This window comes from Chenopodium quinoa, unplaced genomic scaffold, assembly GCF_001683475.1.
Source record: "Chenopodium quinoa cultivar QQ74 unplaced genomic scaffold, ASM168347v1, whole genome shotgun sequence".
Classification (NCBI taxonomy): Eukaryota; Viridiplantae; Streptophyta; class Magnoliopsida; order Caryophyllales; family Amaranthaceae; genus Chenopodium; species Chenopodium quinoa.
The window spans coordinates 3,740,154-3,812,242 of record NW_018745675.1 but is presented as its reverse complement, the minus strand read 5'-3'; the positions used below and the strand labels follow the sequence as shown (position 1 = coordinate 3,812,242).

At 40.9% G+C, this 72,089-nt stretch overlaps 2 protein-coding genes across 2 annotated transcripts; one reads left to right on the top strand and one right to left on the bottom strand.

Moving 5' to 3' along the window:
• The first annotated feature begins 30,828 nt into the window (after positions 1-30,828).
• On the top strand, positions 30,829-37,374 carry LOC110717269. Its single transcript, XM_021895925.1, has 6 exons — positions 30,829-31,994; positions 33,057-33,248; positions 33,346-33,585; positions 33,714-33,931; positions 36,066-36,320; positions 36,860-37,374. The coding sequence occupies exons 1-6, from the start codon at positions 31,562-31,564 to the stop codon at positions 37,121-37,123; spliced, it is 1,602 nt and encodes a 533-aa protein (XP_021751617.1). The 5' UTR covers positions 30,829-31,561; the 3' UTR covers positions 37,124-37,374.
• Positions 37,375-39,068: 1,694 nt separating this feature from the next.
• On the bottom strand, positions 39,069-43,082 carry LOC110717270 (mitochondrial import inner membrane translocase subunit TIM14-3-like). The gene is made up of 3 exons (XM_021895926.1): positions 42,778-43,082; positions 41,619-41,797; positions 39,069-39,530 (listed from the first exon to the last, which is right to left on the bottom strand). Exons 1-3 carry the CDS (start codon positions 42,820-42,822, stop codon positions 39,368-39,370), a joined length of 387 nt encoding a protein of 128 aa, XP_021751618.1. The 5' UTR covers positions 42,823-43,082; the 3' UTR covers positions 39,069-39,367.
• Positions 43,083-72,089: the final 29,007 nt, after the last annotated feature.

The window sequence follows — 72,089 nt, the reverse complement described above, 5'->3', positions numbered from 1 at the left end:
TCGATGCGTATGGCTGTGTGGCAGGGAGGTTGCTGGGCGCAGCATTGCGTGGGGTTGTGGCTGGGTAAAGGCTGCCTGTGGATGCTAGCTGGCAGCATGCTAGCAAGAGCCAGCCCAGCGCGCCATATGCTGGAAGGCACTAGCACGCTAGCAAGCATGCGCAGCCATGGTGCGCACACACCAAGGGTTTTAGTGGGACATTTTGCTTAATGTTTGAGCTATGATTTTGCAATTTTTCCAATTTTAATAATTTCAAGTAATTATTTTAACGAGGTTAAAAACCTCGATTTTTGGTTTTGCAAATAAATTTGACAAATTATGGGTTAAGCCGACTTAATTAATCGGATTAATTAAGTATGGATGCGGAATTTAGTGGGAGCTTAATTAATTGCGTGAGCATTTTGCGTTTAGAAATAATGGATTTAACTACTTTGACTAGTTTTAATTAGGCGCATTAATTGGATTAACCACCTAAGTTAGTTACTAGTTTTGCGTGTTTAATTATGTATTTCGTAAAATTGCATGGGCCATTCACAAATAGTGAATGGATGAATGGAAGATTGTTTTCAAAACAGGTTATTGAAAATGGCAACTAGTGGGGCCCGACTAGGATAGAAAATACGGACTACGTTTCGTTATGTATTTTTGTAAATCTAAATACAGTCTGCGAACCGTTAAGTATTTTTGTATTATTAGATTAATCTTAGTCGTTCTAGCTAGCTTATTTTATTTTGGACAAGATGTCTCAAGACGGCGTTTCGATGAAGACGAGCCAAGATGAAGACACATGGAAATTGAAGTTTTCAAGGGGTCATGCTAGTTGCCAAATACATCATTTTATGCTTTATACATATATTTTGTTATTATATAAGGTTGCTAGATGCATGTCTAGGATTTCTATACGTTGCGATGGTTAGTTAAGTTCACTTAAATCAACCAACATAGAAACCCTAGGTCCCTTAATAATACTGAGCTTAAATTTGCTCCAAGAACAACACTTACCGAACTAATGCGCGTACGTGATGGACTACGCCAAAGAGAGACATCTCTACTTCCCTAGGAACGTAAGGTATACTAGGTATACAAGTTGTCTTGGTTAAGCTCAACGATATTAGTAAGGAGTCCTTAGATGTCGTGGCAAAAGAGATAAAATGTCAAGGATGCATTAGATGCGACATTTTATCAAACCGAGAGTAACTTAGAGCTATTAGCAATTGGATTGCTTACCTTAAGATATTTAATGATTAAGACAAGCCAAAGCATGCTTAACCATTTCTTGATCTTTGGGATCTTGGAATCATTTTATTCTCGCCTAAAAGGGACAATTTTATAAATATGTGGATAAAATGTTCAATAAGATTGAAAATATGCATGAACGTCTTAAATTTCAACTTATTGATTTATGAATGGTTTTTCATTTCAAATTCTTTCAATTGTAGAACAATGTCTGCAAATAACTCAAACAACAACCAAATGTGCCCGAAACTCCCCGAGAAGTTGGCCTTTTCCTTAAACTTGGTCAACTTCAAGGAATGGGAGGAGGAACTCAGGAGAACTCTCCAAAATTGTTCCTTGCAGTATACTCTTGATACTCCCATTCCAAGCTTCTTTGCCAAAGGGATCATGACCAATGAGGCTCATGAAGAATGGTCTTCAAATTGCAAAAAGGTCTCACGACTTATGGCAAATTCCATCCCGGAAGATTGGAAGGAAAGTCTTACCTCCTATATCCCGGACATGTTCCTCAAAGCACTTGAGGACGTTGTCAATGTAAGAGTCACCAAGAGTGACAATGGCAACTTTTGATGGCCTCGTGTTTGACTTGACTAGGTCACTCTCAAACATGAGAATAAAGCCACCCAACGTGGGATGTCTTGCTAAGGAAAGGCGCCGGCTTTGGACAAAGGTCTACAATGCCAAATTGAGACCCGGCATGCCCCTCCGACCTCGTGTGCTTGGAATGACTAGACTCTTCAAACACATGCAGCTTCTCGAAATCCCATTGGAAGATGAGATGGCGGGGCATATCTTGCTTGCTTAACTCCACTCGGGCTATGATGCACTTAGAGTGCATATAGCTGCGGGAAAGGAGACACACTCCCTCAAGGAGGTGGTGCAACTTCTTAGCCAAGCCACCGCCTATGGAATGACCAAAAGGCCCTTGAGAGCTAAGAAGAAGGAGTTCAAGAAGGTCAAGGCAAAGATGAGATGCTTCCATTGTGGCATGCAAGGCCACTAAAGGAGAGAATGCATGCTCTTCAAGGAAGAGGGGAACATTCCGACTACCTCAAGTATCTTCCTAAACACTTGTGAGTTAAGCTTATCATAGGTATTGGATATCAAGTATGACTCACTTTATGTTGCCTTTTCAGGTACCAAGTGAGATGCTTATCAAGTGTAGGTGCAAGAGCAAGAAGACGACGAAGATGGTTTTTGGGTCGTGCTTGCATGCACATATTTTGTCTTTGAGATGTAATTAAAACTAATCCTAGTTTTATCATGCTTTTGAACAATATTTTGATCGATGGTGTTGGACACCAAGATGTTTGAAATGAAAGACTTCCAACGTAGTTGTTTCAAAGATTGTCTTTCAACATATGTTCAAATTAAATTGCATGCTTTACACAAAGACAATAGAATTGATACCAAAAGGGCTAAGACCATCGAGTCGAATCAAACCTACTTGTGGCATTGTCGTCTTAGCCATATTAACATCGAACGCATCAAGAAACTTCTTCAAGAAGGTGTTCTTGACTCATTCGACTTAGAGTCGTTTGAAAATTGCGAAGGATGCTTATAAGGAAAGATGATAAAACAGCCATTCTCCAAATTGGGAGAAAGGGCAAGTGACTTATTAGGTCTAATACACACGGATGTATGTGGACCGATGAGTACACCCGCAAGACAAGGTTACCGATATTTCATCACTTTCACCGACGATTTTATTAGGTATGGCTATATCTACTTAATGTCAAATAAATCTGAATCCTTTGAGAAATTCAAAGAATTTCAGAAAGAAGTTGAAAATCAACTTGGCAAGAAAATTAAAGCACTTTGATAGGATCGAGGTGGCGAATATTTGAGCCATGAATTCGACGATCACTTGAAAGAAAATGGTATTCTTTCTGAGTTGACACCTCCCGGAACTCCTCAATGGAACGGAGTGTCCGATTGGAGGAATCGAACCTTGTTAGACATGGTTCGATCAATGACGGGTCTTAGTGAACTCCCAATCTCTTTCTGGGGACATACGCTACAAACAGCAGCACTAACACTAAACAGAGCTCCATCAAAAGCTGTTGAAAAGACTCCATATTAATTGTGGACTAAGAAACCTCCTAGGTTGTCTTTTCTCAAGATTTGGGGATGCGAAGCATATGTCAAGCGATTAATTTCGGACAAACTTCACCCCAAATGGGATAAGTGTTTCTTTGTGGGATATTCAAAAGAAACCAAAGGGTATTACTTCTACAATAAATCTGAGAACAAAGTTTTTATTGCTCGTGATGGTGTCTTTTTGGAGAAGGATCACCTTTCCAAAATGACAAGTGGGAGGAAAATCGAACTCGACGAAGTTCGAGAGGACGAGCAACAATGTCAACCTGACAAAACTGACAATCTAGATGCTTTGGAAGCATCTAAGAAGATTGGTCAGACTGATAATGAAAATGCTCAACCGATTACCCTTCGTAGGTCGCAACGGCAAAGATCTTAACCAGACAGATACCTTGGTATTGTCTTAACCGATTATCAGGACATCCTAATCATGGATGGTGATGAGCCAGCGACATACAAGAAAGCTATAACGAGCCGTGACTCTACAAAATGGCAAGAGGCCATGAGATCCGAGATGGACTCCATGTCTGAAAATCAAGTCTGGACCTTGGTGAATTTGCCCAAGGGTTATACACCCATTGGTTGTAAATGGATCTTCAAAGTTAAGACAGACAAAGATGGAAATGTATCGATATACAAAGCTAGACTGGTGGCAAAAGGCTATAGATAAATCCACAGGATTGACTATGATGAAACTTTTTCACCAATTGCAATGCTAAAATCTGTCCGGGTCATCCTAGCGATTGCTGCACATTACAATTATGAAATATGGAAGATGGATGTCAAAACCGCCTTCCTAAATGGAATTTTGGAAGAAACTGTGTATATGACATAGCCAGAAGGTTTTATCGATCCAGGCAACGCTAGAAAGGTTTGTAAGCTGAAGAAGTCCATTTATGGACTGAAGCAAGCCAACAGAAGTTGGAATCTACGATTTGATGAAGCCATTAGCAAGTTTGGTTTTATCAAGAATCTAGATGAATCTTGTGTATACAAGAAGGTCAATGGGAGTGATATTGCATTCCTAGTCATGTATGTCGATGACATACTTCTCATTAGAAACAACACAAAATTATTGGAGTCCGTAAAGGGCTGGTTAGGAAAGTGTTTTTCAATGAAGGACTAGGAGAGGCACAGTACATATTGGGCATCAAGATCTACAGAGATAGATCTAAGAGGATGATTGGATTAAGCCAGAGTACTTACATTGATAAGCACTGGCTCGATTCAACATGGAGAATGCAAAGAGAGGGCATTTACCCATGTCCCATGGCATAACTCTCAGCAAGAAACACTGTCCAATAACACCTGTTGAGCGAGAAAGAATGAATAAAATCCCATATGCTTCGCTGATCGGATCGATCATGTATGCCATGATATGTACAAGGCAAGATGTATCGTATGCCCTGAGTGCAACAAGTCAATACCAATCGAACCCAGGAGAGGCGCATTGGACTGCGGCCAAGAATATCTTAAAGTACCTAAAAAGGAACAAGGATAAATTCCTGGTGTATGGAGGCCACAAAGAACTGGTTGTTGAAGGTTACACCGACGCTAGCTTCCAGACTGACAGAGACGACTTCAAGTCACAGTCAGAGTACATATTTTGCCTAAATGGAGGAGATTTTAGCTGGAAAAGTGCCAAGCAGAGCACCACTACAGACTCTACAACTAAAGCCGAGTACTTGGTCGCTTCAGAACCTGCCAAGGAAGCTGTTTGGATTCGCAAGTTCATCAGCGAACTTGGTCTTGTACCCTCAATCAAGGGGCCGATAGACCTCTATTGTGATAACAATGGAGCTATCGCTCAGGCCAGGAGCCGAGAGAACACCAGAAGGTCAAACACGTGCAAAGGCGATTTCACATGATAAGGGAATGAAAATCCGAAGGTGAAATCAGAATTTGTAAGTTTGGCACAGATGATAATGTGGCCGATCCTTTGACTAAACCGCTGCCTCAGGTGAAACACAACAAGCACATTAAGGCAATGGGAATCAAGCATGTTGGAGACTGGCTTTGAAATCCCTGTACATGTGTTTTAATTAAATAGGATGTTTAATGTAAGACACTGTAATGAAACCATTCATTTATGGAGTAATTAATTTTGTGCAAAATTATCATTCACTCCATTCCTATTTAATTGTGGTTTAGAATTAAATAATGAGTCCATTCGATTTATAGAAATATTTAAAACAGGGTATCAAGACCATTTCTTGGATAAAGAAACACCTGTTAAGTGAACATTGAATATCTAAATCGAAAATTGTCCCTAATCGAGGTCATCTAACAGATGGACGATTGATGACCGCCATAGATTAGTGTGTAGTATGATTTACAGCACCGTTTCTTGTGCTGCGATGACATGACAGCCATAAATCATTTGCACAGGTACAGTTTGGAACTGTACTGGATAAGACCTATGAGAGTACTTTAAGAAATTTCAAAAAAAATTCATAAGTACATTTCTCATTATAACTATCGGAACCTGTTTCCTCCGACCATGAGTATTGTGAAGTTTTCTTGTTTGAGTACTAGACTCTTTGATGTTTCCTAACGTCTGCCATAACTGGGGCTCATAACGGGAACACTCGGGAGACTAAGTCCTCATAGCAAGAGGAACTTACAATGCAAGACTGGGATTGTCCCCCTATTAACAATAGGGAAAGTGTTTTTTTGTTTACAAGGCCGCTCGAAAAGCGAGACTGTAAAAATGCATGGCTGTGCTCAGATAGATTTTAGAAATCATCTGTTTATTGACAGTCGAACTCGGAGATCAAGAAACACTTCTGAACGTAATAAGGATGACGATGAATCTTACCTTATAGTTCACGAAGAAACATTAAGAGACATAGGAAATGGGCTATACACTGTATGCACACTTGTCCGGAAGGAAAAGTGGGAGATTGAAAGGAATGGTGTCCTTCCAACAAGTGTATTCTTCCGATAGAGGATTCAGAATTATTATAGAGTTAATTCTTCAGTAAGATCAAGTGATCGGAATTCCTAGGTGGAGGCCGCTTCCGATCAGTAATATCAAGGCACAATTGATGTTACAACTTAATCTTAACTGAACCCTTCAGGTCGAACCCAACCGAATCACCGATTCGAGACGACGAATTAATCCGAAAGGATTTAATGAGTCGACCGAGTTTTACGAATACATACGTCGGATATCGAGCCTAGGGCGTCGAGGCCGAACGTCGCAAAATCACAAGCGACAAGTACGAGCGTAGCCGTAGCACCACAATGGTCTAACCATGTGGATGCTAGGCTAGTTTGAGCTAGCATGCACCTAGCATGGCTAGGCGCAAGCCTAAGCACACTAGGTGTGCTAGGCGCACCATCGCAGCCCAAACAGCCCATCGCAGCCCAAACAGCATCTCTAGGCGCACCATGCGTGCCCTAGGATGGCTGGGTACCATCGCAGCCCAAACAGCATCTCTAGGCGAATCATGCGTGCCCTAGGATGGCTGGGCACTATCGCAGCCCAAGGCAGCATCTCTAGGTGCACCGTGCGTGCCCTAGGATGGTTGGGCACCATCGCAGCCAAAACAGCATCTCTAGGCGAACCATGCGTGCCCTAGGATGGCTGGGCACTATCGCAGCCCAAGCAGCATCTCTAGGCGCACCATGCTTGCCCTAGGATGGTTGGGTGCCATCGCAACCCTAGCACAATGCTTGGCGCGCATGGCAGGACCACACGCACCAAGCACAGCTAGTGCTAGGCACTGACGCATGCGTAGTGCGTGGTGCATGGTCGAGGCTGGTGCATGTAGATGCCGAGGCTAGGGGCCAGCATGCGTGGCTCTCTAACAGCATGAATGCTGGCTATCCGAGTGTATGCGAGGAAGAGCTAGCAAGCAGCACCAAGCCCAGCATGTGTGGCTTGCTAGCAGCACGCATGCTAGGCCTTGCGTGCGTGAGGGGGCTGGCTGGCATGGCTGCACGTAGTATGCGAGTGTGTGTGCGAGGCAGTGCGTGGGAATGCTAGAGGCCAGCGCCTGGCACTAGCACGCAGCAACGTCAAGCATCGCCCAACACCAAGCATGCACTGCCTGGCTGGGATGCGAGGCTGCTGGCTGGGCTGGTGCTAGCTGGCTGGGCTAGCTGGCACTGCTAGCTGGCATGCTAGCTGGCAGCAGCCCAGCATCCTTTGCTTAATGCGGTTTTTTGAGGGATGGGTACCAAGGCTTGGGCAAAGCCTTGGGGAGCAAGGCAATGGTCCCCCCACCTCTTCATGGTCCTCACCTAACCCTCTCTCTCCCCTTTACACTTGTTACATTGTGATTGAATTTAATTACTAATTTATTTTGGAAATAAATTAATTATCAAAATTATTCATTCTCCTACATTGGTTGGGAAATGAAGTTCAAGGGTGCATTTCCTTATAAATACCAAAGGCATGGTATTGGGAAATACACAGCCTTGAGTGGAATTAAAATGGCAACTCTTATAATTAGAGTAAACCTTTGATTCGTAAAACTCATAGTTTTGTTTTGTTTGGGTCTTGACTAACTTTCAAGACTTGGGACGCTCGGGTCGGGTCGAGGGTACGATCCGTCGGAGATCTCGTAGTTTCGGGATTTTGAAGTAACAGCTCTTCGGGAGCGAAGCACGCAACAAAGGTATAATTCTTGTTCTTAGTCTTGCTTGATTAAGTTTATTATGCTTGTTAATTGCTTTAATTAAGGGGCGGGTCTTGGGGGGTTTCCTTCCGCGTAGTGTCGGGTCACTACGAAACCCTACATGAATGACCTATCAAAATCAAGATACACCCGGTTATTGCCCCAAGGTAATATAAACGGTGGGATAAATCTTGATTTGCAACTGGCTTTTGCCAAAAATCACTACAGCCCGCTCCAGCTTCCATAAACAAGGTCAAAACCTTATTGAAATCAAGATACACTCGGTTATTTCCCCAAGGCAATACAGGCAGTGAATTAAATCTTGGTCTGCAGCCGGCTTTTGTCAAAAAGCACTACAACCGGCTACCATTTCCATAATCAAGGTCAAAACCTTGTCACGTAATCAGCAATTGCTTAAAATGCATACGTCTGGCCACAGGGCACCTGCATACCAACCAACGCCATTGTCGGATACCCAATGGGTAATCCTTAGCCGGTTAAACGTGTATTCCAAGTTTAATTTAGCCGGCACAACCGGCAGATTCAACTTGGGAACAATTCTGTTTTAAAACGGTCAAGGACCGCCTATTTATTCATCCGGATGCTTATGGACGGCTGCCTACTTAGAGTTGGTAACTACAAGCAAACAACCATCCATGGGCAGACAGGGCAAATGCATCCGGCATACCGCATGTATCAATTTATGTTGTAATAAAGATTACATTCAAGGCAAAATTGCAAAGAATTGAAGCAAAATATCAAAGCAAAACCGACACAGTCGGCATATATATATATGAATAGTGGCAAATGTCAAGTGCACCCTTGTCCGGGGAAAAAGATACAAAAGTACACGGCACGCAGGCCGAATGAAAGCAGGAGTAAAAAATAATAAGCTACTGCTATTGCTGCTATTGTTGTTGTTGCTGCTCTAACGGCTGGTCCTAACCGGCAAGAGGGGCCTCTTGAGTTTCCAGGGTTTGGGCTTCTCCAGCCCTACTCGGCGCATTCTCCTCCGCCTGCTCCTCCTCGATGCCAGCCCATTCCTCGAAGGGCGCCGGCTTCTCAATCCCGAGAACTTGAGCGTCAAATACCTCGGTAGCGTATATGTACCTCAAGTCGAAGAAAGCATAGTCGGTGTTTGGGTGGATCATGGACCATGTCATCTTCATGCGCGCTTTGCAATCGCGCTCATTTTCGGTGACCAGCCGGTTCTGTTCAGCCGACAGCTGGTCCAAGTGCTCCTTCTTGGTCTTAACCAGCTCGTCCTTCAGCCGGGTGACCTTAACCTTTTGCCCGGTGTTCTCCTTGTCAGCCTCCCCACAAGGCCTTGACGTCAGCCTCCCCCAAGGCCTTGACGTCTGCCTTGAGTTGGTTAACTTGGAGTTCACAGTTGGCAGCCTTCTTATTGGCTGTATCAGCAGTAGCCGAAAGCTCCCGGATGAGTTCTCCTGTTCATCTCCCGGGCTTTAGTTTGGATTTCAAGCATAAGGGAGTTATATTGACAGACATCTATTAATTCGGCTGCCCGTCTTTGGGCATCCCTTACCTCCTCTTGCTTCTTCCGCAAGGGGGCTTTCAATCCGTCAACCCTCAACATCACCTGCAAGGCCAGCCGGAAAATAAGTTAGATTCTCAGTTATATTACAACCGGTATATCAGCAAATTGCACAAAAATACCCCAATCGGTATATTACCTCAGCCAATAGTGAGGTGATGCGGTCAATGTTGACTTGGTTGATACCCGGTACCGCCTCTTTCTCGGACCGGGTGAGGGTCCTTAGCATTCTCTTGGCATAGCTTTGCATATCCGGCCAACGAGAAGAGGCATCTGCATCATAAGATACATTCGTTAAGTACTGGGCATATGCTGCGCCAATATTCTGCCGGCTGCCCAAAGAATCCCCTGACTGGGTAGCCTAAGATTTGACTCGAACAGGCCCAAGCGGCCAGGGAGGGTCAAAAGTAAGATCCATACCTTGGTTTTCAGGCTGAGGGTTGACACCACCCCCAGCCTCATTCGTGCCGGATGTAACAAGCACCCGGCTAGTGGGAACCTCAAGCTCCCTAGACCTGGCCCCATCCGGTCCTGAGCTCAGACCCAGGATTTGCAGACTTTTACATGCGGTTGTTGGCCTATCAGGATCCGGTGGTCGCCCGGCTGAGGAAGGGGCGGGGCCACTAGGGACCCTTTGCCTCTGAGAAGATGGTTAGGCAGGTTCCTCTCCCGGTCTCTTTAGCATGTTCCTTAGAGACCAAGGAACGTTCTGGCTCCTCGTCTGCAAAAGAAAATAAAGCAACCGGTTAGTATCAAGATGGGTTGCAAGGCATACAGGCGGTAAAAAGGTCAACTGGTGCTTACCCCATCGCCTTTGGTCGCCAGTTAGGCCTTCTTTTTCTCGAGCTGCTCCTTTCTGATTTCGGCGGCTGACTTAGCTGGCTTTTTTTCCGGAGGAGTCATCTCAAGTCCTTTCTCTGCAAAATAGAAAAGAAAAAAACGTTAGAGCATTCAAACACCATACAGGCGGCATAATATGTCGGTTAAGCAATAAACCTACGTTTGCTCCAAAAAGTGCTAAGACCACAGGCGGAAAGGAACGCCTCGTCTTTGAACCAGTCCGGATGAGGGACCCAAACTCGGGGATAATAACTTGTGTCCCATCATCCAGTGGCATCGTAGTCTTCTTAAAAAGCCCCAACTCCATAATTGCATCCCAAGACCTCTCCGGTATCTTGGGGAGGGCGCATTGCTTTCCCAATAGATTCGGGTTCTTATTGTACCGGCGTAGCCGGTGGTTCATAACCGGATAAGGAGAAGAGACCATATAGAATTTGCTCTTCCAGCTGGTTCATTTTGATGGCTTCTCCAAAGTCATCATGTACTCCGGATGCGTGGTCAATGTGTACCACGCATTCCAGCCGCCTGGGGCACGGCTCAGATAGTGCATGTGCACAAACGCCTCCCAGCTAGGCATCACGTCCTGCATCTCACAGGCAGCAATGTATCCCAAAATGTTCACCCAAGAGTTCGGTGTGAGCTGCCAAACGCCAAGGTCGTAACTTTTTAGAATGGCCTTGATTGTGTTGTGGAGTGGGAATCGAAGGCCGGCTTTCAATGCCGCATCATAGCAGCCAAAGTAATTATCGACGTGATCTAAGTCATCATCCCAGACGACGGCAGCATCAACCGGTGGCACAATTACCTCCTATCCGGCACCTACCAGACGCTTCTCCAAAAATGCCGGGAGGGTTGCATTTAAGGTCACAACATCCCGGGCGCTCATGTGCGCCTCTGTTAAATTATTTGCTGAAAGCCAGTTATATGCCTCCTCATCCTCTTGAGGGGCATCCGACTCCATTGTAGACTCAGTTGTGTCGGATTGCTGGACGGTTTCCTGACCGCTTGAGCTCCCGGACTCTTCAAGAATCTCATCTCCGGGCTGCTAGGTACGCCCGATTGGTCAAAAGGAGCATCATCAACCGGAGTTCCGGCTGAATCATCTGATTGGTACTCGGGGTTAACTGTCGTTTTCCTTGTCCGAGCCATTATGTCATGCACATGAACAGAGACGGTCAGATTCGTAGAAGAGTAAGGGTGGTCTAAACAACCCCAGACGGCATCCCCAGTCTTAGACTCATCCATATCCGGTGAACGGTTGACAACTGCCCTAGGTTGTGTCGTGTGTGTGTTGGGAGAGTCTATTATTCTCTAACAACCTATACAACCGGGAAAAACTCAAAAAGTTGCGAAGGGCAGAGACGGTACCTTGAAGTAGTAAAAAAGCTTGCTAGCAGACGGATCTGTGAGTTGTTGCTTGCAGATACCCCAAGCGGAACCTCTTTGAAGAGCACTGAAGTTTGTAGAAGACTATTTTCCCAAAATGTGGCTTGAAGATGCCACAGGAGGAAGAGTCCGGTTGTGTATGTTTTGGAAGCTGAAATACAAAACAAACAATCAGGCGTTTTTGAAGAAAATCACTCAAAGATACCCCAGACGGTATCTATAGAATGTAGTATTTGAAGATTGCTCAAAGATACCCCAGACGGTATCTATAGACTAGTTTTTGAAGATTTCTCAGAGATACCCCAAACGGTATAAGACCGCCTAAGGGTCTATAGAATGCATTTTTTGGAAGATTGCTCAAAGATGCCCCAGGCGGCATAGGACCGGTTGTGGGTCTATGGAACGCAATTTATAAAGTTGCTTGAAGATAACCCAGACGGCATGAGCCCGGCTTTGGGTCTATTGAGAGAAATTATACAAAATTTTTGCTCAAAAGTGCCACAGACGACATGAGCCCGGCTATCGGTCTATTGGATGCAGCTTTTGAAGAAAATTGCTCACAGATGCCCCAGGCGGCATGAGACCGGATGTGGGCCTATGGAACGCAATTTTTGAAGACAATTGTTTGAGGATGCCTCAGACGGTATATAACCGGTTGTGGGTCTATTGAATGCGATTTATGAAAGAAATTGCTTAAAAGTGCTCTAGACGGTGTAAGACCGGTTGTGGTTCTATTGAAATCAAGAAGAAATTGACTAAGTCAGACGATACCTTAGTGAGTTGATCCAAGAAGCACTCGACCGATATCCTGATGCGTCTGAAAAGAAGAATCTGATTGCACGAAGTAGTAGCCGGTGTTAGAGCTTTTTTCTCTCAAGTAATTTTTGTGAAAATTCGCAAAGTAACAAATGAGAGGAGGGAGACTCCAATTTATAGGAAGGGGCAGAAGGAAAACCGTCACCTCCCCCTCCAATTCAAATTCGAAATTCGAATTCAAAAAAAATGGAGGGAAGGAGACGAAGCGTCACCTTCCTAGAATGTGACACGTGTCACATGTGCCACATGGCAAGCCACGTCACACCTGTGAGGGCAAATGTTTGGGGCAAAAAACCCCTATGCCACGTTGATAACTTGTTATTTTTTATAATTTTAGAGTGATTTTGAGACTTAGTTCACTAATTACTCTATTTTTATGCATTTTTTGTGTATCATATGCTTCACGGGTTTGCTAGTGTTTTGGTGCATATTTAGGTATAAATATGGCACTTTGAAGCTTTTGGACAAAGAAGAAAAGAAGTTTGAGACAAGAAGAGGAAATAAGGGAGCTATGGAAGAATGAAAGAAGCAAGGAAAAGTGTCCAAGAGTGAAATAAGAGTATTTGGAAGGGTTTTGGAAGGATTTTTTCCTTAAGGTCAAGTTCAAATGACCATAAATTTTTTTCTACCCAATTTTTTGAAGTGATTAAAATTGGATATTAAAGTTCATCTCAAGGGCTTTCCAACGACTACTTACATGCCTTATTCCAATGAGTAATGAAGAAGTTACGACCTTCCGAAACGAAGCTGTTTCGCCAGAAAACGCTGCACGTTCGTGCCAATTGATGCACGTCCGTGCCAATTGATGCACGTCCGTGCCGATTGATGCACGTCCATGCAAGGTCAGGCAGTAGCTACTGTTCTCATTTTAACAGGTATGCACGTCCGTGCAACCTTTGGCTTCATTTGTAGGGGGAGGGGGGGATCTTCTTAGTTTAGTTTTAGCTTAGGTTAGGGTTTTTAGAGAGAGAAACTCTCAATTTCTAGAGAGAGAAAGTGAGAAAAGCTTGTTGAAAGCTTGGAATATGAAGAATTGAAGGAAGGAAACTTGAAGATTTGGATACTCCTTGCAATATCAATGGGAATTTCTTTCTACCCATTAGAGAGACCAAGTTAGGTTTTTATCTTTGGTAGACTCGACGACGGCCTACTAGAAGCCAAATTCGAACCAGAAACCCAAGTTTTTGGGGTTTCTTTGTTTTTTAACGAAAATTTTAAATCTTTTTAAGCCTTGATTAATGCAAGCATTACAAGGTTATATTAAATGCATTATTGCATCCCTAATCTACTTCTATTTTAATTATCCTTAAGCATAATTATGAAGTTTTAATTAGTGCTTGAGTTGATATGCCTTTTTCACATAAACTTGATTTTTCATGATTTTGCAAATTAATTGCAATAATGTGTGAATGTTTGATGTGAATGTGTAATTTTAAGTTCCCAAGTATGTTAAAGTTCTAATCTTTAAAGGTTTAAATGATTGGAACTCTAACCCTAAATTCCATATTGAACAAAGTTTGGATTTTTCATGTTTGGTTGATTAAAATCCATGAAGTTCAAATACTTGTGAGTCAAATTTTGATTAATCTTCATATTGGAATATGTAATCTTGGTATTTTACACAAGTATGAAAGTTGGAAAATTTTATCATTGGGTGGTTAATTTATTTTTCCAACTCCCATTTGTCAAATCCATTATTAATTGGAAAAATTCATGGGAATAATCCCACCTTTGGGTCATTCGTTTTTAATAATCCCACCTTAGGATTATTTTTTAATAATCTGACCTTTACCCCCTATTCTTTTTTATTGGTCCTATTTTACCTGAAACCAGTTGAGGAGGTAAAAAAAAAATTTGATTAATTTACACGTGTCGTTACTTAATTGGTAAAAAAAAATAAAAAATAAAAAAAACCCCAAACCCAATTCAGCCACCACCATCCCTACCACCACCAATTCCCAAACTATAGAACCACCAGACCCGAACCCCAAAACCACCCCACCAGCCAACGTCAGCGCCGCTCAACCCCCTTCACCGCACTCTTTCCTCATTCCGACCACCCTTCCCCGCACTCCGTTCACTTACTCCTCCCTTTTCCGAACACCAATCCCCTGCTGCAATTCGGCTGCCCTACCCACGAACTAGCCCTACCCACCTAACCCACCACCGGAATGGCCTGAAAACCGCCCCTCTCATCTTCCCAAGCACCGAAACCCTACCCCTCCATTTCCCAAGCCCCGAAAACCCCAAAAGAGGTGGTGTTGGTGTTGAAGCTAGAGAAGGGGAGGGGACGGGATTGGGTTTCGAGGCTAGAGAAGGGGGTTTCAGGGATAAGGAAGAGGAGGGGGAGGGAGGGGGTTGATTTCGAGGTGGTTGGGGATGGTGGTTACGGAGGACAAGGAGGGGCAGCAGGTGATTCGATGTGTGGCAGGTGGCTGCTTTGCTTTTGATTGATGATGCAGGTGGTTGCGAGGGGTGTGTAAAGGTGGTGGTCAGGTGGTTGCTGGGCAGTTTGGGCTGGTAGGTGCGGCAGGGGAGTAGTGAAGATGGTGGTTGGTTTGTGGCTGCCGATTGGTGGTGAGGAGATTAAGGGGCTGCAGCCTGCGGTTGTTGCATCTAATTGGTGGTAATTGGCTCGGTTTGGGTGGCTGAAAGTGGAGCAGTTTTTTTTTTTTTTTTTGTGTTACTTAATTTTATTTTTTTTTAACTTTTTTTGGACCAATGACAGGCTGCCACGTGTCATGTAACCTTTTATAACAGGTTACATGACCGGTTGGGACCAATAAAAAAGAATGGGAGATAAAGGTCGGATTATTAAAAAATAATCCAAAGGTGGGATTATTAAAAACGAATGGCCTAAAGGTGGGATTATTCCCATGAATTTTTCCTTAGTAATTTGCATATTGGCTAAATTAATTATGGACATAGCTCATTTAATTTTAAGCATAAAGAAAGACCTAAATTTGTTCAAAAATAAATTTTTGGATGATATAGGCTTGTGCACCACTAAAATTAAATTTATTTAAGTTAGACTTATTTTATTTTATTTTTCCTCAAATTGATTCTAAAAATGTAATTTATAATTAATTTATGTCACACATAAATCGGAATTAAAATTCAAAGTGAAATGCACGTAAATCGATGCAAAACCGCAAGCGTCACCAAGGCTAGCCGGGCTGCCTAGCAGCCCACATGTAGGCTGCCTGTGGTGCGCGCATGGCTGAGCATCAATTGTACGTGGTTGTGTGGCGAGGGGTGCTAAGGCTGGGCTTGGGGCAGTGGCATTGGCTGCTGGTTGCTTGGGGCGCTGGTGGGCAGCGTGATAGCAAGCACCAGCCAGCCCCCACTTGCTGGCAGGCGCCAACATGCGAGCAGGCATGCGTGGTGCTGACCAACGTAGTGTGTTGTGCTGGGCGCAGCATGCTAGCACCAAGCGCCAGCACAGCCCTTGATGTTGCTGGTGCTATGTGGCGCAGGGCTGCTGGAGATGCTTGTGTGTGTTGCTTGGCAGCGAGGCAGCAAGCCCCAGCTAGCCAGCCCACTGCTGCCTAGCAGCCATGGTGCGCAATGCACCATGCTTGGGTGAGGCTTCGTTGCTTAATTTTGAGCTATGCAATTTTGCGAAAACTTTGTCGTTTTAAATTATTTATGTAATTATTTTAATGAGGTTAGACCTCGATTTTTCCGGCTTTTGCAAAATTTTGATTTAAACAAATTATGGGTTATGCCGACTTAATTAATCGAATTAATTAAGTATGGATGCGGAATTTAGTTGGAGCTTAGTTAATTACGTGAGCAATTTACTTTTAGAAATAATGAATTAAACAACTTTGACTAGTTTTAATTAGGCGCGTTAATTGGATTAACCATCTAAGTTAGTTACTAGTTTTGCATGTTTAATTATGTATTTCGTAATTTGCAAGGGCCATTCACAAATAGTGAATGGGTGAATGGAAGATTGTTTTCAAAACAGGTTATTGAAAATGGCAACTAGTGGGGCCCGACTAGGATAGAAAATACGGACTGCGTTCTGTTATGTATTTTTGTAAATCTAAATACGGTCTGCGAACCGTTAAGTATTTTTGTACTATTGGATTAATCTTAGTCGTACTAGCTGGTTATTTTATTTTGGCCAAGATGTCTCAAGACGGTGTTTCGATGAAGACGAGCCAAGATGAAGACCCATGGAAATTGAAGATTTCAAGGGGTCATGCTAGTTGCTAAATGCATCTATTTTTATGCTTTATGTATATATTGTTGTTATATATGAATGTTAGATGCATGTCTAGGATTTTTATATGTTGCGACGATTAGTTAAGTTCACTTAAATCAAACCAACATAGAAACCCTAGGTCCCTTAATAATATTGAGCTAAAATTTGTCGTTCCAAGAACAACACTTACCGAACTAATGCGTGTATGTGATGGGCTACGCCAAAGAGAGACATCACTACTTCCCTAGGAACGTAAGGTATACTAGGTATACCAGTTGTCTTGGTTAAGCTCAACGATATCAGTAAGGAGTCCTTAGATGTCGTGGCAAAAGAGATAAAATGTCAAGGATGCATTAGATGCGACATTTTATCAAATCGAGAGTAGCTTGGAGCTATTAGCAATTGGATTGCTTACCTTAAGATATTTAATGATTAAGACAAGCCAAAGCATGCTTAACCATTTCATGATATTTGGGATCTCGGAATCATTTTATTCTCGCCTAAAAGGGACAATTTTATAAATGCTTGGATAAAATGTTCAATAAGATTGAAAATATCCATGAACGCTTTTGAAAATTTCAACTTATTGATTTATGAATGGTTTTTCATTTCAAATTCTTTCAATTGTGGAATAATGTCTGCAAGTAACTCAAACAACAACCAATTCTCTTTACGCTCAATTCTCGACAAGGAGAAGTTGAGCGAGCCAAATTTTCTTGATTGGCAAAGAAATTTGCGCATTGTACTAATGCAAAAGCAAAAGGAATACGTCCTTGATGAGAAAATGCCCGACGCTCCCAATGAGGAGGTCACTCAGGCTGCCCTTAACTGATGGCAAAGTGCCAATCGGGATGTCAAATGCATCATGTTGGCCACTATGTCTCCGGACCTTCAAAAGACTTTCTTTGAAAAGGAGACGGATTTTAAGATCATTTCTGAGCTTAAGAATATGTTTCAAGAGCAGGCCCAAACTGAAAGGTTCGAAACCCACAGGCAGATCCTTGAGAGCAAGCTCAAGAAAGGAGAGCCGGTCAGCCCGCATGTCCTCAAAATGATTGGATTATTTGAGAACATGGAAAGGCTTGATGTTGGGTATTCAACCGAGATGGCAACTGACATCATTATCCACTCGCTTCACAAAGGCTATGATCAGTTCGAAATGAACTATAATATGCATAGCATGGAGAAAACCCTCACCGAGCTTCATGGTATGTTGAAGCAAGCCGAGCAACCCCTCAAGGATGAGGGCAAGCATGACATGCTCATGGTGAGCAAGGGCAAGCCATTCAAACGTCCGGGAAAGAAGAAGAGCTTTAAAGGGAAAAAGAGAAATTTTCCGCCTAAGTCAAACACTGCCAAGCGCAGCAAGGACAAGAAGGTAGCCTCTTCCAAGTCCAATTCAGAATGTTTCTACTGCAAGAAGAAGGGACATTGGAAACGGGACTGCCTCGAGTTCAAGGAAGACAAGAAGAACGGCACCGTTGCTTCTTCATCAGGTATTTTTGTTATAGACTTAAATTTCGCTAGCAAAACATCATGGGTATTAGATACCGGATGTGGCTCACACCTTTGTTCCAATGCTCAAGGACTAAGGATAAATAGGAGGCTAGAGAAGGGAGAGGTCGAGCTTCGGATCGGCAATGGAGCAAGAATGTATGTCGTCTCCGTTGGAACTCTCAGTTTGTCATTGCCCTCTGGGCTTATCTTAGAACTTGACAATTGTTATCATGTTCCTAGAGTTACCAAAAACATTATTTCAATATCGGTGTTGGACGCCAAAGGTTTTGAATTTTGAATTAAGAGCAATAGTTGTTCATTTTATTTCGATAATGTTTTATATGGTAAAGCATATTCAGAAAATGGTCTTTATCTGCTTTCTCTAGACAAAAAAGTCTATAACATTGATGATACCGCCAAAAGGGCTAAGACCATCGAGTCGAATCAAACCTACTTGTGGCATTGTCATCTTGGCCATATTAACGTCAAACGCATCAAGAAACTTCTATAAGAAGGTGTTCTTGACACATTCGACTTGGAGTCGTTTGAAAATTACGAAGGATGTCTATTAGGCAAGATGATAAAACAGCCATTCTCCAAGTTGGGAGAAAGGGCAAGTGACTTATTACGTCTAATACACACGGATGTATGTGGACCAATGAGTGCACCCGCAAGACAAGGTTATCGATATTTCATCACCTTCACCGACGATTTTAGTAGATATGGCTATATCTACTTAATGTCGAATAAATCTGAATCCTTTGAGAAATTCAAAGACTTTCAGAAAGAAGTTGAGAATCAACTTAGCAAGAAAATTAAAGCACTTCGATCGGATCAAGGTGGCGAATATTTGAGCCATGAATTCGACGATCACTTGAAAGAAAATGGTATTCTTTCAGAGTTGACACCTCCTGAAACTCCTCAATGGAATGGAGTATTCGAACGGAGGAATCGAACCTTGTTAGACATGGTTCGATCAATGATGGGTCTTAGTGAACTTCCTATCTCTTTCTGGGGACATGCGCTACAAACCGCGGCACTAACACTTAACTGCGCTACGTCAAAAGCTGTTGAAAAGACTCCATATGAATTATGGACTAAGAAACCTCCTAGGTTGTCTTTTCTCAAGATTTGGGGATGCAAAGCATATGTCAAGCAATTAATTTCAGAAAAACTTCATCCCAAATCAGATAAGTGTTTCTTTGTGGGATACCCAAAAGAAACCAAAGGGTATTACTTCTACAATAAATCCGAGAACAAAGTGTTTGTTACTCGTGATGGTGTCTGTTTGGAGAAGGAACACCTTTCCAAAATGACAAGTGGGAGGAAAATCGAACTCGACAAAGTTCGAGAGGACGAGCAACAATGTCAACCTGATAAAATTGACAATCTAAGTGCTTTGGAAGTAGCTGGGAAGATTGGTCAGAATCAAACAGACAATGTAAATGCTCAACCTATTACCCTTCGTAGGTCGCAACGGCAAAGATCTCAACTAGACAGATACCTTGGTATTGTCTTAACCGATGATCAAGACATCCTAGTTATGGATGGAGATGAGCCAGCGACATACAAGCAAGCTATGACGAGCCCCGACTCTGAAAAATGGCAAGAGGCCATGAAATCCGAGATGGACTCCATGTCTGAAAATCAAGTCTGGGACTTGGTGAATTTGCCCGAGGGTTACACACCCATTGGTTGCAAATGGATCTTCAAATTGAAGACAGACAAGGATGGAAATGTATCGATATATAAGGCTAGACTGGTGGCAAAAGGTTATAGACAAATCCACGGGATTAACTATGATGAAACCTTTTCACCGGTCGCAATGCTAAAGTTTGTCCGGATTATTCTAGCAATTGCTGCACATAACGATTATGAAATATGGCAGATGGATGTCAAAACCGCCTTCCTAAATGGGATTTGGAAGAAACTGTGTACATGACACAGCCAGAAGGTTTTGTCGATCCGAGCAACGCTGGAAAGGTTTGCAAGCTTAAGAAGTCCATTTATGGACTAAAGCAAGCCAGCAGGAGTGGGAATCTGCGATTTGATGAAGCCATCAACAAGTTTGTCTTTATCAAGAATCCAGATGAGTCTTGTGTATACAAGAAGGTCAGTAGGAGTGACATCGCATTTCTAGTCCTATATGTCGATGACATACTGCTCATTGGAAACAGCACAAAATTACTGGAGTTCGTAAAGGGCTGGTTGGGAAAGTGCTTTTCAATGAAGGACTTAGGAGAGGCACAGTACATATTGAGCATCAAGATCTACAGCGATAGATCTAGGAGGATGATTGGATTGAGCTAGAGTACTTACATTGATAAAGTACTAGCACGATTCAACATGGAGAATGCCAAGAGAGGGCATCTACCCATGTCCAATGGCGTAACTCTCAGCAAGAAACAGTGTCCACAGACACCTGTTGAGCTTGAGAGAATGGATCAGATTCCATATGCTTCGCTAATTGGGTCGATCATGTATGTCATGATATGTACCAGGCCAGATGTCTCGTATGCCATGAGTGCTACGAGCCGATACCAATCAAACCCAGGAGAGGCGCATTGGACTGCGGCCAAGAATATCCTAAAGTACCTGAAAAGGAACAAGGATAAATTCCTGGTTTATGGTGGCCACAAAGATCTGGTTGTTGAAGGTTACACCGACGCTAGCTTCCAGACTGACAGAGACGACTTCAAGTCACAGTCATGGTACATATTTTGCCTAAATGGAGGAGCATTTAGCTGGAAGAGTGCCAAGCAGAGCACAACTGCAGACTCTACAACTGAAGCCGAATACTTGGCTGCTTCAGAAGCTGCTAAGGAGGCTGTTTGGATTCGGAAGTTTGTTAGTGAACTTGGTGTTGTACCCTCCATCAAGGGACCGATAGATCTCTACTGTGACAATAATGGAGCTATCGCTCATGCCAGGGAGCCAAGAGAACACCAGAAGGTCAAACATGTCCAAAGGCGATTTCACATGATAAGGGAATGGAAATCCGAAGGTGAAATCAGAATTTGTAAGATCGGCACGGATGATAATGTAGTCGATCCTTTGACTAAACCTTTGCCTCAAGTGAAACACAACAAGCACGTTGAGGCAATGGAAATCACGCACGTTGGAGATTGGCTTTGAAATTCCCTATACATGTGTTTTAATTAAACTGGTTGATTTAATGTAAGACACTGTATTGAAACCATTCATTAATGGAGTAATTAATTTTTGTGCAAAATTATCATTCACTCCATTGTTATTTAATTGTGGTTTAGAATTAAATAATGAGTCCATTCGATTTATGGAAATATTCAAAACAGGGTATCAAGACCATGTTTTGGATAAAGAAACACCTGTTAACTGAACATGAATATTTAAATCGAAAGTTATCCCTAATCGAGGTCATCTAACTGATGGACGATTGATGACCACCAGAGATTAGTGTGTGGTATGATTTACTGCACCGTTTCTTGTGCTACAAGGATATGATGGTCATAAATCATTTTCACAGGTGCCAGTTTGGAACTGCACTGGATCGACCTATGAGATTACTTTAAGAGATTCAAATTGTCATAAGTACATTTCTCATTATAGCTATCGGAACTCGTTTCCTCGACCATGAGTATTGTGAAGTTTTCTTGTTCGAGAACTAGTCTCTTTGATGTTGCCTAACGTCTGCCGTAACTGGGGATCATAACGGGAACACTCGGGAGATTAGGTCCTCTTAGTAAAAGAAACTTACAATGCAAGACTGGGAATGTCCCCCTATTAACAATAGGGAATATGTCTGGTCGTGCTCAGATGGATTTTAGAAATCATCTGCTTATTAACAGTCGAACTCGGAGATCGAGAAACACTTCTGAATGTAATAAGGATGACGATGAATCTTACCTTATAGTTCACGAAGAGACATTCAGCGACATAGGAAATGGGCTATACACTATATGCACACTTGTTCGGAAGGACAAGTGGGAGATTGAAAGGAATGGTTTCCTTCCAACAAGTGTATTATTCTGATAGAGTTCAGAATTATTACAGAGCTAATTCTTCAGTAAGGTCAAGTGATCGGAATGCCTAGGTGGAGGCCGCTTCCGATCAGTAATATTAAGGTATAATTAATATTACAGCTTAATCTTAACTGAACCCTTCGGGTCGAACCCAATCGAACAACCAATCCGAGACGACAAATTAATCCGAAGGATTTAATGAGTCGACGAAGTTTTACGAATATAGACATCGGATATCGAGCCTAGGGCGTCGAGTCCGAGCGTCGCAAAATCACAAGCAACAAGTACGAGCATAGCCGTAGCTAGGCTAGGCTAGCTCATCGCAAGCCTAGGCGCACCATGTGTGTGCTAGGCGCACCATGGTGTGTTAGGCGCGCCATGCGTGCTAGGCGCAAGCTTAGGCACCATCGCAACACCATGGCTGCGCATATGTGTGCCTTCGCATGGCACTGCATCGCAGCATCCATGCCTGGGTGCTAGGCACCATCGCAGGCCATACGCGCCAAGCACAGCCATCGTAGTGCTGGGCACTGGCGCATGTGCGTGTGCGTGCATGCCTCGCACCATCGCAGGCCATAGTGTGCCTTGCACCATCGCAAGCCACGCACCAAGCACAGCACCCTTGTGAACCATCGCAGCAGCAGCCTCGCACGGCAGCACCATGCTCGGCCTTGTGTGTGTATGCGTGTGCTTATGCCTAGGGGCCATCGCAGCATCACAGCACCAAGCTTCGCATGCTTGTGCGTGTGGCTAGCGAGGCGATGCCCAACATGCGTGGCTCGCTAGCAGCACGCATGTTGGGAAGTGCGAAAGGGGCAGTGCGTGTGCGATGGCGAGAGAGGCAAGGGTGGGCTGGTGCTAGCTTGTTGGGCTGGTGCTAGCTGGATGGGCTAGCTGGCACTGCTAGCTGGCGTGCTAGCTGGCTGCCAGCCCAGCAGCCCTTGCTTGAGGTGGTTTTGGATGAGGGGACCATTGCTTGGAGCAATGGCTTAGGGATCAAGGCAATTATCCCCCCCAAGCCTTTAGTCCTCACCTAACTCTCTCTCTTCCCTTGACACTTGTTGCATTGTGATTGATTTAATTGTTTATTTAATTTGGAATTAAATAAATTGTTGAATTTACCAACTCTCCCACATTGATGGGAGATTGGAAATCAAGGGTGTTTGTCCCTATAAATACCAAAGGCATGGGTATTAGGAAAGACACAACCTTGAGTGGAATTAAAAGGCAACTCTTGATTTGAGTAAACCTTGATTCGTAAAACTCATAGTTTTATTTGTCCGGGTCTCGACTAACCTTCAAGACTTAGGACGCTCGGGTCGGGTTCGAGGGTACGATCCCGTTGGAGACCTCGTATTTTCGGGGTTCAAGTAAGAGCTCATAGTTGAGCGAAGCACGCATCAAAGGTATAATATTTTATCCTTTCTTGTGTTTTAATTATGTTTTATTTGTTAATTGCATTTATTTTGGGGGGCGGGTCTTGGCGGGTTTCTTTCCGCGTAGTGAGGGTCACTACGAAACCCAACACTTCACACTTTCATGAAGGGGGGTTGATTGTTAGTTTGATGCTTGAATTCGTTCATAGTTGTACTTTTGGATATTCATGCTCTTCTTTATTTTTCTTTCATATAACTTTAAAAAAATTAAAAAAAAAATAAAAAAAATTGCCCAAGGATGAGACTCAAATGACGATACTTATATGTTTTGCTTGCTTGACTCTTGAGTGATGAGTAAAAGTATTTTTAGAAGAGTGTGTGCACAAGTTGGGGTCATTTAGAGGTCTATTAATCTTGATTGCATTGGAGTATATGAAATGAAAGCCAATGAATGCTCAATTTCACGCCTAGTATAAGATATTGTCTAATTTGCTCAAGTAGGATATGTTTGAATAAATTTGTGGTCCCTTGTGCCCTTGATGTGCCCCCTTTCCTCCTCGAAATGAAACTCTATTAGGGAATTGGTTCTACTTGTATCATGTGTAATAAGTGGCGTAATAAGCCGCACGTTCTCAATAAAGAAAGAGCCTTGGGTGTGCATTTTGGGAGGTGGACTAGCATTTTGAGATTTTATAACCGAAAGAGGGCTTGTTACAACTTTGGAATATCTAGGTGTGCTCTAATGAACTAGTAAAAGGCCTAAGGAAGTATCTTAGTGAAACCTTTCTTAGTTCTCCTCTCTACCCCCAACTCATGTGTACATTTGTATGATTGGTAATTCTTGAAAGTTGTTCACTTGTCTTGCTTGTGTCTCATATCCCGATGAGTTGACTTGGGCGAAAAATTGAAATTGTGTGATTTTTGACGATGTGTTGTGGATTGCGTGAGTTATGGGGCAAGCTCATTGGAAACCCTCACGAGATAAAAACTCGTCCTCTAGGGCGACTTAGAGGTTTAAATTGCTTCTCACTTGCGCTAAAAGTGATTGTGGTTGCTACATTGCGGATTAGTGTGTATATGCATTCTCCTTGTTACCCCTCCTTGTTTAGATTCTAGCACGTTATTTCCCTTCTTTGGTTTGACATTATTGTTTTTCTCGAGGACGAGCAAAATCTTAGCTTGAGGGGATTTGATAAATTGTTATTTTGTATAATTTTAGAGTGATTTTGAGACTTATAATTGTGAGAAATCAATGCCTTAGTTCACTAATTACTCTATTTTTATGCATTTTTTGTGTATCATATGCTTCACGGGTTTGCTAGTGTTTTGGTGCATATTTAGTTATAAATATGGCACTTTGAAGCTTTTGGACAAAGAAGAAAAGAAGTTTGAGATAAGAAGAGGAAATAAGGGAGCTATGGAAGAATGAAAGAAGCAAGGAAAAGTGTCCAAGAGTGAATTAAGAGCATTTGGAAGGGTTTTAGAAGGATTTTTTCCTTAAGGTCAAGTTCAAATGACCATAACTTTTTTTCTACTCAAGTTTTTGAAGTGAGTCAAATTGGAGATTAAATTGCATCTCAAGGGCTTTCCAACGACTACTTACATGCCTTATTCCAATGAGTAATGAAGAAGTTATGACCTTCCGAAACGAAGCGACGTGCCAATTGATGCACGTCCGTGCCGATTGATGCACGTCCGTGCCGATTGATGCACGTCCGTGCCGATCAGTTGCACGTCCGTGCCGATTGATGCACGTCCGTGCCGATCAATGCATGTCTGTGCCGATTGATGCACGTTCGTGCAAGGTTAGGCAGTAGCTACTGTTCTCATTTTAACAAGTCTGCACGTCCGTGCAACCTTTGGCACGTCCGTGCCGACCTGTAGCCGGGCCGATACTGGGTTTCTCCGTCCTTTTACTTGGGGGTTATATAATATCCCTTTAGCTTCATTTGTAGGGGGGGATCTTCTTAGTTTAGATTTAGCTTAGGTTAGGGTTTTTAGAGAGAGAAACTCTCATTTTCTAGACAGAGAAAGTGAGAAAAGCTTGTTGAAAGCTTGGAATATGAAGAATTGAAGGAAGGAAACTTGAAGATTTGGATACTCCTTGCAATATCAATGAGAATTTCTTACTCTCTCTCTCCTATTTTGTTATTCTATTTACTTATTTTTGTACCTTTTCATCCTTAATTACTTGTTTATGTTAGATTAGTGTTTGATTTTATTTTCTTAGTTGTTAATTCCTTTAGTTTTGCAATTTATTATGATTTGTGAGTAGTTCTTTTACTTGGGATGGTTGAAACCATTAATGAATTCACAAATACTTGTTTATATGTGTTGATTTAGCTAATGTGGGATGTTAATTAGTTGAGCTTAAGTGGTTTCATTGTTAGTTCTTGTAAGTGGCCATTGCTAGAACTATTTATCTAAGCTTTCTCAACGAAGGATCAAGAGATGAACTTGAGTTAGCTCCCTTATGCTTAATTGACTTAAAATGCCATGAGAATAGGAATTTCTAGTCAAGGGAATGTTTATGTCATCATGATTATGCTTTACCACTTGTTTTATGCTTTGTAACCAAGAGAGTAGGTTATATTCATGACTCAAGTAATCCCTCTAGCTTGAGAGAGTAGTTGGGTGCCTTAGATGACTTCCCCTAATTTATCCCCAAATTGCTATATCTTGTATGTTAAATTGTAGTTTGTGAATGACTTAATCGGTGGATACCTTCCCAAGATCCTTTTTATTATTGTTTGTAGTTTTTCTTCATAATTCATAACCCAAAAAGACTTGACTTAGCTTATCATAAATCGATATTTGTTAGTGCTCCCCTTAGTCCTTGTGGGATCGACCCTTACTAACCCTTTCTACCCATTAGAGAGACCAAGTTAGGTTTTTATCTTTGGTAGGCTCGACGACGGCCTATCACACGTGGCCCAATAACAAGCTGACACGTGGCAGCCCTTGAAAGGCCCAATGGGATCCAATTGGATGCTGACACGTGGCATTGTAACCCTTATAAGGGAGCAGATCTTCATCTGCTATAAATAGAGGAAACTCCTCATTTATTAACATTCACAAATATTCAGAAATCCTCAAAAATACAAACACCAAAAACCGAGCAATATTAATTGCAGAATCTCTCTAAATCAGAGAGAAAAACCCATTTATTTTCTGCACTTTTCTACATCCGGAGACGTACTAACTTGATCGTCGGAGGCGGAACTCCACCCAACCGGAGTTTCGTGGTTTTGCAGTTACAGACAGTCGGCGCACATTCCCAGAATTGTAACTCTCCCGAGGGACTCCAAAAAACCCCGAAATAGTTTTCATTATCCTTAGATGCCTGTTCCTGTTTTTTGGAAACCATTTCCAACACTTCATCGACTCTGAGGTCCACCAATTGTAACAAATCTGCCACAGCCTCAACACCCTCCTTACAAGCTGAAGCCTTTGAGCAAATTGGTTCATACATCCCCATCAATTTGTGATATTGCCTGGCTTCATCGGTTTTAAGTGGATCATGGTAAGCTACTTTCACTCATGTGTGTTTCCGTTGAATATCCTTCCTTCAACGACGTAGAATATTCTTCTCAGGAACGATGGAAACACCACAATGGTCATACACGAAGATCATATGTCGATAAATGATAGCATGACACTCAAAGTGTTTACATTCACAAGTAGCTTCATATGTATTACTGTCATAGCACACCCTGTAGCATCTCTAAATCTTAGTTACATATTCTTTCTTTGCATATTTTCTCTTGATCCACACTCGGTCCTCAATAACAAACTCATCTTGATTCTCATCAACTTCATAGGCATCTAGGCGACGCACGTACAACATCCTCTACACTCCTGCTGAACTTCTTTGAATTTGGCGTCCGGGTAACACTTCTGGAACACTTCCTCCGCTGGGAAATTAGTAGCTAAATGATTGATGTACCGTAGTGTGTTGGAGTCCGCAATTCTTTCTAACTCGGCCCTTATCTGCATTGCATCGCAGTATCGAAACACAAATTCTGACAACGTTGTATGCTTGTCAACATAACTTTTGAAGAAGTGATTGAAACTTTCCGAACTTTGGGTTGTTTTCATCCTGGCCTATAATAAATGCTTCAAATACGCTGGGATCCACATGTGCCTTTCCTCATAAAATCCTACATTTCAAATTATTGCAATAAGTGGCTTATCTAAAAATATACAAACCTCATACACCTAGACTCCTGTGAATGGTACATTCACTGTTTCAGAAATGTGCCACAGATAAGATAAACATGCAAAAAAAAAAAACATTCAGAGGTACAAAAGTCTACCACTAGACCTGCTCCTGCTCTAAATCAGAACTGAAACAGCTTCTAGATGCCTGCACACATACAACTACACCTCTACATATTCTAATAGAAATCAGTAACAATCACAAAAAAAAAATAAAAAAAAATAAAAGAAGAAATAGAAGTGCAGTACCTTCAAGCCAACTGTTATCTCCTAGTTTGTAATAATCAACTCCGTCCACCCAACGATCTACAAATTCATCAGCATCTAAACTACCATAAATGATATTTTCAAACTCATCCTTTACAACTTCATAGTCCTCATGCTTGTTACCCACATACCTCCCAAACTTCTGAAGCATGTGTCATATGCACCACCTATGGCAACTCTTAGGCACAGTCAAGTTTACAGCTTTCCTAATCGGCGAATCTTGATCCGTTAGGATGAAGATAAGAGCTTTACCTCCCATGCAATGTAGCCAAGTCCTCAACACCCACTCATAGGTCTCCGCCGTATCCCGAGAGATTAATACACACCCAAAAAAAATACTCTGCCCATGATGGTTCACACCGATAAACACAACAAAAGGAAGGTGAAATTTTTTTGTCAAATACGTACTGTCAAAACACACAACATCTCCAAACTCCTCATACGCAGCTCTACTCCTCGCGTCTACCCACACATCATCTTGTAATGCCCCGTCCTTCCCAAACCAACATAGATGGAAAAAAAATTGATTGTCGGCACTCATTTTGTTGAAGTACTCTATCATGCCATTTGCATCACCCTTACATTCTCCAAGTCTCTTTGCGTAAATGTCATCTCCTCAACTCCATTACGCTCCCGAGCATAAAAACTGTACATTTGGGATACCTTTACCTTAAACTTCTTCGCCGTATGCACCTGCTTGACTAAGTGATTGTTTTTCACCATTAACTCGTGCTTCCGGTACATCGCTACATCCTTTGACTTTTCCGGAGTAACAATGTGACCTTTGTGCTCCAAACTCAGCCTTCGAACAATCCAGTTCCCTTCCTCATTAACACTGGCATACAACTCCACAGGACACCCGCACTTTTTATTCTTCCGTTTCTGAACTGTCTTCCTTAAGTGCATCATGTTTACGCTTCCTTGAAGCGTAACCATAACAGTCACAAGTCCACTTAACATTCCTTCTCTGCTTACAACACTTCCCCTTTTCCAATTCCTTCTTCACATCCACCCACCCAAAAGCAGCCCTCACTATACCAAAACTCTTTTGCCTACCATAACTCCAGAAATAGGTATCCAACTCCTCCCAACTCCCAAATACCATGCCCTAAGTTGGGGGTGGTACTTCCTCTTCCACACCAAACACAGTGTTCACCATTACCATGTTCTTCTTTAGGGTTATGAATGAGGAACCTTCTGCACCAGCCCCATCAAATTCCCCTTGAACACTAGGCTCAACTTCATCTTCCTCATAATCTGCCCCCTTATCCTCAACCTCAAACCCTTCCCCCTCTTCATCCTCCTGCACCTCACCTTCTCTTAATCCATCATCACTCACTACTCCCACACTCTCTAATCCCTCCTCATAAACAGATACATCATCCTCCCCACCATCTTCATATCCATCACCAACATCCACCTAATTCACATACACAACCATGAATCATTGAAAATAAAACATTACAACAAACAAGCAATAACCAAAAACATATACAACAACACCAAACCCAATAATTTATATGATCACATAATTCATAACAAAACTTTTTTTTACCTTCTTTTACAGCAACTGGTTCGATAAACTACGAGTTCAAAGCTTTTTTTTGTACAATTTTTCACACAAACAGGTTCGACAATAACTCATACAATTAACAGCAACTCATCCTTCACTTCATTCCCATTCTAAAACCAACACATTCCCAAAAAATTATAAAACATTAAGCAAATTTCATCAACTCAACTACAACACCCATTTTATCAAATAACAATGAACAATCAACATTCATATCAAAGATTTTGGCAATTTAACATTACCAATTACCCATTTACTTACTCAATTACATGGATTGAAATTCATATCAAATTTACAACAAAGGGTCTTAACCCTAACATCTTCATCATCTAATTAAAAGAGTTGACATTCCATAATTACCCAATTCAAATACTCATTTATAACCCTCATTTAAAAAAAAAAAAACAACAAAAACAAAGGTAAAGACTTACATCCTCAGCGTCAAATCGCAATTCCCTTGCGCATCAACCGATTTTGCCATCTTCGACCAATGCTTCGGCTAGATCGACTCCTAGAATGTGGGCTAACGGATTTCTCATCTTGATAATGTACTTCACCACAAATTATTTGCAATTTGGTCTTGAGAATTCAACATTTTGGGAACAATGGCGACACCAATCACTGTTCATGAGCTTGCTTCCATTCCCATTTTTATTTTTTACTTTTTCAATCTTCTTACTGCCAAAAGGAGTGAGATTCCCATTTTTTTTTTATTACATTTTCAATTCCCGCTTCTTTTTTTTCGTCCCGTTATGCTTTCACTCTATCGTTACAAGCAATGGCCCACTTCCCTTCACCAAACATCATTTTAATTACACAATTGCCATCCTATACACTTCTTGGCTTACAGTTACTATGCGTCAATAGTTATTCAACTACTAACATTTCACTTTATATTGTTTTTCTTTCGCGTAAATATATCCCATATATTAGCACGGATAATTTAAAAATACACAAATAATATCACAGAACATCAACCGCCATTCGGTGAAGAGTAAATAATGAAACAAGGACATGGCCCTGAGTCCATAAAAGTGGTCCCACATGGAATATAATTCATCCTTATTAATTCGAAAGGTCCGGTCAGTGGTGGAGGCGTGGAGCAGTTGTTGGTCGGTTTGGGGTCCCATCTTCCATTACTAAATTCTTCCTTTTTACACTTAAATCACTTCTTTTTTAAAAACAAGGGTTAAATTTCTGTTTTGTTGTGGTTAGTATCAATTTGTTTACCAAAAATGCTACTCTTTCAGTCTCTCTCCCTCCCTTTTTGCCTTTTCACAAACAATTGTTTCATTGCTGTAATGATGCTCTCATTTGCCTGATTTTGTGGCCCTTCTTCTTAAACTCTCTATCTTTCTAGTTTTCTGGGAATTCCACCAGTTTTTCTTATCTTTTTCTGCTATTTTTTCTTTATTTATATTTGTTTGTTTTATTTTTGTGGGATTTGAAAAAGACATTGATGTTTGTGATGCTTCATTTTCAAGCAAGGCTGATTCTTTTTAATTTCTGAAAATACCCATAAAAAAAAAAATCCATCATCTTAGCTTCTGATTTAAGCTTAACCTCCAAAATCCCAGTTAATTTCTTCTTTTTTATTTTTTGATTTTATACTCAAAGCTTCAAATTCAAGCTTTAATCAAGTCATCAAAGTTCATTAGTTGATAATTTAAAGTTTTTATTTATTTTATTTATTTTTTTTATTTGATTTTATCCAAAGTACAAAAAAAACCCCAGAAATTTTTTACACTCAAGTCTTAAATTTGAGGTAAACCCAGTTTCTATTTTGAACCCAAATCATCAGAAATTTCTTTAGTTGATGAATTGAGACTTTTTTTTGAAGCTTGAGTTTGATGCAAAAATGGCAGATATTGGAAGGTCAGGTTCATGGAGAGAGGAACTAGCTAGCTTAGTAGATGATGGGCTTAGATATAATAATAACAATGGCGATCCATTTGTAGCATCACCAATTCCATCATTAGATAATCCAAAACAATTCAATTTCGATGCTCACTTCGAAGGAGATACAAGGGAACAAGAGGAGGATTTGAAGGATCAGATCAAAGGGTTTGCTAAAGCATGGGGTGAACTATTGTTAGACCTTTCTAGAGGGTGTAAAGACATTGTTCAACAGAGTTTAGTTGCTGAGGATTCTTATTTTGCTCAGAATTTCGGACCGCCTTTAGCAAAGATTTCTAATAGATTATGTTTTTTGAATGATTATCTTCCTGAGGATCGTGACCCTGTTCATGTTTGGCCTGTGATTTTTTTCGTTTTCATCCTTGCTTTTGCAGGTAATCTTTGTTCTGTTGTATTGTTTTTATTTGTAATTTGTTAATTAATTCAGGTTTAGTAGTTTTAATTACTTTGGGTTTAGTTGTTTATTGTTGTTTTTACTGGAGTTGTCAAGGTATTGTTTATTTTTGTGTATGGGGAGCCATAAAAAGGAGGCACTGATGTAGACGAGATTTGATCCCATATCTTTAGTAGAGGTACCGGGCCCTAGAAAAGCTGGTCAGCACCCGAGTAGTTTGTGATTTTATGTTATTGGAGTTTTGAGATGGATTGATTTCTCTTGTTATGATGTTGATACTACTTTGTTTTTTTCATTGTACAATCTCTTGTCATAGTGATTGTAATATGGAATCCACGATGATAGGAATAACTGTGCTTTTCTTATAAAGGATACTTGTTTTTTTTTTCTCTGATGCTTAATTGGTGAAGTCAGTGTATAGCATAGTAGAAGTATCATAAGATAGGTATAATACTCTCCTATGTCATTTCAGCTCCTTATTTCACTTCAACTATCCTAGTTGCAAACTTAGTACTCTCATAAAGTCATAAGGCCTTGTATGTAGACACTTCACTTTTGGACTAGAAAAATGCAAAATTTTCACTAGTTGGGCTAGTTTGGCTCCTAGACACATACCTCTGACCGACGATGATTGATTGATAGTTGAGTTTGAGTAACACAGATAAGAGATGAAATATGGAGTACTTCATTATTTATTTTCGGATGTAGAGTATAAGAGAGTGGTTTCAAATATCTTATATGCCACTTATATTGGGAGATGTTTGTAGTTAGCAGTAATTTCTGTTATAGATCCTAGTAACAGTATGGTTGTAGCTGTTCTCTTTGCGGTCAATCCTAAAGTGTCATTATTACATAGAGAAACTTTCTCTTTAGCGTGAAATTTGCGATCCTTAGCATTTGATCTGTCTTTCAATATATATGTTATAGGTTTACTTATATTTTATGCGCTTATGGTCTTATTTATGCTTTTCTGGTGCATTCTCACCGTTTATCTGTTAGAGCTTTCAAGTCTGAGTGTCTGACAATCTTGATTATCATGCAGTACTGAATGTAAATAACGCACACCAAAATCCAGCTCCAATTGTGAAGAAAATGCTTATACATCCTCCTAATGCTAGTACTGTACTACTTCCAGATGGTCGGCATATAGCATATCTTGAACAGGGTCTTTCAGGCAACAGAGCTAGATTTACACTGATTTCTCCACATGCGTTTCTTTCTTCAAGACTTTCAGGTATATTTGCAAAAATGATATAAGAGTATTGGTGAACCTTAGAAGACTTTAGCCTGTTTGTTTTACCCTTTTGTAATTGGAAGTATTTGCATGAAAGGTATACCTGGAATCAAAGCCTCCCTACTGGAAGAGTTTGGTGTTCGTTTGATAACATATGATCTTCCCGGCTTTGGTGAGAGTGACCCTGACCCGTCACGGAACCTTAACTCATCAGCCATGGATATGCAGCACCTTGCTAATGCTTTGGCTCTGAAAGATAAGTTTTGGGTGTTTGGACACTCTAGTGCAGCAATGCATGCATGGGCAGCAATCAAGTTTATCTCAAACAGAATTGCAGGTATAGATACCATGTTTATAGGTCAACCAAAAGAACAGTGTCCAAGCTTTAGCAATGTTGTATCCTTGAGTGACTGAACTGTTTATGGTGCTTTTTTTTTTTTTTTTTTTTTTTTAATAAACTGGCAGGTGCAGCATTTGTTGCTCCTATGGTCAACCCTTACGAATCTAGCATGACTAAGGAAGAGACAAGTAAGACATGGGAAAAATGGGAGCAAAGAAGGAAGTTCATGTTCTCCACAGCCAGGAGATTCCCCAGCTTTCTTTCTCATTTTTATCGCCGAAGCTTCTTTTCTGGAAAGCATGGAACACTTGAGAAATGGTTCTCTCTGACACTCGGGGAAAAGGTATGTTTTTTACTTATGTGGTCACTTGTGAAATTATATGTAACTAGGGAAAAAGATACGAAGTAGTTATCAGGCAGTCATTTTATGCCCTTGGTCCTACTGATTTTCTTGGTATTTGTAACCTGTGCTTCTGTGCTTGTTACTTGTAACCAATGCTTATGTGCTTCCTCTATACATGTACTTCCTTGTCCGTTTATCATTTATTAGGGGTCTTTTGGTTCAACTAATCGGAATGGAATGGATTGGGAACCCATACCATCGTGGTATGGATTGAGAACCCCATACCTTGCTAAACTTGTTTGGTGTAAAATTGGAATGGATTTGTATCTAGTTAGGGTTTTTATCTAGGGTGGAATAGATTTAAAATCTTTGGGGTGGAGGTGATCAAAGTTGGCCCGGCCCGATTTTTGGCGGGTTTTGGGCAGAATTTTACGGCCCGAAATTGGATTGGACCCGGCCCGATTTTTTTGGGCGGGTTTGGGAATGCGTTTTTATGCATATTTAGTTGTTTTTTGGTCAGGCCCGAAAATGACCCGAAAAGCCCGCCCGGCCCGACCATTTTGGGCGGGTTTGGGCACAACAATTTCGGCCCGAAGCTTGGACCGGCCCGAGAAATGGGCAATTTTTTTGCTTCGGCCTGGCCCGCCCAATGATCACCTCTAGGAGGTGGGTATGAGATTGTACGGGGTTGGAATGGAGTTAGACACCATTAGTATGAGATTCCATGACAAAAAATGCTTAACCAAACATTGGAATGGATTCTACTCAATCCCAATCCATTCCAAAAGACAACCGAACACCCCCTTAGTCTGACTATCGTTGTTTACAGCCTGTTTAGGTGGTAATGCAAGGAATGATAGTAATGAATTTATATATAATTTGGTAAGAATAGTGGCATGACAATGTTTATGGCATTGGAACTTCATGTTTACCAGTTATGCCTGCTTTAAAAGTAGTGGTGTTTTATGAAGAAAAAGAGATATTTGGGGGTGGACATGCATTACTAGTACTACAATTACTATGTATTTTAAATCCATTGCCATTACCTTCCACATTGGCATATGGCTCTTCAAACAAAAAAGTATTTAGAATCTATTGCCATTTAGTCCATTACCACACCTACCCAATATGCCGTTAATGTTATAATCACTACAATTGGAATGGATTTATATCTAGTTAGGGTTTTTATCTAGGGTGGAATAGATTTAAAATCTTTGGGGTGGAGGTGGGTTTGAGATTGTACGGGGTTGGAATGGAGTTAGACACCATTAGTATGAGATTCCATGACAAAAAATGCTTAACCAAACATTGGAATGGATTCTACTCAATCCCAATCCGTTCCAAAAGACAACCGAACACCCCCTTAATCTGACTATCGTTGTTTACAGCCTGTTTAGGTGGTAATGCAAGGAATGATAGTAATGAATTTATATATAATTTGGTAAGAATAGTGGCATGACAATGTTTATGGCATTGGAACTTCATTTTTACCAGTTATGCCTGCTTTAGAAGTAGTGGTGTTTTATGAAGAAAAAGAGATATTTGGGGGTGGACATGCATTACTAGTACTACAATTACTATGTATTTTAAATCCATTGCCATTACCTTCCACATTGGCATATGGCTCTTCAAACAAAAAAGTATTTAGAATCTATTGCCATTTAGTCCATTACCACACCTACCCAATATGCCGTTAATGTTATAATCACTACAACCTCTAGGAAAGTAGTAAGTATTACAATTACTATGTATTTTGCTGTAAATAAATGTTGCTTTAGGTTAGGTACATCTTTCCGTCCATAGACCAATTACGGTTACCATCCACTTTGACATGATGCTCTTTTAACAAAATTGTATTGAAATTCGGCTGCCATTACCACACCTACCCAATAGGTCATTAATTTTTGTCACTACAAAGTCCAGTAATAACTACTTACTACTGCTTAGCTTTATGGCAAAATTGCTTTCATGGGACTCTGTACTGCTTTAGTTAGATTTTTGTTTCAGGTTAGGTACATCTTTCTGTCAGTAGACCATTCCTAGAGAAGATATGCCAGTGTATTTTTTTATGTGTAGACAGATTTTACATGATGCTTTAGGCCTTTAGTAAACCCTGATCATCACCCTTATGCAGGATAAGGCTTTGATTGAAAAGGAGAGTTTTGAAGAATTTTGGCAGAGGGATGTGGAAGAGTCTGTCAGACAAGGTCGTATGAAATCATTCATTGAAGAATCCGTGCTACAAGTGTCAGACTGGGGTTTTAGCCTTGCAGACTTACAGATGAGGAGGAGGTGCCCGGGTACAGGCATCCTTCCATGGCTGAAGTCGATATACAGGCAAGCAGAATGTGAATTAACTGGATTTTCAGGGCCAATACACATTTGGCAGGTTTGTCTCATAACTCTTTTTTTTCCCCCCTCCCATATACTGTTTTTCTATCAATAATTTCTTTATAACATATTTTACTATTCGTTTTTCAATTTCATAGCCCCTGATTTTCCACATTGTGTCATTATGTCTTTGATTTAAAAAAAAAAAAAAAAAAAAAAAAAAAAAAAAAAAAAAAAAAATCGTATACATTTTGGCTGCACCTGATATCAGCTAAAATGTTTGAAATGTTTCCAGCTTTGTTAACGAGAGGACCATTATTTTTTATGGACTTTCTGGAATTAACTTTAACTTATTATACTGAACAGAACTTATGCTTACTAAATGCTGACCTACACACATAATTTTTAAAACTGTAGGACCTATTTTTAATTGTTGAAGACAACCGGCCAACAAGATTGTGGTTGATAATTATCATATGTTTGTCCCTCTTAGTAATTTGTCAAAACTTCACCTGCTTTAGGACTGACACCATGCTCAAAATTCAATATATTTTACTTGGTTTTTAGCACTCCACTGAATATGGTAATTGGTGACAGGGCTTGGATGATCATGTTGTACCACCATCTATGGCTCAGTACATCAGCCGCATCCTACCAGGCGCTACTTTGTATATGCTTCCGAGTGAAGGTCACTTCTCTTACTTATACTTCTGTGATGAGTGTCACAGACAAATACTATCCACACTTTTCGGAGATCCGCGGGGTCCCTTGGATTATATTACAGATCTAATAGATACAGACCAGTCTTTGGCTAACACACCTGAAGAAGACGCACCTGGTGCTAATGCCTTGCAAGAATGAGACTTCATACCATTTTTTTTTTCTTTTTCACCATTACTTTTTTGTTCAGCACTCTGGAATGTTTACTTGTTAGAGTAACGTTGTAAATATGCTAGCTTGCTTGGCCTTGTGGAGTAAACGAAATGAGGCATAATTACTACCCTCACTAAGAATCCGCATAATATAAATCAGAGATGGTGCATTCTGGTTCAGACTGAAATCTTGCTTGTACTGATCACTTTTTACACCAAGTTAAGTTTCATCTTCCCCAATATTCTTAGATTTAGCACTTTGACATTCAGGTTGAAAGTAAGTGAATCAAACTGACATAGATAATACTTTCAAGTTAACTCCAATTTGTTTGTTACACCAATCAAATTGGTTAGCCTTGTATTCTAACCTTACTGGCCTGGTTTAAGGGTAGTTTTTCAACTACACAAGATTATGCCTCAACCTGATAGATATAATATATTATCATTGTAGATAATTTCAAACTAATGATTAATAATTTGTTTATAATAATTAAGGTTGTGATGATTATAATTAATACTCTATCTGTTTCTTTTGCCTATTTAGTTTTTACACAGCTTTCAGTTCACATACTTCTGTTTCAATTTACTTGACCTATAGTCTCATGACATGCAATTTAAAAATTTAATTAAAGAAGACAAACGATATTTTTAATGCAAAAAAAAAAAAAAAAAAAAAAAGAAATTGGGGTTTTATGGTTTTAATTTTTTGATTTAGCTTATGTTTATCTTTTTTAATCTCTTCCTTAAATTGTGTGCCAAAAGGCTATAGGTCAAGTAAATGAAAATGGAGGAAATACTTGATAATCGATATCTTAAATACACATTATACAAAATCATTAAAAGTTGAAAAACATTAATCTACATATTTAGACGAATATGACAAAATCTAATTGTATACTCTCTCAAAAAATTAAAATAAAAAATAAATAAATAATCTAATTGTGTAGATTTTGTAAATAGTATCATACTTTTTCAATGTTAACAAGAATATGAAAAGAGGGTAATACATAGTAATATATTCGCCTTATATTCATTTAAATCGAATTAGTCAAGTTTAGAATGGATGATGTTAGTTCATATAAACAAGGGCTACCCATATAATTAACAATAACAACCAAAATAGGTTATTATAAATTATGATGCGTTTAGTTTAGGAAAAAATACATTCAAATAAGTTATGCTCATAAAAAATAAATTCATATAAGGTCTTGCTTGGATTGGGGATAATATATTAAGGAGTAATAAAAATCAAACTTGAAAAAACATAAGAAATTAGACGTGTTGTTGTAGGAGGAATGGTGTTTACAAATTAAATAAAGTAATTGTGTCATGAGGAAAATAGAGAGATAAATGAATTATTACCCTCATAATGAGGGTAATAGTTACCAACCCTCCCCTTTGTGTGACTATTACCCCCAAAATGAGGGTATTAGTTCCTCTTTTTTCACCTATCACACCATCACTACATAATTTTTCTTACAATCACACCATCACTATCTCCTCCTTCCCTATTTGCACTTTCATTTTGCTTAGTTTGACTTTTATTACCCTAGTAATACATCTTCCCCAATCCAAGCATGCCCTAAGAAGAAATCAAATCAAGCATGCCCTAAGGAGAAATCAAATGATAAAACGCAATGTATCCTTGTAACTTGTATGACATTGTTATTGAGGATGACTCAATGGTGACTAGGCCATCATTCAGTTTACCTCATGAAAATTTTGCATAGATTTACGTACTATCTTTGTCCAAAATTAGCTGTCATACTCCATTATCACTAATTTTTACGAAGTACAATATTATCAACATGACTGCAAATCATCTTGAATGTCGCAATTTCCTCGAAAAAAAAAAGTAAAAAAAAATATTGAATGTCTCAATCATCGCAGCCAAAGCCATAATGGAATAGTAAAAGTTAATCAATCAGCTCATATAGATTGTAACAAGTGGTTATCTGATATCACAATGAATATGGTGTACAATACAAATAGAATCACTAGTATAAAAAGATCACAATAGATATGATTAATACTCCTAGAACAAAAAATGGACTTAGTTTTAAGGTGTTATGTACTTGTGTTGGAATTCTTGATTTTTAGGAATTATTATATGTAAGTGCCATTTGGCTATATTTTATTAATGAAATCCCTTTTCTTCTTGTAAAAAAAAAATGGTCTTGCAAGCTCCATCTCGACATGTTCTGAACCCACAGCATGGTATGAAGCATAAACCTTAAAACACTGATCCAGTGTTTTTCGGCTTACCTAGCAGCATATCTTTTGCTTCATTGATTTTTGAAGCCAGGTAATGGCTGCCACCTGCATCAGGATGATTTGCAATCATCACTCTTCTATGTGCTTCCTTTATCTTCTCAATAGCTACGCTTTCCCTCTCCCTGTCAAAATACAGTAACCAAATTCAATAGAGCATAACACTCAAAGTTACTTAATATTAAGAAGAGTAGGCAAAAACTGAAATTTATGAAACTTAGGAGAGTAGTGATCAAATTATCAACGGCGTCGTCCATTCTCAATAAGGTCACAATTCACTAATAATATTTAAGCTGTGCGTTGCATATACTGACTCATGGTGGACACTTGGGGATGATTTACAAGATACAAGTATAAACTTTCTGTCTTCATTTAACCAATACCAAATCAATATCCCCGAAAACCTAATGATATCGCCATCTTTCTGGGAATAGGTCACCAGCATTCAGAAATTAACAATTTAACCAAGGCTTGTACATTGCAGACGGCAGCACTGAAATTTGAGGAGCATATTGCCCTTACACCAATTGAATTCCTGTGATGGACATTCCATTCCTAAAACAAGACTCTTCCCACCGAACTATAACTATAAAGCTTATTTCAAATCTTACAACGGTTAATTATCAACTAAGGAGATTCTATCACACTAGGGGTGCAGCACAATATCAATGACCTGCCAAATGATATTTTATATCTCTAACTGGCACTTGGCACTTTATTTTTGCTCTCAATGACATATGTAGCTTCTCTTTCAATATAAAGCTGTAACAACAGTTTCAGGGACAGGTAACACGGAACCATGAAGATCACATATCTTCATGCACATGATCCAAGAATGTTCATACAATATTATTATAGGCGGAGGGATTTGGGGGAGTAATCCTCATGAATTTCTATCACGGGTGACTCTAGTATCACATATAACACAGGTATGGAAAGTCGGTAATTGCAGATCTAGCGTTAAAGCGCAAGGAATAAGAGCACATGTAATAAAGGTGTTAATTTGTTAATACATATATTATGAAAAAAATGTCTCCTATCAGAACAAATAACCTCACGAACCCTTGGGTACATTAAAGCCATAAGACTTTGACATTGTTAAGGACTTTTGGGGTATATCATTATTTTATCTGTGGCAAAATCCAAAAGGCTGATCCTTGCGTCTTTAAACCAAGAAAAGACAATATAATTACACTTGATCTTGCAAGGTAGAGAAATCTTTTTCAGATTTCTCAAAGTCAACCTGTCTTGATATCAATGTGCTGATTCTGATGCAAGGTAGAGAAATCTTTTCTCAATTTGAAAAGATAATATACTTTCATTGGATACTAGCATTCATGCTCAAGGTTACCACAACTGCTTGGTCTATGATTTGGAATTTTCAAAAAATGAAATTAAATTTAGGGGCCAATTCAGTCGCTAGTAAAAAAAAAAAAAAATGTAGACCATGTATTGAATGTTCAAACTAATTTAATATGGATCTGAAGCTTGACTTTGCTAGACTAAAATCCAAAGAAGTGACGATGTAACCTAGCTGGACATCTAAAATTTTTATGAACTATTCATCTCTAATCAAGTCAAAGATCATTATACCTTTCGCTTTGGGATTATCACAGACTAAATTATAAATTTATAATGAATCATTACACAGGATGCATTTTTTATACAATTTGAAGGAGCAAACTACTGTTGCACATTAAATTAAGGTTCGACTAGAAACTTATTTTTCACCACAGCATCACATGGGTAAGTCTGTGTATAACAGCAGCTAGTGTCCACCAATAGTGGAAGCCTCTTCAGGGTAAGAGTCATGTTGATATCGCTAATTTATAAGAATCTATCCTTTTAGCTAAATGTGGATTATTACTCCTAACCCTAGTATATCTAGTTCACATCTCTAGATAAAGTCTTTACACCAGTAAGCTCAATTTGTCACAAAGGTATGTCTGAATGTAATCCGCATGCATAGGTTTAACATGCTCATGCATGAACATGCCTCATCTAAACTTGATCAATTTGCAGCAAAAATTGTTTTTCTTGTTTGACACTAGACAACTAGTCACAACTTTGACACCTACCAATCTACCAAAAACGAAATGACTAAGAAGCTAGCACTAACAATAAAAATTGATGATTAAGAAAAATAAGTAATTCCTCAATCACTAATATTAAGTAACATCAAGTCATGTATTTTACGCGAAATATTGAAGTACCTGACGCCAAGGATCTGGGCTGCTTCCCTTCTAGTCATGCTTTGCTGAAACCCGCCATCATAAAATCTACGCATTCTAGCTGTAGGAGGTCTTGCTTTAAATGCTTGCCAAGCTAGAATACCTTTTCTACCAGCTAAAGCAGCTGCTGCTACACAAAGTCCAGCAACAAGGGGAGCTGCCTGTCAAAATTCAGACCCTAAACGGTTAGGTACAAGCAATGGGAACGCCGATAAAAAGCTACTACACCTACCAGTAAGAAAAGGAGCATAGTCAATAGCACATCTGTTCATCATCAAGCATCAATCTTATACATAAATTTTCAAGCAACAATCTTTGAAAAAAAAGAAGAGACTATCCATACCCCGATTGATAGTCCCAAGTCAGTACCTGATACAAGAATCCTTGCATTTAATTTCCTTGTTACTGAAGATATAACTAATGCCGTGTTTGGTAAGAGGTCATAAATTTGTGGGAGTCATAATGGATTTGTATGTAATTCTACTTACAAACATGTGTTTTTCACAAATTTTCATTACCACACTATCCCACCTTTAAAATGATAATGGATGGTAATGGAATCTTGCAATGAAAATGAGGTACTTGAAAACGGACTAGCATTACCTTGGGCATTGGCATGAAATCCTCTTTACAATGCTACTTATAACATCATTACCTTAACCATTGTTTATTACCCAGAACCAAACAGACCGTTATTTACCGCTCAATCAATCAAAGCCTTATTCCCATAAGGGAAGACCCTTATTTACCGCTCTTCCGTAAAAATTGGATTCCGAATATTGACAAGCCAATACTTCAAAACTTTTCAAGTTCATTTACAAATTAGCTTTGTCCAACAAAATATATAATTAAATTTAACAAAACTTATTCAGGCAATATCAAATCAATTTACTAAACCAAGGCAGCAAAATTCCCATATTATGAAATTAAAAAATCTATCAAACAATAAAACTAAATAATTTTTCCACTAAATTTGTAAGAACAAATATCATCACATAGCACTTATACCAAAGATAAAATTCAAACAAGAAACTCAGGAATCATAAACTATGAACAAGCTAAAATAAACAAAAACAGTAATGAAATCAATTAATCAGGAAAATCAAAATCCAGAAGACAAGAAAGACGAAGAAGTATATACCATGTCGAATGTATCTTTGGAATGTGCAGGAGTGTAAGAGGACATGGAAATGGGGGTAGAAATCCTGGAGTTTTCTCTCCGTAAAAACAAAATTGCATAGGGGATTTAACAGGAATTAGGGCTCTGCAGATATTTATCGGAAAATTGGAAATTAGAAGAGAGTGCTAGAATAATGTAGGCGGTGGAGTAGTGCTTCGCCGCCTTAGGATCCCCAGGTTTTAAAAATCAGTTGTCTTGAGGAACAAGACGATGATAATTGATAACCAACTTCGTTTTTATTTTATTTATTTTATTTTAATTTATTATTATTATTATTATTATTAGATGAACAAACTCATTTGCATGTACCCGGTGTACAGTATTTTTACTGTACATCGGGTTTTCGCACGTGTTTTTTTTTTAAAAAAAAAAAATCGCAGAATTTCAGATACCTAAAAATAAAAAAAAACGCAGAACAACAATGGAGGAGAGAGAAAGTGAGAAAACGCAGCTATCAATCATCCATTGAGGAGAGAGAAAGTGAGAAATCGCAAAAATTGCAGAAAACGAACATCAATCGAGGAGAAAAAAGGTTAGAAAACGCAAAAATTGCAGAAATCGATCATCAATCGAGGAGAAAAAAGGTGAGAAAACGCACAAATAGAAGAATTCGATCATCAATTAAGGACAAAGAAAGTGAGAAAACTTACAAATTGCAGAATTCGATCATCAATGGAGAATTCGACTTTCGATACAACAAATTGCAGCAATCTCATTCACGAATTGCTACAAAAACAGAGGCAAATTGAGACTGAATTTGAAATCGATTTAAATCGATCGATTATAGAAGAAGAAGAAACTAATTGTTTTGGAGATGAATTCGTACCAATATTCAACAATCCAGACAATGCAGATGAAGCAATCGATAATGCAGATGAAGCAATCGATAATGCAGATGAAGCAATTGAGAATGCAGAAGACGCAATTCACAATGCAGAAAATCAAGTGGTTCCTGATAAATCAATTGATTCAAATTCAGAACAAACAACCAAATCAGATGCAACTGAAGGTAATTTCTATGAATTTTTGAGATTGTATGCAAAAAGTAACCCTTTGAATACATAATTGTTACCCTTTTCATGCATAAACGTGACCATACTTATGCCTAAATGTTACCCTCAGATTGAATGCAAAACTTTTTAGATTGCATGCAAAAAGTAACCCTTTGAATACCTAAATGTTACCCTTTTCATGCTTAAAAGTGACCCTATTTATGCTCAAATGTTACACTCAGATTGTATGCTGAAAATTCAGATTGTATGCAAAAAGTAACCCTTTGAATGCCTAAATGTTACCTTTTTCATGCATAAAAGTTACCCTATTTATGCTCAAATGTTACACTCAGATTGTATGCTGAAAATTCAGATTGTATGCAAAAAGTAACCCTTTCAATGCCTAAATGTTACCTTTTTCATGCATAAAAGTTACCCTATTTTCAAAGGAATGTTACCCTTTTTTTTATGATGTCTGTGGTTATTATCTGATTTGTTTGTATTAAATAACAGATACAAATCCAATTGATGCTTATGGTTTAGATCTTAGAGGATCATTTGTTGGTGTGGTAAGAGAAACTTTTGAAGAAATTTTGGAATTGTATGAAAAACATGCTGCTATACTGGGGTTTTCAATAAGAAAACATACAACTAGATTCAAACAACACACAAAAATAGTAACTGAGAAAAACTATGTGTGCTCTGCTGAGGGAAAGAGACATTCAGGTCAGAAGAAAACAAAGTTAGTTGAAATGGTTGATGAAGAGGATGTAAATGTAAAAACAAGAAAGCCAAGACAAGTATCCATTACAAGATCAAATTGCAAGGCATGCATAAGAGCAAAAGTGAATAAAGAAGGACAGTTTGAGGTGGTGGCTCATGTTATTCAGCATAACCACGAGCTAACAAAGCCACAGTGGCATTATTTGCATCGTTCTGAAAGAAAAATGACAGGAAAAAGTTGTAACAATCAAAACAATGAAATCTTCAGGTCTAACTACAATGGACACTTACAATTACATGGCTACAGAGGCTGGAGGAGAACAGAATATAGGCCATAATGTTGTAGATCACCTAAATTTCTGCTCAAGGTTAAGAATGGAACAAATTGAGGCTGGAGATGCTCAAACTTTAGTGAACATTTTAAGTCAGGAACAATCAGAGGATCCAAACTTCTTTTTTAGAGTGAAGTTTGACAAAGAAGGAAGAATTTGCAATATCTTTTGGAGAGATTCAATGATGCTAGAAGACTATAGGATATATGGAGATGTTCTTGTCTTTGATACAACATACAGAACCAACAGATATAATATTATATGTGCTCCATTTGTTGGCATAAATAACCACTAGCATAATTGTATGTTTGCTTGTGCTTTTATTGGGGATGAAACGACAGATTAATTTGTGTGGTTACTACAAACCTTCTTCAAAGCTATGGAGGATAGAAAACCAACTTCAATATTCACTGACCAGGACCAAGCAATGGCAAATGCTATACTGGAGGTAAAAGATTTATATTGACATCTTATAGATTTGAGCTATGACAATAAAGTTTTCCTTTTTCACATAAAGTTACCCTTTTAGCTGCATAAAGTTACCCTTTTTAGTGCATAATTAATCCTTTTAACAGCATAAAGTGACCCCTTTATTTTCAATGCAGGTGATTCCTAATACAAGACATAGACTTTGTATATGGCATTTGGAGCAAAATGCCATAACCAGATTTGGAGCTCTTAAAAAAGACAAAGAATTCAAATTTGCATTCAACCAGTGCTTAAAGATGTGTGTTGATTAGGGGATTTTGCTCCCACCAATCGGAATGCGCCACGTGGGCCAATCAGGTCCTGCCAAGTGTCCCCCAGTTGGAACTGTCAGGGCTTGCCACGTGGCACACGCTTATTCGTCCACCTTGGACCTGTTATGTCATGACACGTGGCATACTCCATGCCTAATGGAGAAACCGGCCACCCAGGCCCAACTTCCGAGGGAAGCCCAATCAGCCCTAGGTTAACCTAAACCTAGGATTGGCGCGTTTCCCAAGGTTATAAATACCTCCCTTAATCCTCATTAAGGGGGGATTACGGAAAAAACACATTGATTACACCCAGAGTTACAGGCTGATTACGCTAAAAACTCACATTAAACACTCTCACCTAGAGAGACCCACTCACTTTAATTTCCGCATTAATTACTCCTTAATCAAGTACTAACTTGACCGTTGGAGGCGGAGCTCCCACCACCAGGAGTCTCCGTTGTTTTGCAGGTACATGCGTCCGGTTCTAGTCTCGGAATTGTAACTCTCCCGCAGGACATCAGAAAACCCCGAAACATTTGGCGCCGTCTGTGGGGAGAGTACTTCTGAGATGGCATCCAAGTCTGTACCGACTCCTGAAGAGAGGTGTCCCCTAGACGACCCTCAAGTACAGTCGGACCACGATACTGAGGATGAACTTGAAGTTGAAGCTCACACAGCTTCAGACGGGACCCTAAGGGCCCGACGTACCCGTCATACCGAAAGGAGGGAACGGGAACATCTTCAAGCTGGAAGTGAGCCAGCATGCGCACCGCCTGTTCGGCAACAGCCGACTGATGGGTCTGCTCCCATCACAAGGAACGAACTCATGACCTTCATGAGGGACTTCAAGGGAGAGATTCAAGAGTTGATCAACAAGAAGCCGCCTGCTCCAGTCAAGGAGCAGTCGGCTAAGAAACCCTCCACTTCACTGAAGAGGAAGCCAGTTCAAGGGCGAGAGGCGACTCCTCATCCTAAATCCAGGAAGCGGGAGCCACCTGCCCTTGATTTCACAAAATTCCGTTTTCCTACAGGAAATAGGAAACCTGTTTGTCATATTCAGGCGGATGGGTCGAAGCAAACATTCACAGACGCTCGGCTACTGCTAGAGCAGAAGAAGAGTGATCGATTGTCAGAGTCGGCCTCTACTTCAAACTTTCAAGACAGTCTGCGAAATGCCTCGATGAGGCGTACTCAGTTGTATCATGAGAGTCAGTCAGGTGGCACCTCCCGTCAGTCCGGCTTTCATAGTGACCAGGCGGTACCAAACTTACCATTTGTACCGCAACAACAGTATTTTTTGCAGCCACCTCCGTTTGGTGGACCTGCAGGAAAATACGTCCAACCTATGGACTGGCAGCTACGGTTGCTTAGACTTGGTGAACAGCCGTCGGCCTTCTCCAAGGAAATTACTGAAGCCGCTCAGCCGGCCAAAGTGAAAAATGTATTAGTAGGCGCCTATGACGGCACTACTAACCCAGAAGACCATCTTATGGCCTTCACCAACCTGATGTACCTTCAAGGGTTGGATGATCCTACCTGGTGCAAGTGTTTCCCAGCGACTCTCAAAGGAATCGCACAACAATGGTTCGGCAACCTGCCGACTGGTTGTGTAAATAACTTCAGGACGCTTGCTTACTTATTCACCTCCAACTTCGCCATGAACATCCCTGCGAAGAAAACGACCCTTGATTTAGGAACAATTCAGCAGGGCGAGAAGGAGGGGCTTCGTTCTTACATCAGGCGTTTTAACCTGATGAGAATACAGATTCAAGGGTTACCGGATGAGGTAGCCTATACTGACTTTTTCAGAGGTCTCAAGGACGGGTCGACCTTCAAATTTGACTTGGTCCAAAAGAGGGTGGCGACACTTCAAGAGGCCTTAATTGAAGCGGAAACCTATATACAGGCGACTGATCTTTGTAGTACGGGAAGACAGTCGGACGGTAAAAGGTCCGACAAAAAAGAAGGACGACAGAAGCAGTCGTCCAACAAAGACGAGAAAAGGAAAGAGGTCTGGGCGGCTGATTCCTCTAAACAGCCGGCCCAGAAAAAGAAAAAAGAATTCAAACCATACTCCCCAAAGTATGCGTTTAACAAGGATAACCAGTCTATCCTAAAAGAAATCAAGGGACGAATCTCAATTGAGAAGTCGGTCCCCATGAAGGGTTCTGCAAACAACCGGAACCAAGATAAATTCTGTGCTTATCATGATAATGTTGGTCATCACACCAATGACTGCATCAGTCTCATGCGGTATCTGAACCGCCTGGCTGAGCAAGGTGATCTTGACACTTATGTCAAGAAATCCGCGGGGAACACTTCCTCAAAAAAGCAGTCGGCCAAAAAGAATCAACAGGCCGACAGCTCCGATACAGATGATGTAGTCATCTACACCATTGCAGGCGGCTTCTCAGGAGGCGACCCCATTATTAGGGGCAACAAAGACAATTTCAGACGGTTAGGTGTAAATTCCGTTCACCAAGAACGACCCTCCAAATATTCATTTCCTGAGATTGTCATCACTGAAGAAGATCTAGGAGGGGTAAGAGGGCCGCATGACGACCCTATCGTTATTGAATGTAAAGTGGCCAACCAGAGAGTTGGCCGAATCCTCATAGATACCGGAAGATCCTCAGATCTCATCAGTAGCAAATGTCTGTCGAAACTAAAATATCAGACTGATTGCATACATCCGGCCTCCCACCCTTTAGTAGGGTTTGGAGGAGGAGTCGTCCACCCAGTGGGACGAGTGGATTTACCCATCCGTCTGGGCGAAAAAGGGGAAGGACGACACATGGTAGTCTGTTTCCTGGTAGTAGAAGAACTCTCGGCCTACAACATGATTCTGGGACGACCAACCCTGAATAATTCCAAGGCTGTTATAATCCCATCTCTTATGTTGCTCAAGTTTGAGAGGGATAATGGAACAGTCGGCTCCCTAAGGGGAGATCAGAGGATGGCCCGAGAGTGCTATCTCTCAGATGTCAAGCCCACTGTTATGGCCACTGGGTCAAGTGGTGAAAAAACAGACCTTGACAATGTCAAGAAGATTGCGCCTGTTCAAGAAGCAGGCGGCAAGAAGAGAAAGGCATCCCAGACAGGGGCCGCAAGAAAAGAAAGAAAATAGCAATCATTGACAGAGGGGCGGTCGGAGTAGTTCCGCCCTCAGTCGGCTGGTGAGCATACGGACCTGATCTTAGACGACTCACGTCCTGATCGAACAGTCAAAGTTGGGACGACTGCTCTGAGAGACCTTGGTGACGACTTTCACATACTATTGAAAGAATACAAGGACATCTTTGCATTCGAAGTCCATGAAATGCCAGGCATTAGTCCTGATCTGGCGGTACATAAACTGGCCGTGGATCCAAAAAAGAAGCCGGTACGGCAGAAGAAACGGAACCATGGCGAAGAAAGAAGTCAAGCAGCAGCCGCCGAAGTGAAAAAATTACTTGATGCAGGATTCATTCGGCAATGTTACTTCCCAGACTGGGTTGCAAATGTGGTGCTTGTTAAAAAGCCGAATGGCACCTGGCGAATGTGTGTAGACTACACAGACTTAAACAAGGCGTGCCCCAAAGACAGTTACCCTCTGCCTAAAATTGATAATCTGGTCGACTCAACAGCCGGCCATGCTTTGATGAGCTTTATGGACGCCTACTCTGGTTTCCATCAAATTCCTTTGTGGAAAAAAGATCAGGAGAAGACGGCCTTCGTCACTGATCAGGGGTTATACTGTTACACGATCATGCCGTTTGGTCTTAAGAATGCCCCGGCTACCTTCCAGCGAATGATAAACACTGTGTTCTTTGATCAGATTGGGAGAAACGTCGAGGCATACATTGATGATATGATTGTCAAAACTAAACTTCAGAAAGATCATCTGTCGGACCTCCCAAGAAATATGTCTTTGGAGTTGAGTCTGGGAAATTTCTCGGATTCCTTATCAATCAGAGAGGAATAGAGGCGAACCCTGAGAAGGTGCAGGCGGTCATTGACATGCAGTCGCCTCGTACCATTCGAGAGGTTCAGAAGTTAACAGGTTGTCTGGCGGCCTTGGGAAGATTTCTAAGCCGATCAAGCGACAAATGCCTATACTTTTTCCAGGCAATTAAGAAAAAGGCAAGGTTTGAATGGGGGCCAGATGCTGAGGCCGCCTTCCAGATATTGAAAGTTCACTTGCATTCCTTGCCGAGGCTGGTCAGCCCTTTGCCCAAAGAAGTACTCTACATGTACCTGGCCGTCTCTGATCATGCGTTAAGCGCCGTTCTCCTTGCTGAAAGAGACGACTGTCAGCTCCCGGTCTACTTTTTAGTCATGTACTGAAAAATGCTGAGTTGAGGTATCCCCTAGTGGAGAAATTTGGTCTTGCACTCTTCATAGCTGTTAAAAAATTGAAGCCCTACTTTTTGGCACATGCAGTCGTCGTGTATACAGACCAACCTATCAAGCGGCCACTGACCATCATGGAGTCATCAGGCCGAATGATCAAATGGGCCATAGAAATACAGAGCCTCGAAGTTACTTTCGAGCCTAGAAAAGCAGTGAAGGGGCAAGCCTTTGCTGACTTTATTGTTGAGATGACTCGTCCTCCTGACTCTCAAGTTCCAGACCAAGTCTGGAAGGTATATGTGGACGGAAGCTCTACTTCAAATGGTTGTGGAGCAGGCGTCATATGTCAGTCGCCAGAGGGCGACAGGTACGAGTATGCTCTACGCTTCAGTTTTCAGGCCTCAAACAATGAGGCAGAATATGAAGCTTTACTAGCCGGGATCCGCATGTGCAAGGTGGCAGGGGCAAGAAAAATAGACGCCTGTTCCGATTCACAATTGATAGTGAGTCAGTACAATGGCGAATACGAAGCAACCCATCCGGCCATGATCAAGTATTTACAGGCGGTCCGACAAGCAGTCGGCTCCCTTGAGGATTTCCATCTAATCCAAGTGCTGAGATCAGAAAACAACCAGGCGGATGCACTGTCAAAATTAGTATCATCCGCCTCCTCTGATACTCCTCGAACTGTTTTTTGGGAAGTAATGGAGAAGCATCGAGGAAGACCCTATTGGAATCCTAGACAGAAGCTCAACATGGATGGATCCAATCAGGGCATATCTGGCAAATGGTACCCTGCCGGATGATCATCAACAGGCGGCAGCACTGAAAAAACGAGCCACCAATTTTGAAATAATAAAGGGAGAACTTCACAAAAAGGGGTACCTTCAACCCTTCTTAAAGTGTGTTACTCCAGAAAAGGGACGAGAGATACTAGACGATCTTCACTCTGGTTTTTGTGCTTCTCATATAGCAGTAGGACGCTTGCTCAACGGGCAAGGCGGCAGGGCTACTTTTGGCCTACTTTAGAAGCAGATGCAATGGAGATGGTGAAAAAATGTGACAAGTGCCAAAAGTTTGGCAAGCTAATTCACCGTCCGGCTACTGACCTCACTACCATTCATAGCCCACTACCGTTTGCTAAGTGGGGCATGGACATTCTGGGTCCATATACGCCTGCTACAGGCGGAAGGAGGTACATACTTGTTGCCGTCGACTACTTCACTAAATGGGTAGAGGCGGAGGCTGTAAAGGGAATCAAGACGAAGGATGTAATTTCATTCATTTGGAAAAATGTCATCACTCGGTTCGGGGTTCCCATGTCTATGGTTTTTGATAATGGTCCCCAATTTGAGACGCCTGTTCTCAAAAGCTGGTTAGGTGACCAAGGAATTGCAAACTACTTTGCATCTGTTGGCCGTCCACAAGCAAACGGCCAGGTAGAAGCCTTTAATAAAATCATCTCAGACGGTCTCAAGAAAAAGATTGAACGAGCAGGCGGCCTATGGGCGGATGAACTACCACATGTTCTCTGGGCCATTAGGACGACTGAAAAAGGGGCGACTGGAGAAACTCCATTCCTCCTAACTTATGGTGCGGAAGCTGTTCTTCCAATAGAACACTACGAGCCGACTCTTCGAGTAATGCTATATGACGAAGAGGCAAACTGGGAAGCCATGCGCCTGGCATTGGACTCACTTCCTGAAAGGAGGGGCAATGCTGTCTTGCGCCATGAAATTTACCGCCTGAGAATGACTAGATCATACAACAAAAAAGTACACAGGCGTCCACTCAAAGTGGGGGACTTTGTACTTAGAAAAATGGAAGCAGTTGGTAGGGCTAATGAGTCTGGCAAACTAACTCCCAACTGGGAAGGACCCTACCGAATCTGTGAAGAGTTCAGGGACGGTACCTACCGTCTGGAAACACCAGACGGACAACCGTTGCCTCGAACTTGGAATGTAGATAATCTTAAGAAATATTTCTTTTGAATTATGTAAATAGTCAAGAGCTACTTAATAAAAGTTTGCATACTTACTATTCAATTTTGTACTAAGAGGGGCATGCCTGCTGAAAAACAGTCGGCTACTCTCCATGTTTAATTTGTATTTAAGAGGGGCATGCCGTCTGTACCTTTACAGTCGGCTACTCTCCATTGAGTATTTCACTCTATCTTCAGAGGGGCATGCCGTCTGTACCTTTACAGTCGGCTACTCTCCATTGAGTATTTTACTCACAATAGGGGCATGTCGTCTGGACATATAGTCGGCTACTCTCAATAAGAAGATGGCCGACTGGTTCAAATAACATAGCCACCCCACTAATACTTAGCTAAAAAGATTAGGGCCTGGCCGACCCTGTGCCTAACAGGCGGCTACCCTCCTTTTACTTAGCACCTACGTTCACCAAGAACTTACCAAGGCCACAGGCCGAATGATCAGACCAGGCGCCAAGCCAACTGATCAAATCTTCAAAACTAATACGACCGGTCCCAACATCATAGCAGGCGTCCGGCGGCATCCCTCCGGATGAAATTCGTCGCAGAGAGCAGCTCCCTTTTGGGTGGAACATTGTTCTATAAACTAATTACACGGCACCAGTACGACTGTCCCCAAGGGCAATCACGTAGCCGTTTTTGAGACAAGGATAACTCTTATCACTAACCAAACCAGTGGTAGCAGTTGACATCTGAGTTAGATGACCGCCTGTATTACTTGGGATAAATGCAGGGGGTACCTCTTGAGTTAATAGCCAACAAACTTTGGCAAATCAAGGGGTCTAGCCGGCCTCCGCCGCCTGGTACCTCTACTACTCAAGCAAGAGTGACGGCGACTGAGTAACACCAACGTTAACTCATAGTCACTCCCTCAAACTTGGTATGGAACTTAAAAGGTTTGAGTAGACCGCCTGTTTTTTGGCAAACAGCGGCACTCAAACCCCTATTCCTACTAGGTAACCTCTTGAGTTAATAGCCAACAAACATTGGCGAATCAAAAGGTTCAGCCGGCCTCCGCCGCCTGGTACCTTTACTACTCAAGCAGGAGTGGCGGCGATTGAGTAACTCCAAAGTTAATTCATAGTCACTCCCTCAAACATAGTATGGAGCCTAAAAGGTATGAGTCGTCCGCCTGTTTTTCGCAAATAGGGGCTCTCAACCACTACTCCTGCTAGGTTAACAACTTATGAGTTAAAAGCCAACAAACATTGGCGAATAAAGGGGAACAACCGGTACCCACCGCTTGATACCTCTACTACTCAGTTCCTTGGCAACTAAGTAACAATCCTGTTCACTTGGTCAGACCACTTTCCTAGTTGGTTAAATTTACATATGACAGGACCGCCTGCCTAAAAAGGATCCAGTCTAAAATAGTTCGAATACCGATTGGATAAATGGCCGACTGATCGTCTATCCTGGAAACAGACAACCAGTCGTCCAGGGGCATAGGCGGCGTGACTAACTATCCGTACCTGTCTGCAACTATCGGCCATGTAAAACAGTCGGTCTAGTGAACAATTGGATATTAGAATATTCAATACTTAGACAAATTTGAAGCAAAACAAAAATTCATTAAAAAGAAGCCGGTCATTAAAGACCGGCAAAATATTCAAAGCCCCGGCCCCCTGGCCGGGTAAATACAAAACAAACGGCACGCAGGCCATGGAAATAATACATAAAGCTTAAGAAGGGGGTAGATCTTCAATATTAGCAGCTGCCGCCTTGTCAGCACTCTTCTTGATGCATCCTTTTTTGATGCATTACCCCCAAGCGGCACAAGCGCCACTACCGGCTCCTCCTCCTCCAACGCTTCCTCCAACGCCTCTTCCTCAGCAGCCGCCAGGATCTCGTGATTATATGTATCAGAACACTGGCGGTACGTTTTTTCCCAAGAGGCTAAGTCGGCATTGGGGAAGAGGCGGCCCCAAGTCATGCGCTGGATTTGAGCGGAGTCTTCCACCATCTCCCGGACCAGCTCTTTCTTCTCTTGCTCGGCCTTTTCCGAGAGCTCCTGAGTAAGACTCTTCTCCTGGGTCACCAGGCGTTCCTTTACGTTGGCCAAGGATTTCTCCAAGGCTTCGTATGAGTACATTTTTAGGCGAAGAGGTTTCAGCTCGGCCTTGAGATTGGTGATGGTCGCCTCCAGCTCGCCATTCCTCTTCTGGGCCGCCTCTAACTGAGCCCGAACAGCGGCGGTAGCCTGCGCCTGATAATAAAGAATATCAATGGTCAGAACTTCATTTTGGGCAATTTGAAACATTGCCTTATCACAGTCAGAGGCGGCCATAGCTTTTGCAGCCTTTACCTCTTTGTTCTTCCGGTCAAGCGGCTTGCGAAGGTCGTTCACTCGGAGCAGGGCCTAAGTACAAAGGAACAGGCGTCAGTTTCTAAACAAAAAGAAAACAGGCGTCCTGGAATTCAAATACTCAAAAATATGCTAAGTATACCTCAGCAAGGACCCCTGCAATCCCGTCTAGGTCAAGGGTACCGACACCCCTGACCGCCTCCCTTTCAGCTGGAGGAACGGCTCTGATCATAGACTTGGCCACCTCTACCAAGTCAGGCTCCTGAGGGCCGGCTGCATCAAGCATAAACAAACGGATTAGACCTAGTAAAAAAGGGAGCAAGTCTAAAATTTACAAGGACAACTTCATACTTCTAGGCGGCCCAGTTAGAGTTTTAGAAGAAGTGGCCGGCTGTTTCTCAGCCGCCACCTGTTTCCTGGCAGAACCAGGAGAGCTCGCAATAGTCGTCCTCCGGGCCTTGGGGTCCGGCTGTTGGGAAAATGAAGCTCTTGGAGCACCCGTCTAAAAAAAGAAGAATAAAGTCAGTATATGCATAAACACAACTCCAAAAAGAGGGTGAAAGTTTCGGAGCTCACCAAGGGTGCCCCCTTCTTGGGGGAGTTGGTTGAAGCTTGTTGCATAATGGAGGCCCGCAACATGGCCGCCGCAGTCTTGGAGGCGGTAATTTTGCTCATGGCGTCAGCTGCAAAAACAAACATCAAAGTTAATAAAAGTCATAAAAAGAAATGTATGGAACAACAGAGTATTCGACAGGCCGACTACCTCTTGAGCACCGACTGCTGAGGCCACAGGCGGCCAAAAATTACTCGTCGTAGAGCCATTTGAAGCTCGGGACGCAGTGCAGGGGTACTTGCTCTCGTACCCCTGAAGTAGAGTCGACCCTCGACTCTATTTTAAAGAGTCCTTTATCAAGGATCTCTTTCTTAGCCTTGGGGGGAACAGGCGGCATGCTACGGCCGCCTGCAAGAAGGGGCGGATTCCTGTTCCACCTATTGAAGCGCTTGTTCAGCTCAGTGTCTGAACTCTCAATGATGAGGAAGGTGCTCCGCCAGTCCTTCCACTTGTTTGCTTTACTTCTCGTCATGAGGTAGCCCCTGTGGCTTTTCAATTGATACCAGCCGGTACCGCCTGCCTTAGGGGTCCGGCTGAGATAGTTCATATGGGAAAAAGCCTCGAAGCTCGGTTCCACCCCGTGCAGTTCGCACCCGGCCACATAGCCGAGTACGTTGACCCAGGAGTTTGGGGCTAACTGCCATAACCCCAACTCATACCCATCCAATATCCGCTGAACAACCGGATGTAATGGGAAGCGCAGCCCAGCCTTGATGGCCGCCTCGTAGCAGCCAAAGCAGGCGCTATCATAACTGGTACCAGCCGGCCAGACGACTGTGTCTTCTAGATCCGGCACAAACACTAAAAAGTCAGGGCCCATTGTGTGGTTTGCGATAAAGATCTCCACTTTCTCTTGCATGACTGTGATCCGGCCCCGAGGTACCGTGCAGTAGTAGGGGGTATTTTGCTCTCGGTAAGAGGCGGATGGCTCCGCCCAATTGTCCCCCTTCTCAACTGCGTGAGAAAGCCTCGCCTCTTGCAGGCGGCTGTTTTTCTCTTCTGTGTCCAGAGAGGCATGGCCAGAAGAGCTAGACTCGGAATCGCCCTCTGACCAGTCCGAAGAGGACGACTCCTCCCCTCTCCCGGAGGGGCCCGCCTCCTCTCTTTGAAAAGGAGCAGAATTGTTAACTGTTAAATGGGAAGGGGTCACTATGACTCCCCCCTCAGAATTGCCGGCTTTCAGGCCGCCTTGTTTCACTTCCACATCTGGCGCCTGGTCAGATGTTTCACTAATCGGCACCCTGTGGGAGGAGCCGTCTGAATTTGAGATCCTAGCATCTTTTTCGTTCTGGCCATCCTGCTCAGCATAGAAACAGATACAGTCGGACTTTGTATAAAGGGCAAAGATGGGTCCGGAAAAGGGCAGGCGGCACTCCTAGTCCTAGATTCAGCCGTCCCCGGTGACCGGCTGATCACTAACCTAGGTCGTGTCGTGTGCTTCCGTGGTTCCATTTCAAAAAATAAAAAGAAAATTAAGAGTAAGAGAACCGACATTTACCTGAACGAGTGACGGTTGATGAAGTTCTGAAAATCCTTTGCAGCCGGCTTGGCAGAACAGGCGGTAGGCAGAAAAGGTCCAAAATGTCAGAGCAAGTTCAGGGGTCCGAATGTTCTCTCATAAAGTTCTCAAGTGTGAAAATGACTCAAGACAGCTCTCCCTTATATAGGCGAAGTGAGAAGGCGAAGGGTCACTTTCAGAATTCAAAATTTGGGCGGGAAAATCTCTCGGCCTTTCGCCGACTGACACCTGTAGCAGGCCGTCGCCTGTTACAGTGCGACACCTGTCACAGGTAACACGTGACCAGTCACGTGCCACCTGTGAGGGGAAAATGATTAGGGGATTTTGCTCCCACCAATCGGAATGCGCCACGTGGGCCAATCAGGTCCTGCCAAGTGTCCCCCAGTTGGAACTGTCAGGGCTTGCCACGTGGCACACGCTTATTCGTCCACCTTGGACCTGTTATGTCATGACACGTGGCATACTCCATGCCTAATGGAGAAACCGGCCACCCAGGCCCAACTTCCGAGGGAAGCCCAATCAGCCCTAGGTTAACCTAAACCTAGGATTGGCGCGTTTCCCAAGGTTATAAATACCTCCCTTAATCCTCATTAAGGGGGGATTACGAAAAAAACACATTGATTACACCCAGAGTTACAGGCTGATTACGCTAAAAACTCACATTAAACACTCTCACCTAGAGAGACCCACTCACTTTAATTTCCGCATTAATTACTCCTTAATCAAGTACTAACTTGACCGTTGGAGGCGGAGCTCCCACCACCAGGAGTCTCCGTTGTTTTGCAGGTACAGGCGTCCGGTTCCAGTCTCGGAATTGTAACTCTCCCGCAGGACATCAGAAAACCCCGAAACATGTGTGACAAAACAAGAATTCGAAGCAAAGTGGCAAGCAATGTTGCAAAAATATGAGTTGACAGAACACTCTTGGTACAAAAGAGTGTATGAGTTGAAAGACAAATGGTGTCCTGCCCTTTGTAGAGATTTCTTTTCAGCAGGGATCTTATCGTCACAAAGGAGTGAAAGCACTAATCATGCCATAGGATTCAGAGCAAGTTAAACAACTACTTTGACAGAATTTTATACCATATTTCAGAAGACAACTAATCGTTGGAGAAGCACAGAGAAATATGATGAGTTTACCTGTAGCAAGTCAATAGCATTCACTTCATTGCCTCTATCTGCAATGCTAAAGCATGCTGCACAGGTAAAAAGTTAACTGACAAGTACATAAATTACACCTAATATATGGCAATTTAAATGAAGCTACATGATTTTGATGTACAGGTTTTCACTTTATCACTCTTTAGAAATTTTGAAGAGGAGTTTGGATACTCTATGGCAACAACTGTTCAAATGTTAGGCAGTAATGAAGAATGTCTACTTTATCAAGTAACACTAGAAGACAAGCCATGGTCTGCACATCAAGTAAACTATATACAAGAGAGCCAAACTGTATGGTGTACTTGCAAAAACTTTGAAGCATCTGGATGGTTATGTTATCATTGCATCAGAATTCTACATTTGCATTCGGTAACAAGAATACCATCCAAGTATGTTTCAAAAAGATGGACTAAGTTTGCAAAAACAGAGGCATGGGATAGGTTGAAGAATCAGGATCCTAAACAGCAATATATTCCATGGAGGCAAACAATGATGAGGAAATACTACAATCTAATCTTAAAAAGTCAAGAAAATGAAGAGACAAGAGCATTTATGGAAGAAAGCTTCAGAAACAATCTTAAAATGGTGGAAGACTTACTTGCTCGTGCTGCTCAGAAAGAAAGTGCAGAAGCTGCTTCTAACATTCCTGATGTGGCAGACAACACTCAAAGCAATACTGACGCTTCTTCAACATCGAGTACAAGCACATGTGTACCAATAATTCTTGATCCTAAAAGGGCTGTAACAAAAGGAAGAAGCAAGAGAGCAAAAGGAGGACTTGAAAAAAGCAAGAGAAAAAGAAAACCAGCACTGCCACCTCCAAATTCAGAATTTGGATCAAAGACACCTAACTTACGACTCTTTTAAGATCTTTTTTAGAACATTTTTTTTTCGAAATTAATATACCTTGTATTGTTAAACTATTTTTCTTTTGTTTTTTTACTCTATGACTAGTTTAATGAAAATGTGATTGACACTTTTATTAGCACATGTTTAATTATTGGAACACATCAACTTATGTTACCCTTTTAACGTATAAAAGTAACCCTTTTCATGCATAAAAGTAACCTTTTCTTTGGCAATAGTTACCCTTTCTGTTAATAAAAGTTAACCCTTTTATCAATAAAAGTTACCCTTTCCATGCATAAAAGTTACACTATCTACCCACAAAAGTATACCTTATCATGTATAAACTTATTTTTTCTACCCACAAAAGTAACCCTTTTTATCCTTTCTATCCACTAAATCAACCTTTTCTTTTCTAATAGTTACCCTTTATGTTAATAAAAGTTACCCTTTTTATCACTAAAAGTTATCCTTTTCATGCATAAAACCCCTGACCCTTTTATTTTACAGAAAAAAGTGTCCCTTTTCATGAATAGAAGTGAACCTTTTTCTACATAAAAGTGACCCTTTTCATTGCTAAAATTACCATGTCTAACAATAAAATCTACCTTTTTCTTTCTTAAAAGTTACCCTTTCTATAAATAAAAGTTACCCTTTCTATAAATAAAAGTTACCCTTTTCTGCATAAAAGTTACCCCATAAAAAACATAAAAATAAACCTTTTAATTACTTTATGTATTCACATACATCAGTATTCCAAAAACAACTAAAGACTTTAAACTAAGTTTAATTACATCATTAAACTTAATGTATGCACATACATTAAGTTTTTTCATTGTTAAAAAAAACCCCTGAACTAATCAGCTAACAACTATCAATTATTTCACTATTTAGAAGGAGTAGACTTTTTTGCCCTTTTTCCTTTGTTCTTTTCCTCTTGTCCCTCTGCCTTTGCTTCTACTTCTGCTGCCATTTTTCTTTCTTCTGTTTCTCTCTTCTTCTTTGCAGCAATTGCAGCCTTTAATCTTTCTTCAATTCCATTGACATAAGCAGGATCTTTCTTCTTCTCATTGAACTTGTGTAATTCTAACAACACATCGTTCCTAGATTCATTCAAATCACACAGTACCAGTGTGGTACAGATCTCTCCTCGTAAAAATTTCCTTCCATTAATCTCAAATCAGCAAAAAAAATAAAAATTATCAATATGTAATTAATAAAAGCAATAGAAAGGAAAAAACTACAGAAACTATATAGATAATTACTGTTTTGAGATCATTGAATTTGAACGATTCACCAACAAAATGGAGCATGTGATACATGACAAAGACCCCACAGTTCAAATTGTCAACTTTTTCTTTTCTCCATTCCAACTCAACAACTTCAAAACCATAAGAAGGTAGCTGAGAACTCTTTGGATGATTTCTTTTGCCAAGAAAAGCACCCATTTGAACACACTGACATAAAATATAAAAGTTTAGAATACATTAAAATCAAAAAAGTTAAAATGGAAACAATGAATCAACAGTAACATAACAAAAAAAACAAACATAAACATACCATCTTTGAACACAATTCTTTTGTATAAACAAGAGCAGAATCAGTCCAGATAATGTTGTCAAGATAATATACCAACTCTTTTGTATGATCAATAACATACAAAATGTAGTGATTCTCAATAAGAACAGGAAAATAGATCTGAAACAGCAAAATTAAAGAGATTTAAACAGAGCATATCATAAAGAGAACTCTTTTAAATTTATTACATTAAGTTTAGAATAAAAATACCAGATCAGCATCCATTATATTACATTCTGGATTCTCATAGCTAACCCAACCTTCCCATATGTCGTGAAAATCCTTAACAGCACTAGATATTTTACCTTTGCCAATATTGTCACAAACATGCAAGAATGAAAACTATTAAAGTATAAGATCTCAATAATATATATAAAGTAAATTTGTTAAGATATAAAAAAAGGAATGAAATAACTTACACTCTGCCTAACACCGAAGAAGAATTTCCGAGGACCAGTAGCCTGAAAACATGCTTTCTCATTCAAATACAGACAGAAGCAATCAATAACGCACCATTGAATCCTGAGTGGAGCAACAAGGGACACCATGTCTTCTCTTGGAATTAAAAAGTTCATTCCAAAAGTAACAAGGCTCTCACTGAAACAATAAAAAATAAGATCAACATTAAAAAAAAAATATAAGAAAAAAAACAGATAAAAAAATAATTATAATAAAAAAGGACACTTAACTTCTTATCCATTGAAACATCCTTCAGCAAACAATAATCGAGAATTTCCTAATGTAACTGAGGCAAATTCTTGAAAATCCGAGCATTGCTCTTTACAAAAAGAGTTACAAAAGGCACCTGCACACCTACATGTCCACAGTCTAGAGAGCATAGAGATTTATTTTCTCTGAGTTGAGGAGGTTCATTTTGATCAATATGCCCGACAGGAATATTTTGAGTAGGACCAGGAATGACCATTGTCATCATCCTTAGGAATATTTTCATTGAAATCTTGTGCAGGTTCTTTTTCAGGAACAAAATCTTTGTTACCTTCTCTAGGTTCATAAAAACCGCGAAACATATCATGTACAGACTTCATTTTATTACACTCATCAATTAAACCATCTAAAATCTTCAAATAATGAGGATCAGAGAGTAGCAGGTCAGTTTGAGAAACTGAAACAAAATCATCAGAAGATAATGAAACACTTCTGCGAGAAGTAATCAGATCATTCAAGGTTTGAAAACCAGTTGACTGAACAAATAATAAAACATCCATATTTCTTTTAAACAAAAGAAACGTTTCATGAACAACCTACAAACATATGAACAATGAAAAAAAAATGTTACAAATAAAAATAATAAAATAAGAAAAGCACGAAGACTTACATATAATAACTAAACATATAAGAAAACAGAACACTTACATCAGTTGAATTTTTTTTAATTTCTTCATCGGTCATAATACCTTCTGGAAGCTCAAATGCAACAATGCGACCAGTGGTACCACTTGTAGAAGGACCCTTATCATAACCCAAAGTAGGAGCTGGCTTAAAAACAGTTCCCCTAAAATTAAGCTGTGACACAGGATATGTAATAGTATCCAATGGTCCCTGCCCATAACCACCAGCTTTGGTCTCTAACTTAATTCGCTTCTTAATCTTTACATCCGTCCAATGTTGAATTAAAGGAAGAGTACTACTTTCCTTTTCACCTTGAAAATTTAGTCGATGAAAATACATAATTTGCAAAGCCAACAAACAACCACTAACATTTTGAGCATTTTCATCATCCTTATACTTCTGAACAGCCTTCTTCAGCTTTTTTAAAACATATGAACACCAATCAAAAGTTTTAATTTCATCAACTTTTTCAACAGCTTTCAGCAACTTCAATGAAACAGTCCTATTAGTAGTAGGAGCTAAAAAGCTAGACATAGCTTGAAGAACAAAACACCTCTTAAATTCTTCCCCTCCATCAACCAAATCAACCATCCTAGACTCCAATTTTGACAAATGAAGAGGTTGCTTACCAGAAAGACCATAATCAGATCTCCATGCCTGAATGATACGTTTATCTACACTTTCATCTTCAGAATTTTTATTAAGTTCAGGAACACAAATATCACTCAAAGGCAAGCAAAACACATCGCATATATCATTTCTAGTAACAACAAATTCTTTACCAGTAGCGATGGTAAACATGCAGCTACCATCATTGAAGTTTTCAACAAGCCAAGGTAGCATTTGACGATTAAGAGTTTTCAATTTAAGATGTAATAAACCTCCAAAACCAATTTCTTCAACAACCTGTTTTTGCTCAGGACTAAAGTTCTGCAGCAATATTTCCAATGAATAGGGTCTACATCTTGCAATGATTCTTCTTTGCTCCCTAAATAGAAAAAAAGAAAGAAAATGTAACTAAAACAGTATAAAATAAAAACAAAATATAATTAAAAATGTAATAAAAAAATATGTATACTTACATAACAGATTCAGAATCAGATTCAGAAAGCATTTCATAATCAGAATCTTCCACTGTATTAGCTTTCTTAGGTACAATTTTGGCCTTCTTAGGAATTATTTTGGCCTTCTCAGACTCTGGTTTGTCACTTTCAGGAATTTTCCCAGCCTTTTTAGATACTGCTTTGCTCTTCTCAGGAGCTATCTAGGTCTTTTTTGGTACTGGTTTAGGCTTAGCAGGCTCTTTAGGCTTTCCTTTTCCTTTTGTAGGCTTTTTATAACGATAACCACCTATTGAACCACCTGTATTTAATTATTAAAGTAATATAAATACAAATTCAGAAATTACTCATGGAAAAATATATAATAATGTGCACAAATGACACTTTTAAATGCATAAAGTGACCCTTTTAACAGCACAAAGTAACCCTTTTAACAGCACAAAGTGACCCTTTTAACATCACAAAGTGACCCTTTTAACAGTATAAAGTGACCCTTTTAACAGCATAAAGTGACCCTTTTAACAGCATAAAGTGACCCTTTTATATGCAAAAAGTGACCCTTTTAACTGAAAAAGTTATTCATTTAACAACATACACTGACTTTTTTCACAGCATAAAGTGACCCTTTTAACATCACAAAGTGACTCTTTTAACATCACAAAGTGACCCTTTTAACAGCATAAAGTGACCCTTTTGTATGCATAAAGTGACCCTTTTGTATGCATAAAGTGACCCTTTTATATGCAAAAAGTGACCCTTTTTTTTTGCAAAAAGTGACCCTTTTAGCTGAAAAAGTTAATCATTTAACAACATATAGTGACTCTTTTAACAGCATAAAGTCACCCTTTTAACATCATAAAGTGAACATTGTCAAAACATATAAATGACACACATGTCTATTACTCAAACACAATGAGCAATGCATATATGCATGTTAATTAAACACAGATGCACAAACACAATGCGAATATGCCTATTATACACATAATCTAACTAAAACATAAAACCTAAACAAATAATCAGTTTAATTAGCATTCTCTGACTAAAACCTAACATACAAAATTTGAAGAATAATAAGCAAAATTTTGAATCAATTATATACATGAACAATAAAATAAAGCAAAATTAAACATAATAACTTCATAATTCAAATTAAATTATCATAATATGCATAAAAAATAAACTGAAAACTATAAAAAATAACATGCACTAGTAATTCGACATATATAAGCGAAATTTCAATTGAAAAATTTGAAAAAATGATGAAAAATTTAAGTAAACACACCTTCTTCAGCATCTACAGCCTTCTTTGTAATCTTCTTCTTCACCATTGCAGAATCAACACTACGAAAATCAAAAACAAAATCAAAATCAAAAAACCTAAAAATCGAAGAATCAAAACAATTTAAACTAACAAAAATCTCAAAAAAATAAGTAAACGAACCTGAATTAAGGAAATAACAACTTCACCAGTGAAAAAGAAGAAAGAAAAAGCTCGAAAATCAACAATGGAGGACAGAGAAAACGCTCGAAATCGCCAGTTACTTGCTTTTTAGAGAGAGAAAAACGAAGAGAGAGAAAGCTATAGTGAATGAATGAAGAGAAGTTCTATTTCTTTCTTTATTTTGGCAATCATTAGGAAGCACGTGCCAAACATTCCGCCATTCATTAAATTAATGAACACCGGTTTTTTTTTTAAAATTTGTGTTAGATGAAAGCCCGATGCACGGTTTTTTCCTCATTTTTAATTATTTGATTTATTGTATTTAATAATTTAGACAAAATTACAAAAGTTTAATATTTATTTTTTTTTACTATAATTTATAATGAATTTATTTAATATAAATAAATTGTAAATATGATATTTTTTTCGTTATATAAAATCTTTAATGTGAAATGATAAATTTTTAATAATTTAAATCCTAAATCATTATTCATTGTTTTACCATATCTTTTTTTTCGATTGAATCACCAACCTCATCCACAACCAACCTACTACATCAATGGATAAATTGAACCGTGAAATGTTAGCCAAACTGAAATTGATATTAATTAAATCTTTACATGTATATAAAATAAATCAATATATTTACCAATAAATGAAAAATTGTTGCGATATAAAATCAAATCTATGCATTGGAAGTTTTTCATCATCTCCAAAAATAACCAAAGCCATCCATATATTAAGTGTACAACATCTAATCATATGCCATTACATAAACAAATAATCGTTAAGTATCCTAAATAAATACAATGTAACTAATAATTACAAATATGAATTTTAACATAAGATTTTAAAAATTACCCGGACATTGATGACCTAAAACTAACACAAAATTACTAACACAAAAGTCTCTTGATGGGGTTTTGTATTGATACGAAATATTATTTGTGTCGTATAATGTAACATAAAAAAATAATCGTTGAGTATCCCAAATTAATACAATGTAAGTAATAATTAGAAATACTAATTTAAACATAGGATTTTAAAAATTAAACTAAAATTTACCCGGCCATTGATGACCAAAAATTAACACAAAATTACTAACACAAAATTCTCTTGATGGGGGTTTTTATTGATACAAAATTTTTTTTGTGTCGTATGATGTGTCAATTTATAATGGTAGGTATCACAAATTTTAATTTAATTATAATTAATGAATAATTTGTATTTCTTATCATAAACACTATCAAAATTTATCTTATAATGATAGGTATCAAACATTATTATAAGTGTTTATCATTTAAAGTATATTTTTTTTAGATTTCTTATACTCGTAGTATTGAATTAATAAATTTATCTTTTCTCATATTTTTACTTTATATTTTTTCATTAAAATAATTTAATTCGTGGATTATAATTACGTGGCATTAAAATTTTAGATATATCTGATTAGGGGATTTTTTTCCCGCCACGTGGACCAACTAAATCCTGCCATGTGTCATCCACGTGGACCAACCAGAGTCAGCCACGTGTCACCTCGTGAGAGGTCCAAAGTGGACCAATCAGGTCATGACACGTGGCAGACAACTCAGATTGCCAACTAGGAAAGTGGCCTTTAACGGCCCAAATACTTAGGCAAGCCCAATCAGTCCTAGGTTTCAAAAAACCTAGTGCTGGGCACACATTTCAAGACCTTATAAAAGGGAGATGTTCCTTCTGAGGAACATCATTCAAAAGTTATTAAACACAGGCGTACATTAATTGCTGAGCATTAACTCCAGCTTTAATTACACTGCTTGAGAGCTAAGGCTCGGATTTCGAGGCTATCTCAGATAGCCGGATGATCACTTCTCTCTTAAGAGAAGCCTGTTCCCATTTACATTCCACACTTATTACGTCCGTACATGTTCTAACTTGACCGTCGGAGGCGGAATTCCCACCCACAAGAGTCTCCGTTGTTTTGCAGGTACAGGCGTCGAGAGGTTAGTGTTGGTGTTGTAACTCTCCCGCAAGACATCCAAAAAAACCCCGAAATATTTGGCGCCGTCTGTGGGGAGAGTACTTCTAAGACGGCTTCACAAGAACCTGTACCGCCTGTTAATGAGAAATGGCCTATGGCCGACGTCCAGGTCTACACAGACCAGGATACAGATGATGACTATGAGGTCGACACACACACGGCCCCTGACGGGTCCCAAACGACTAGGCGCATTCGTTCCATCGAAAGGAGGGAACGTAATGACGAATAGGCGGGCCTAGCGAACCACCAGGTAGCCGAAGGATCCATCCCTATCCCCAGAAACGAGCTCATGACTCTCATGACAAGTTTCAAAGGGGAAATTAAGGACCTGATTGACAAATGGATGGTTGTTTCCACCAGGGACCAGTCGGCCAAGAAGCCCTCTCATTCTGGGAGGAATAAGCCGGTCAAAGACTGAGAGGCCACTCCTTACCCTAAACCTAGGGAGGGGCAGAGACCCTTGTTAAATTTGGCTAAAATCCGGTTCCTTGAGCCAGGGAAGAGGAAGGTCATCCGGCATGTACAGCCGGATGGTTCAAAGAAAGCTTATTCTGATGCTCGGATGTCAATACAGTAGAAGAATAACATGCAACTGTCAGAGTCGGCTTCAACGTTGAACTTGCAAGACAGCTTTCAGAATAACTCAATGAGGTATTCACTATCAAATCGAGAGAACTAGACAGGTGGCATGTCTGCCCACTCTGGTCCTCAGATGCTCCATGCGGCCCCGTATGCGCCTCAACAGCCATACATACCATATGTATAACCTTATATGCAGCCAACCCTCTTCGGGGGGCAGGCAGCACATAATGTCCAATCCTTGGACTGACAGCTTTGACTGCTAAGACTTGGAGAGTAACCCTCAGCATTCTCCAAGGAAATAGCTAAGGCCGCACAGCCGGCCAAGGTGAAAAATGTGTTGGTAGGTGCCTATGATGGTACCACCAACCCAGAAGACCACCTGATGGCATACACCAACCTTATGTATCTTCAAGGGTTGGATGATGCTGCATGGTGTAGATGCTTCCCGACCACATTGAAGGGCGTCGCCCAACAATGGTTCGACAACCTGCCAGCTAGATGCATAAATAACTTCAAGACGCTTGCATACTTGTTTGCGTCAAACTTCTCAATGAATATCCCTGCAAATAAAACAAGTCTTGACTTGGGAGCTATACAGCAGGGTGAGAAGGAAGGGCTACGCTCGTATATCAGGCGGTTCAATCTGATGAGAATTCAGATTCAAGGACTGTCTGATGAGGTGGCCTATACAGACTTTTTCAAAGGTCTGAAGGACGGGTCGGCCTTCTAGTTCGACCTTGTCAGGAAGAAGGTTGCTACCCTCCAAGAGGCGCTAATGGAGGCGGATGCCTATATACAGGCGACCGAACTCTGCAACATCAGCAAACAGTTGGACTTAAAGAGGTCTGACAAAAGAGAGAGTCGATCATTACAGCTGGCTAAGAAAGAAGAAAAGAAAGGGAAAGAAGTCTAGGTAGATGATACTTCTGAACAACCGTCCCAGAAGAAAAAGAGAGAAACAAAAACGTAATCCCCGAAGTACGAATTCAATAAAGACTGTCACTCCATCCTCATGGAGATTAAGGACCGGGTCTCCGTCGAGAAGCCGGTTGCTATGAAAGGTTCCGCCAAAAATCGGAACAATAATAAATATTTGTAGGGTTTCGTAGTGACCCTCACTACGCGGAAAGAAATCCCTTAAGACCCGCCCCGATAACTAAAGCAATTAAATCATGCAAAACATAATTAATACATAATTAAGAGAAAAAGGGATAAAGAATTATACCCTTGACGCGTGCTTCGCTCACTAAAAGAGCTCTTACTTCAACCTCGCAAATCCAAGGCCTCCGACGGTTCGTACCCTCGAACTCGACCTGATCGTCCTAAGCCCCGAAGGTTAGTCAGGACCCGGACAAAATATAAACTTTGGAGTTTTACGAACTTAAGGTATTCTCAACAATGGAGATGCCTATATAGTTCCACTCAAGTGTGTTCTTTCCCAAATGCCAAAGCCTTGGTATTTATAGGGAAATGAACCCTTGGATTTCATTCTCCAACCAATGTGGGAGAATGAGTAAATATGATAATTTATTTAATTCCAAATTAAATAATTAATCAAAACAATCACAATGCAACAAGTGTCAAGGGGAGAAAGAGAGTTAGGTGTGGACCAAAACCAAAGGGGGGGGGGGACCATTGCCTTGGTATTTATAGGGAAATGAACCCTTGGATTTCATTCTCCAACCAATGTGGGAGAATGATTAAATATGATAATTTATTTAATTCCAAATTAAATAATTAATCAAAATAATCACAATGCAACAAGTGTCAAGGTGAGAGAGAGAGTTAGGTGTGGACCAAAACCAAAGGGGGGGACCATTGCCTTGCTCCCCAAGGCATGCTCTAAGCATTGGTCCCCACCTCTCACAAAACCGACACCAAGCAAGGAGTGCTGGGTTGGCAGCCTACCTTGGCTGCCAAGGCTGCCAGCTGGCGCCTAGCACCAAGGCTGGGCAGCCAGCCAGCTTGTTGTGCCAGCAAACAGTGCCAGCACGCACTGGCCCTAGCAAGCTGTGAGCTGCTGGGCGCTGGGGGCTGCTAGCATGGTGCTGGTGCCTAGTAATCCTCGCACACACACACTTGCACAGCGAGCATGCGTGCTGCTAGCGAGCCACGCATGCTGGGCCTTGCCTCGCCAGCCACACGCACAAGCATGCGATGCTTGATGCTGTGCTAGCGATGCTGCGATGCCATGCATGCACACGCACACACGCATAGGCCTAGCCATGCGATAGGCTATGCAGTGTGCTGCGATGGTGCGACAGCCCTAGGCATACACACACACACACGCTAGTTCCTAGCACTGCGATGGTGCTGTGCTTGTGCGATGGGCTGCCATAGTGATGCTATGCCATGCGAAGGCTGTGATGGCATCTAAGCACCCAAGCACACATGCTGCGGTGGTGATGAGCCATGCGAAGGCAAGCACACACGCAAGCATGCTGTTGCGATGGGCTGCCTTGTGCGCCTAGCACACATGGCGCGCCTAGCACACACATGGTGCGCCTAGGCTTGCGATGAGCTAGCCTAGCCTAGCACTTCACATGGCTAGGCCAATGTGATGCTACGGCTATGCTCGTACTTGTTGCTTGTGATTTTGCGACGCTTGATCTCGACGCCCTAGGCTCGATATCCGACGTCTGTGTTCGTAAAACTCCAACGACTCATTAAATCCTTTGGATTAATTCGTTGTCTCGTATCGGTTGTTCGATTGGGTTCAACCCGAAAGGTCTAGTTAAGATTAAGCTGTAATATTAATTATAACTTAATATTACTGATCGGAAGCGGCCTCCTCCTAGGCATTCCGATCACTTGACCTTACTGAAGAATCAGCTCTGTAATAATTCTGAACCCTCTATCAAAATAATACACTTGTTGGAAGGACACCATTCCTTTCAATATTGCCATTACCATGAGGATATTAGCCATGACACCAACGAATGCTTTAGTCTCAAGCGGCTCTTGGACCGTCTGGCTGATAAAGGAGTTCTCAAGTCTTATATTTTAAGGTACAAGGTTACCTTGCAAACTAACCCTAGGCAGTCGTCTAAGAAGAAGCCCCACTATGCTGGAGGCGGCCCAACGATCCGGGGTAACAAGGACTACATCAGACGGCTCGACGTCAACTCGGTCGACGAGGGGTAGGCTCCCAAGGACTCCTTCCCCGATGTTGTAATTACTGAGGATGATAGGGGCAAAGTCAGGAGGCCGCATGATGACCCTATTGTCATTGAATGCAAAGTGGTCAACCAAAGAGTTGGCCGAATCCTCATTGACACTGGGAGTTCGTCTGATCTCATCAGTCACAAGTGTCTGGCCAAGCTCAGATACATGCCCGAGAGCATGCACCAGGTCTATCATCCCTTAGTGGGATTTGGGGGTGGTATTGTACATCCGGTAGGTCAAATAGACCTACCCATTCGTCTCGGCGAAAAAGGGGAGGGACGTCACAAGGTGGTCCGGTTCTTAGTTGTTGAAGAGCTAACGACCTATAACATGATTTTAGGGCGTCCCACCTTGAATGAATCTAAGACTGTTATCATTCCTTCTCTTATGCTCCACAAGTTTGATAAGGATGATAGAATAGTCGACTCTCTTTGGGGAGACCAAAAGATGGTCAGGGAGTGTTATCTCTCTGATGTCAAACCCACTATGCTCACAGCCAGCCCCAGTGGAGAAATTACTGACCTTGACCAAGTCAAGGAAGCTGCGCCTGCTTCCACAGCAGCCGGGAAGAAGAGAAAGGCCAGCAAAATGGTGGCCGAGAAAAATGACAAGCAATAGAAATCATTGATCGGTGAATGGCCGGATGAACTTTGTCCCCAGCCGGCTGGTGAGCACATGGACATCGTTTTGGATGACTCTTGTCCTGAACAAACTATCAAGGTGGGGAAGATTGCTTTTGCTAAACTTGGTGTAGACTTGCACAACTTGTTAAAAGAATTTAAATACATCTTTACCTTTGAGGTGGACGAGATGCCTGACATCAGCCCGGATCTAGTCGTCCACAAGCTTGCTGTGGATCCTAAAAGGAAGCCGGTAAGACAAAAGAAAAGGAACCACAGAGAAGAACGAAGCCAAGCGGCAGCCGCCGAGGTGAAAAAATTGTTAGATGTTCGAAGGATAGTTATCCTCTCCCAAAGATTGACAGTCTGGTCAACTCTACAGCCGGCCATGCGTTGATGAGCTTTATGGGCGCCTATTCAGGCTTTCACCAGATACCTCTGTGGAAGAAATATAAAGAAAAGACAGCATTCGTCACTAATCAAGGGTTATTCTGTTACATTGTGATGCCGTTTGGTTTGAAGAATGCGCCTGCTACCTTCCAGAGAATGATTAATACAGTCTTCATTAATCAAATTGGAAGGAATGTGGAGGCGTACATTGATGATATGATAGTCAAATCCAAACTACAAACAAACCATCTTACATACCTCCAAGAAACATTTGACACACTCAGGCGGCACCAGGTCATGCTCAATCCCAAGAAGTGTGTTTTTGGTGTTGAGTCTGGGAAGTTCCTCGGATTTCTAATTGATCAAAGGGGGATAGAGACAAACCCAGAAAAAATACAGGCGATCATAGACATGAAGTCGCCCCGCATTGTAAAAGAAGTTAAAAAATTAACAGGTTGCCTGGCGGCATTGGGGAGATTCCTCTGTCGGTCAGGCAACAAGTGTCTCTATTTCTTCCAAGCAATCAAGAAGAAGACTATGTTTGAATGGGGGGCGGATGCAGAGGCGACCTTCCAAAAGTTGAAGGAACACTTGCACTCTTTGCCAAGGGAAGTTTTATACATGTACTTGGCCATCTCTGATTACGCTCTCAGTGTCGTTCTCCTTGTTGAAAGAGACGGCTGCCAGCTCCCGGTATATTTCACCAGCCATGTCCTGAGGAATGCTGAGTTACGATATCCCATGGTTGAAAATTTTAGCCTGACCCTCTTCATGGCAGTTAAGAAGTTAAAACCTTACTTCTTGGCACATCCAGTCGTGGTCTACACTGACCAACCAATCAAGCGGCCACTGACAACCATGGAATCATTCAGCCGAATGATCAAATGGGCGATTGCGATTTAAAGCCTTGAAATAACTTTTGAGCCAAGGAAAGCAGTGAAGGGGCAGACGTTTTTTGACTTCATTGTTGAAATGACTAGGCCGATTGATCAAAAAAATCTTGAAAAGGTCTGGAAGGTATATGTGGACGAGAGCTCAACAATAAATGGTTGTGGTGCAGACGTCATATGTCAGTCTCCTGAAGGAGACAAGTACGAATATGCACTACAATTTAAATTCCAGGCCTCGAATAAAGAGGCAGAGTATGAAGCCCTACTAGCCGGCATCCGCATGTGTAAGGCGGCTGGGGTAAAGAAAGTTGACGCCTATTCTGATTCACAATTGATTGTTAGCCAATACCATGGTGACTATGAAGCCACGCATCCGACATGATCAAGTATTTACAGGCGGTCAAAGAAGAGGCTGGGACGCTTGAGGAATTTCATCTAAGTCAGGTGCCCAGGTTTGAGAACAACCAGGCGGAAGCTCTCTCCAAATGGGCATCATCCGATCCGGCTCTTGTGACACACCTAGGTCAGTTTTTTAGGAAGTGATGGAAAAATGGAGCATTGAAGAGGAACCCATTGGAATCCTAGATCGAAGCTCAACCTGGATGGATGGCATT

Excerpts from the sequence above, each read along its gene's own strand:
- LOC110717270 (XM_021895926.1), bottom strand. The coding sequence starts at position 42,822 with ATGTCCTCTTACACTCCTGCACATTCCAAAGATACATTCGACATG. Across the intron at positions 41,798-42,777 it reads CCAAAGATACATTCGACATG|GCAGCTCCCCTTGTTGCTGG; the intron begins GTATATACTTCT and ends GAATTTTGACAG. Across the intron at positions 39,531-41,618 it reads GCCCAGATCCTTGGCGTCAG|GGAGAGGGAAAGCGTAGCTA; the intron begins GTACTTCAATAT and ends GTATTTTGACAG.
- LOC110717269 (XM_021895925.1), top strand. The coding sequence starts at position 31,562 with ATGGCAGATATTGGAAGGTCAGGTTCATGGAGAGAGGAACTAGCTAGC. Across the intron at positions 31,995-33,056 it reads TTTCATCCTTGCTTTTGCAG|TACTGAATGTAAATAACGCA; the intron begins GTAATCTTTGTT and ends ATTATCATGCAG. Across the intron at positions 33,932-36,065 it reads CTCTGACACTCGGGGAAAAG|GATAAGGCTTTGATTGAAAA; the intron begins GTATGTTTTTTA and ends ACCCTTATGCAG.